Consider the following 72,089-nt stretch of genomic DNA (forward strand, 5'->3'; position numbering starts at 1 on the left):
ATTTGTAATAGGTAAATTTTGATGTTGATATCGAATTTAATAAAACTTTCAAAGTAACAATCATTTGAAGGATTCAAAACGCCTGTACATATTGTATATTCAAAACTTTTGGGTACTTGAATTAATACACATATAAAAGTGTGGTTTTGAAAAAACGAAGAGTCGACAATGTTAAGATTCATTGTACAATTACTAATAAAAGAACCATACTTGCGATTGCGATGATGCGAGTAAAAGATACGTAAAATAAAAAAATAAATAAAAATTAACAATTGGAAAGGAAAGAAAACAAATTTTAAAAAATTGTTAAATTAAAAAAAATTTATTTTTTGTAATATGACATCATCTTTTTTAAAAATAAGATGTATAGACAATTTTAAGTTTGCCACATCAACTATTCTTCAAAAATACTTTTTAAAGACGATCCTCTTTTATTTATAATAGAGATATAGAGATAGAGATGTGTAATAAAAACATTTGTCAAACAAGTTTTGTACTAATGAATAATTATATCATACTCCGTAATAATTATGATAAGCAAACAGGAAACGGTAGAAACTCCTTTTCATGAAAGTTAATAGAACCTAGAGGGTTCGATATTTGGACTATCCTAATTTAGTCGATGAAACGAAAAATGATTACTTTCCATTCATTCGTTTTCTTCCCTTCTATAGTGGGAGTAGATTGGTTAAGTTGTACATAAAATAGGTCCCTAGGAGTCTAGGACTTGCCTAGCTAGCTTAGAATTATATATATATATATATATATATATATATATATATATATATATATATATATATATATATATTAAAACAGTAGGAATTCTAGCTTTTTAAAACTTTCTTTAATTTAAAACTATTTTCAAAATTTGTCACATAAATTTTTATCCTATATGTCATCTTCATATTTTTTTCACAATATTTATTTATTTAAGAAATGAAAATTATTAAATATATTGGTATGTAACAAAATAAAATTTTAAAATTAATAACATTGATTTTATTTCCTAAAAACCAATATTAGTTTTAGTAAGTAGATTATAATTGTGTCGACACCAACACCATCATATTTTCTTGTAAGTTGGTTTTTATTTCATCTTCGAAATTCTTTTAATTTTTATGTTTTTTATGCATTTATCTTTAAAACTTTATTAGTTGATTAGTTATGGACAACTAAACTTTTTTTTTTTTTTATTAATTTAATTAGACGATTAACTGATTATTTTGAGTTAATTTTGACATTATAATTTATGGTTCTTATCATCATTTTTCTCATCCAACTATTTTTTTATTTCTTCAATTTTATATCTAGGTGAATGAAAATTAGATGCTTAAGTTTATACTTTTTTCATTAATCTGCTATATTTTTTTGGTTTTGGTTTTGGTCTTGATTTTGACATGGTTACCCATTAAAACTTAAAGGAAAAATTGATGATAAATTTTGATTTTAAATATTTGATTTTGACTTTTAAAGACTTGACGATAAGATTAAATGTCTATTCTACAATTTCACATTTTGTTAAGTTTACGAACATTAGACTTTGGAATAAGATTTATATATGTACTTCTACAGATTTTATGCTCTAATGCATTGTTATATATTAGTTCATGTTCATTTTTATTCTTTTTTACGTAGGTTATTTAAATAATCACATATCGTGCATGTAAAAGACCTAGTATATATATATACATATATAAAGTTAATGATATTCGTATCACATATTTTGACAAATCAATTATACAATATAACTTTCTGAACACATTGTACAAGTTACTAAAACACATATGTGATAGATTTATCACAACCTGTTGTACGATTATCACTTTCCACATATGTATATGTGTGTGTGTATATATATATACATATATATTGGATCAATCATTTTAATTTTTAAGCGTCTTTGACTATTAGCTCAGTGGTTGAGAGGACATCTTTTCAATTACGAAGTCTTTTGTTTAAATCTTGGGTGAACATGGGAAATCCCTCTATGAGAGCTTGGCTTGGATATACCCAAGTTCAAGTCTGAGAGGACAAGGTTTACGCCTATTATACCTTGTGCCTCTAGGCTGATTAGTAGAGAGTTTTCTCTCATCGGGTATTTGAAATAGACATTTCTAACTCGATGAAGCCCTCTAGCAAGGACCCGGTTAAGACGTTAGACCTCACGTTTTCGAATCGCGACACAATGTTTCAAGCAAAATTCACCGTTCATAAAAGTTTTAAAATTTTAAGCATAAATTATGGCCTATTTTTGTAACAAAAATCGAATATGTCATATTGATTTACACCTTGTTGGAGTATCTAAAGTTGAAACCTATTCATAAGTCAAGTGTTATATATCCTCGTGAGTAACAACTTCACGTTTTCTATTTTATTTTCTTAAATTTTAACAAGTAGTATATATCTGTGATATAGGGAAAAAAAACAACCTATAAATTCAAATCAGACTTAAAAACGCAATTGATATCATAAAAACAACTTAACGATTGAGTGGATTAACTTACTTGTCCACTCTTGATCTCTTAGTTGCGATCGTTCCTTGGAACTTATATACGGTTACACCAAAAACACCACGGAGTGAAAGCCACCATAGATTACACCAAAAATTAACACTAGGGGGTAAAACCGATGGTTGAACCTACGTGCGAGAGTTTTCTCGTATCTTGGATCTCTTGTAATTGGTGCAAATTATTTTTTACCACTTTTGTAACCCTCCAGTTTCTAGTCTCAAGATGTATCTAAGATTGAATGGATTTTTCTTACATTCTAGATAGTATAAGTGTATTTGTATTGTACATGTTTTTTTGGGCTTCTAGCAGTTCTAATCCACAAATACTACGAGTATAACGATTTGAATTCGCCTATGACATTAGTTCCAACCAAATTTTCGTTGTTCAAAATGATTCAGTTTTTTACGTTACATCATTGCGGTCATAATAATTCCACCAAATGATTTTTCTTCCCCACCTGCTTATTCAAGCTCAAATCAGATTAGCCCAAATCATATATTAAGAACTTAAATATACTTCTTTATTTGGAAATCCATAACCTCTCTACGTAAACCGCAACTCAGATTATCAAGGTATAATTTTCTATTAAGTACAAATCTAACTAGATCTATACCCGGTCGTTGACCAGGTTAGAAACAATATATATATATATATATATATATATATATAACTTTCCTTATTTTGAAAACCAATTTTTTTTTAAGAACCATGAGATATCTCAAATTATGTATTGGATTATATGTTTTTTTTTTGTTCATTTACATGTGAAATGATATAAAAAAGTATGTTGTAGAAGAAACTTTTTTAAATATTAAAAATCATGGGGGGAGAACATTTATTCAAAATATTAAAATATTGGTATGTGAGGGGTTTTTCACCCAAGTTAGGTGCATAACAGCCCATATTCCTTCCCCCGTATATATATATATATATATATATATATATATATATATATATATATATATATATATATGAAAGTTATTTGTAGTACATGTACTTTTATAGTACATGTGTAAGTTAACTTACACACTTCTTCTTCCTCCTACCTTTTTTTTGTCCATTCACATGTGAAATGATATAAAAAAGTATGTTGTAGAAGAAACTTTTTTAAATTTTAAAAATCATGGGAGACAAACATTTATTCAAAATATTAAAATATTGGTATGTGAGGGGTTTTTCACCCAAGTTGGGTGCATAACAGCTCATATTCCTTTCCCTATATATATATATATGAAAGTTATTTGTAGTAATGTACTTTTTATAGTACATGTGTAAGTTAACTTACACACTTCTTCTTCATTCTTCCTTCCATCTCCGATCACCACTATATATATATATATATATGGTAAAGTTATTTTGAGAACCTTTTTTTTGCGATAACTTTTCAAATCAAGCCCAACCGAAATTGTTTTTTGATTGTCAACTAAATAACTTATGTATAATTTTGAAGTTTATAATTGTGTGGAGGCATGGATTATCATCCGTTATACAATTATGTGGAGATTTGGATTCTTGATCACATGTGCACAAATATTGCTATGATCACATGAATTCCAAATGTTCACCGTACATATTTTTATAACTTTTTTTCTTTTTGAAATATGGACAATCTGTATTATATAATTATTTTTTTTCCTTTATAAAACAAACTGCCCTCCTCTTTTTTTTTCTTTTTTTTTTTTAACTTTCAATCTTCAAAATATTTAAACTAACCTTAATTTTCAACACATTTTTAACTCACACACTACATCTAACCTAAAAAATCTCTAAAATATTTTTCAACCCTATCGATCCAAACTACCTTTTTTTCCCCACTAATTTAAATATATTTTCAGTTAATATACCTATAGTATTCTTAACGAAATTTATTTACAATATACATACTTTTACTTTAATCTTTAAAATAAATACACTACCTCCTTTTACATTAATTACTTTTACATTAATAACTACACGTTACCGTCACCACCATCCATCACTACCACCACCGCTGCATTGTAATGGTACACCACTCGTATAATACATATAATCTCTTGGTTAGCATGAAACTCAAATGTTCACCGTACATATCACACATTAAGGTTGTTTGCAATATTTTAAAGTGCTCGACTCACTCTAAACGGTTGAACTTCAAAATGTTTTCAATCCACTGGTAATTTGTACGTGTCGTTCTATATAAAAATATAAAACATAAAAATTTGCTAATTGTACGTAGTTAAGTATTTGTATATAGTATCCATGATTCAAGAAGTGTAGATTAAATAGTATTTAAATGGTTACCAACTTATTATATATAAAATAACTAAGTTGATTTTTAATTTTAAAAGTTAAGATTAGTTTGATTATGAATTTCAATGGTTTATATCAATAGTTAAAATTAATTTTTTTTTTTAATTGTGGTAGCCATTCATATATATAATATGCCCAAAATAGACTGTTGAACCTTAGAACCCACATCTTCTTCTCCTAAGTAAACTTTTTGCAATTTATTTAAGTTTTATAAAAATGCGTTACTTATTAAGCATTTTTCTCATTCATGTGACTAGATATTATATAATTAATTTATTATTTTTATAAACTTTAACCCTGTTCCCAAAACACACCCACTACCCTTCACCTCGGGTTAACAAAATATATGTTTACAGTGCCAAACAATAATTACACTGTAAAAAAAGGACATATTTTTGAAATACCAATATTACCCTTATTTTGGAAGTTTCTTGTTAAAATTTACCTCTATATTTGCAAACCTGCCACATCCAAATATTTTATTTCATGGTAAAAGTTAAACAAATACAGAAATACTCCACCATATTTCGCTTTTAAAAGCAATAAGGATTTAATTCTTCTTCTGTGAGTCTGTTTTTTAAAATTAAAAGATAATGCATTCAAATCATATTAAACAAATAATGATACTTTGAAGAAATAGTATCTTAATAATGAAAAAACCTGAATTAACCTTAAGATTATGTAATACTGTCAAATTAAACTCATGTTTAAATCAAACAAAAAAATACGATACAGTGTAATCAAATAACATTTGTTTTCCAGAACATTTTTATATGTTGTATGTACGTAACTTTTGTTTGACTAATGTTTTTATATGTACGTACTTCCAATATTAGTTAGAGTGGTAAAGACTTGTTTCTAAAAGAGAATTGGTACATCTATAAAATTTATTTTATTGAGATACTTTAGAAATAAGGCTAATACTGAGGCTAGAATTAGTAGTGTTAAAATACTCAATGTTTTTGTATGTGCAAAAAGGTATCTTATGTGTTTTGATTCATTAAACTACTAAACTGGGATTATGAAATTGATATACTTATAAACATGCATTATATTATTGTTCCATAACTTCTTTTATGAAAATGTGTGTATTTATAAAAATATATGTAAATTGAGTAGTTTTTTTTTTTTTTTTAATATTCAAAATACCAGAACCCAAGTAAAGTTTTCTTTTAAAATTAACTAAAATGCCTTAAAATTTTAACTTCGAAATACTAAAATATGTAAGAATTAATTAGCATGGATAATCCAAAGCTTCATCTTTAGCTTTTCACAATCTCCTAGATTTTATTGTACCCTCTCCTCTCATGGACTCTGAAAACTTTATATCCCCATTTTTAGATTCTTACCCTGTTTGAATTCGACCCGAACTAATACTCATAATAAATTTACATAACTGAATAGAACTTGCAAATACAAATATAATTTGCTATATCCGTTCATTCTACATAGATTACTCTAACAAGTTAATAAATGAACATGAATATATAAACAAACACTAAAATGGTACCCGCATAATGCTATAGTGATGATGACTATGACGGTTAGGTTGTGGCTGCGACTACTGATGTTAGTGGCGGTGTCAAATTGTATAGGTTGATGTAAATGTAATTGATATAAGGTGATATTGGGAAAGTTTAGAAAAAACATCTGGATCATTTCCAATGTCGTATATTTTTTAAACATTTTCAAAAAGAAAAAGGCGGGAGAATTTTCATAAGATCGTATAGACATATACATGTTCGCTTAATTTATTTATTTTTTCATTCTAGTTCATCTATATCTATATATATTTTATTATAAAACAAACTATCCATCTTTTTTTCAATTTTCTACTTTTAAAATACCCAAAATATCATTAATTTTTAAGATATTCTTAACTCACACACTAAATCTACCAAATATATCCCTAAAATATTTTCTAATCATATTTATCCAAATTATCTATTTTTTTTATTCATTAATTTAAATATTTCAACTTAATATCTCTATAATACTCTTAATAAAATTATTTACAAAAGATATATCTCTTAACCAAAAAATAACTATTCTACCGTTTACATTAATTACTTTTGATTAATAACTACATCATTACCACCACCGCCATCATCACTACCCGTTACCACCACCACCACCGTATTACGCGGGAACCCATCTCATTTAGAAAGGTAAAAGGCATGACAATCATATATAGAATCCTACTAGTTTCCGGATTAATTGGTATCATTTTCCCATTGCAAATGCTTTAGGTGATCATTATGGAGGGATTTGTAAGAAATAAATTACGGTTCCAATTCCGATCTCTTCTCAACTCTATATAATTGTACCTAAAGACAAGTATTTATTCTTAGAAAATGATAATGACAGCCCTAAGGTTGTCATTAATACCTTATTACATGCATAAAAGTAGTACTTTATACATAAAAAAACCACCTTTTGAATTTTCGCATGACAAAGTATAAATTTTAATACACCCAAATAACTAATACTGACAGCCTTAATGGCTGTCATTAACAAAACTCTTTAATTCTTTATAGTTTTTTTTGGTTAATTTTTACCGTTAAACAGTATCAAAGTTGTCATTTGGATCTTCAAGAGAAAACACAACCTTGCATGTTTTGAAAATGAATTCTCTGATGCTGAAAAGATGTTTGGTGATCAGGACTCTTTCTATCAACAGGGTTAGTGCTAGGTCTTGTATCAATAATCGGGTTGAGTGGCTTTGTGCTCCCAACTCGTATTCTTGTAAAAGTGTTATGTTTTGAGCAACTTGCGGGAATTATATGTATATGGGGGAAGTGAAGGTGGTGCTGCTATGCATCTAAATTGGGTGAAATTCCTCTCACATGTTGATATTTTTAATCCATAAAAAACATGGAGGCAATTATTAATTCATTATATAATATATATATATATATATATATATATATATATATATATATGGAGAGAGAGAAAACATAGTATGTGGTTGTAAGACATCTAAGCTTGAGTGTAGAACCCCTCACATACTAATTTTTGTAATATATATAATGGGGGATGAGAATTTAAGGCTGTTAGGTATCTAAGCTTAAATGCCGGACACTCATATTAATTTTTTAAACCATAAAAATCATGGAGCCCAAACATTTATTCATTAAACAATAAATAATAAAATATTAGTATGTGAGGGGTTCCACACCTAAGCTTAGGTGTCGGACAACCTTATATTCCCTTTTCTGTATATATATATATATATATATATATATATATATATATATATATAAATGCTTGGGCCCCCATGTTTTTTATGGATTAAAAAAACAAGATGTGAGGGGTTCTACACCCAAGCTTATATGTCTAACAACCACATAAACCATAACCTCATATGTGTATATATACCGTTGTTTTAATTAAAAATAGATTTTGAAATCTTCAAATCCTGAAAACTAATATCAGAATGAATTTAAAAATTATCTAGATTACAAACTGGATATGAAAAGTTTTGAACACCCCTACACGTAAATATAAAGTCTATCTACATTAACACATTTTTTACTAAATTTAAATAGTAGTTCCATCTGGGTTCGATTGGTTTTAATTCGATGAATGTAAACATGAATTACTTTTTAAATTATCTTTGAATCTTAACTTTTAATTTTAATTCGATGGTTAAGATCTTCAACTTAAAATTTACTTAACTTTAGAGAATCCTTTGTTTGGTCGATCTCATTTGATCAAAATTGATTTAGTTGAATTGTGAAACCTTAACTTTTAGTGTTTTGTGATACATTTTTCTTTAAATACTTAACTATTATGATACGAAGAAAAAGATAACATGCAATGCAACTTAATCACTACTTTAAAATGCACCTTTAAATAATACAATTTAGTATAAAAGGTTTGCACTAAAGATAGGAAAATATTATGTTGGTATATAAAATTGGGGAAATCTCGTCATATAATGGTGAATCATTACACGTACTTTAGACAATGAGATGTTGATCATGAGCCATTACAAATATTCAGAGTAAAAAATTCAAAGATCAAAATCAAGACCTTGAATAATTTAAGAGTGTCTCTGACCAGCTGAGTTAACATTCATTAACAGTATTAGTATATTACTACTAGTTCATTGCAATTTGCAAGGATAGTTTAGTATTTTGGATAATTATCTTGGTGTGCCCTAATCATTTATATATATATTAAAAATCAACTTACTTTTTACAACATTTTATGCTTAAGTTACAACCATACATGCATATAACTTTTACCTCTTTCCCTTCTAACCCCCTAAACTTTTAATCTTTTACTTTTTTTCCATTTTCACTTATTTACCTTTTAACTCCTAAACTTTTAATCTTTTACATTTTTTGCCATAAACTTTCACCTCTACACCTTTTAACCCCCTAAAATTTTATATCTTTTACATTTTTGTCTGTCAATAACTATATTTAACTTTTGCTTCTTTGCGTTTCTATAATAGGTTCTTATGTTTCTATCAAACAACTTCCATTTATACCTAACCTATGTTTGGTGTGAAGTTATTTCTGATCATTCTTTGCCTATATTGTTAGAGTGCCAAATTAATGTATGTTAGGGATTTTATCAAATGACATTGTCATCTAAAAAAACAATCTACTTGAATCCGCAAGATGTGTGATATAATCTACAACAACGTGTGGGATACACAACTACTACGTCTAAGCTTAATGAACACTTATCCGCGATGTTATTATAAAAACCCCGCGACAACGCGCGGGTGTTTATTTCTAGTTTTAACTAAAAGATACATAAATTTGTTGGGTATATAAAAGCAAACATTTTGAGCATCTCCATGCTCCAAATTCCAATCCACTCCCTCTCTCATCTACACTATCCTTCAAACTCAAACTCTCATTTCATCCTCCTCTTCCACCAGCACCATAGCAACTACCATCATCGCCACCATTAACCGCCGTACTCTTCCTTTATTCCAATCAAAACTTACATTTAACACTCCTAGAGTCCTAGTCAATCAAAAAGACTTCACAAGGCCAAAAGTAACCATTATATGTTCATATATAGTCCTCACCTTCTATCTCCGGTCACCAACTAGTATTTCCACTACCACCTCAAGCGCCGCCGTGTAAGGCGGAGAACATAGTTTCCCGGTAAGTTTTCATTTGAAGCATAAATAGTCTCTTTTTTTTTTTCTTACTTCACATGCATGAGTTTGTTACATTACTGAACAAAAAACACACTCGTGTGTTTTAAGCATACCCCACCACCTTAAAACCCTCCCTTCACATGCATTTTGTCCCCTTTGTTTCACTGCCACCATTCACCACCATAAACCACCACCATTTTCCATCATTACCCTTTTCAAGAAACTTAATCTTTACATGCATATAGTGACAACATTCACCAAAGCTTGAATCTTTTTCCAAACCCCACTTCCATTTTCACCATTTCACAACATCCAAACTCACAAAAATGTCACAAAGTTTCAAACCTTACATACATGTTGTAACCACCATCACCAAAGTTTGAATCTTTTTCCAAAGCCCACAAAAACCCAGTTCCATTTTCACCTGAAAACACCATTTCACAACATCCAAACTCTCAAAAATGCCCAAAGTTTCAATCTTTACATACATTTAGAGACAACAATCACCAAAAGTTTGAATCTTTTTCCAAACCCACTTCCATTTTCACCTCTAAACACTGTTTCACACCCCTTCACTCACAAAAAATGTCAAAACTTTCAATTTTGTACACTTTTTTGACATTATATCTCATGACACCACCATTAGTCTCAGCCCTATCACCAGATGGCAAAGCCCTACTCAGCCTCATCACCACAACCACCACTTTGACCTCATGGAACTCATCTTCACAAACACCATGTTCATGGCAAGGCATAACATGCTCACCACAAAACAGAGTTATATCTCTATCTATACCAAACACATTCTTAAACCTTACATATATACCTCAACAGCTTTCATCTCTATCATTTCTACAGCTTCTCAACCTTTCATCCACCAATATTTCAGGCCAAATCCCACCATCTTTTGGCTATTCTTTCCCACATCTAAGGCTTCTTGACCTCTCTTCAAACTCAATTTTTGGCCATATTCCACCTGAGTTAGGCCAACTTGCTTCACTGCAGTTTCTTTATCTTGACTCAAATCAACTCACTGGCATAATCCCACCTCAAATCTCTAATCTTTCTTCATTACAGTACTTTTGTATTCAAGATAATTTGATAAATAGTACTATCCCATCTGAGTTAGGATCTTTAGTATCTTTACAAGAGTTTAGAATTGGTGGTAATCCTTACTTGACTGGAGATATTCCACCTGAGTTGGGGTTTTTGTCAAATTTGACCACTTTTGGAGTGGCAGCCACAGGGCTTTCTGGGACTATTCCTGTGACATTCAAGAACTTGGTTAATCTTCAAACTTTAGCTATTTATGATACTGAGATATCGGGTTTGATACCTGCAGAACTCGGGTTTTGTTCTGAGTTAAGAAACGTGTATCTTCATATGAACAAACTTAAAGGGTCAATTCCTAGTGAATTGGGAAAGCTTCAAAAGCTTACTAGTTTGCTTTTATGGGGGAATTCCCTTACTGGGCCGATTCCCCCTGAGCTTTCGAATTGTTCGTCGCTTGTTGTATTTGATATTTCGGCTAATCAGTTAAGTGGCGAAATACCGAGTGAGTTAGGGAAGTTGAAAGTTCTTGAACAGCTTCATTTGTCTGAGAATATGTTAACGGGCCCAATACCGGCTGAGCTTAGTAACTGCACGAGCTTAACTGCGATTCAGCTTGATAAGAACCAGATTTCGGGCCAGATTCCGTGGCAGATTGGGAACTTGAAAATGCTGCAGAGCTTCTTTTTATGGGGAAATATGGTTTCTGGGACGATTCCATCTTCTTTTGGTAATTGTACCGAGCTTTACTCCCTTGATCTTTCGAAAAACAAGCTAACGGGCGAAATCCCGGAAGAAATCTTTGGGTTAAAGAAGCTGAGTAAGTTGTTATTGCTTGGGAATTCGCTTTCGGGTAAGATGCCTAAAAGTGTTGGAAAATGTCAATCCTTGGTTAGATTAAGGCTAGGAGAGAATCAGCTATCGGGCCCGATTCCTAAGGAAATCGGGCTGTTGCCTAACCTGGTGTTTCTTGATTTATACACGAATCGTTTCTCGGGTCTTTTGCCTCGTGAGATAGGGAACATTACGGTTCTTGAGCTCTTGGACGTTCATAACAATCATTTAACGGGTGAAATCCCATTTGAGTTAGGTGATTTGGTTAATCTTGAACAGCTCGATTTGAGTCAGAACAGGTTCACTGGTGAAATCCCTTTGAGTTTTGGTAACTTCAGTTACTTGAATAAACTCATCCTCAATAACAATTTGCTTAGTGGTTCGATCCCTGGGTCGATCAAAAACCTTCAGAAGTTGTCACTTCTTGATTTGAGTTCAAACAACCTTTCGGGCCAAATTCCTTCTGAGACCGGGTCAATCACGAGCTTGACCATTAGTCTTGACTTAAGCTCAAACAGATTCCAAGGTGAGATACCAGAGTCAATCAATGGGCTGACTCAGTTGCAGTCACTTGATCTTTCACACAACTCGTTTCATGGGAAAATCTTGATCCTGAGTTCACTCACCAGCCTCACTTCCTTAAACGTGTCCTACAACAATTTCTCGGGTCCTATCCCAATGACACCTTTTTTCCGAACTCTGACACCCGAATCATTCATCCAAAATGCGGGTCTTTGTGAATCCAGTGATGGATATTCGTGTTCTTCACGAACATCCACAAGAAACGTGTTAAAATCAGCGAAAACGATAGTTCTAGTGATCGTAATCCTGATATCAGTGACCATGGCAGCTGCAGCCACTTGGATCTTTATGTCAAAAAACCATAGGTACATGATCAAAAACTCTTTAGCTGACTCAGATCCTGATTCTCGAGGGGACGATTTTTCATACCCATGGACATTCATTCCCTTCACAAAGCTCGGTTTTACAATTGACAACATTTTGGATTGTCTAAAAGACGAGAATGTGATTGGAAAAGGATGCTCAGGAGTGGTATACAAAGCAGAAATGCCAAATGGAGAGGTCATTGCTGTCAAGAAGTTATGGAAAACAAAAAAAGATGAAGAACCTGCAATCGATTCTTTTGCAGCTGAAATTCAAATTCTTGGCCATATCCGGCATAGGAATATTGTGAAACTGCTAGGGTATTGTTCTAACAGAAGTGTGAAGCTTTTGCTTTACAATCACATTGCTAATGGGAATTTACAGCAGCTGTTACAAAGCAACAGGAATTTGGATTGGGAAATTAGGTACAAGATTGCAGTTGGGTCTGCACAAGGCCTTGCTTATCTTCATCATGACTGTGTACCCGCGATTCTTCATAGAGATGTTAAGTGCAATAATATTCTTCTCGATTGCAAGTATGAGGCTTATTTAGCTGATTTTGGGCTTGCGAAGCTTATGAGTTCTACAAACTATCAACATGCCATGTCTAGAGTAGCCGGATCCTATGGATACATTGCCCCAGGTATGTTTTTGTTATCATCCTTGGAGTGAGATAGTAATGTTGCTAACCAGTGTACAAACTATCATAATACTCATTTTTAATAGAAATGGCAAAATGGATGGGTTGGATGACAGGCCAAAACAAGTGAGTATTTGCTATGAGGTCAGAAGGGGTCGGACTAGGCTAACCCGAAACACGTGTATTCTAAAAAACTTTTAACACTCGGGTTTTTATCAATTATTAGTTATCACATACTTATTTATATACATCTCCAAATTTGACCCAAAACATTAGAAGGTTCTATCAGTTTTTGTTAAGCGCTTAAAACTGACGATCGTGATTTGATTATATCAGTAATCATCTCTATTAGTTTTTTATAAAATGTAATCATCTTTTTTTTGTGGTATGTAGAAAGTTTCACGTATAATCTTTGTTTTTGTGTGTGCAGAATATGGCTACACGATGAACATTACTGAAAAAAGCGATGTCTATAGCTACGGGGTGGTGCTGCTAGAGATCTTGAGTGGACGTAGTGCAGTCGAGAATCGGTTAAGGGAGGGTTCACATATAGTTGAATGGGTGAAAAAGAAGATGGGAAGCTTTGAGCCAGCAGTGACCATTCTCGACACCAAGCTCCAAGGACTACCCGATCAAATGGTCCAAGAAATGCTACAAACGCTTGGGATAGCAATGTTCTGTGTAAACTCTTCACCTGCAGAGAGGCCAACAATGAAAGAGGTGGTTGCATTGTTAATGGAGGTTAAGAGTTCACCTGAAGAATGGGGAAAAACCTCACAACCTCTAATAAAACAACCATCTACTCACAGTTAAGCCTTTTGGTCGTCATACATTAGGGTTTTGTTTTAGATTTGAGGGTTTAGTCATTGAGTTGTTTTTAGTTCTCAAATGGGTAAGAATAGAATTATGTGATTTGAGCATGAGAAGAAAGATTTCGATAAATGGTGTCATTGGTTTAGTTTGTTCATGGTAGGCCTTTTTTTATGACAATTGCAAATTTGATGCTTTCTGACTTATAAATTTTAGCTTTACCTAGATCATCTGATAATCCAGATACTTAGTTTGTTGATAGAGCAACAAAGCTCGAATACAAGAAAAGAAACAGAGAGTTGATATGTACACGATAAGACTGATCCATACATGACGCGTACAAGCGGCATATTATGTAATGCAAGACAATGTTGTGTATGTATGAACAAATTTTGTTCCATACATATCACTTGCCAACATATGCCACACAAATTGTTCCATACATATCACTTGCCAACATATGCCACACAAATTTTGTTCCATACATATCACTTGCCAACATATGCCACACATTAACAAAGTTAAATAACAGAAAGGACGTTCAGATACTATCCCGAGAAAAAAATTTATGAAATTGGAGTTGAGTATACGAAGAAATAGTGCCATTAAAAAAACTACAATACTATCTTTATCCATGTCTTATGACACTAGATCACAATGTTCTAATTATTCAAAGTCAAGGATTTCAAAGTGCAGATACAAACTCTCCATATATTTATGACATAGATAGAACACAAAAGAAAAAGAGAGAGTGAGGCCCACAAGTCTCCACGTTAATTGTCTTACATTTGGTCCATATCTCCTTGTTTTGTTGTTAGTGGAAAGAAGCATGTATCTGGTCAAAAAGAAGAAAGGAAAAAAAAAGGACATAAAGATAGATGACACGCTAGCAAACAATGCTCATGAAGCATGTCTGCTATTAACTATACAAACCAAGGAACACAAAAATATAGCTACATTGGATCTTCAAGTGTATTCATACTAACATTAATAGCAAGAAAATGACAGATCATGGGATAAAGGTTTGATTATATCATCAATCAACATTTTGGCAAAGATCTAGTGACTTGGTACCAAAATCTTTATGACAAGTTATAACATGAAATGAATAAAAGGGCTTACAAAGAAAAGTTTAAAACCATTTACATCTTTTGAAAAGGCCAACATTATATATAAGAATAATTTTCATACCGAAATATTGGAAGATCATAGTAATTTTTTCCCTTCACAGATTTGTTGATTATACTACTTTTATCAGGGGAAAAAAACACTACATTTCCTCTCTTTTTTCTTTTTTGTCCAAATAAATCAACTTTTGATCCAAAGTTGATTTCAACTTTTGAGCTCCATTAAGCACTACTAAAAACAAAGTTTATGATCTTCATCAAATACAAATCATGTGAAATACAAGGATGTCAGATTCCAAGAAATTGGGAGGTCAACTATTTTTTCATTTGATTTTGACTCATTAGTTGTCAACTTTAATAGTCCTAGGTTGACCAACTAAGCAAGAGACTTTCCAAGCCATAGGGATCCCAACTCCTCACTTTTTGTATCAATTAAACACTCCTAAGTCATCCTTAACAAGTCTTGAATACCTCAATTTCTACCACAAGTTTAGGATCATAAAAGGTCAAAGGTACCACTGACTGTCTGACTAGGCATTTTATAATGTTAGAGACACCTTTGACTCCCAGGTTATGTATGCTTTAGACAATTTCATGGAAGAAAACAATCCTCTCATATTGACCAAAGTGAAAAAAAGAAGAAAATGGTAGATTGATTTTCGTTGAAGAGTTCTCTCTGTCTAAACCTCAGCCAGTTACAAACTTCCTCTCTTTCTAGATAGGAAACTATATATCTAATCCGATACCAGAGTAGCATTGCCGAAGTATAAATATAGGCAAAAGTCCTTAATGTCTACATTCGGAAAGAAAAGAGTCAACACAATATACCAAAGCTTTCGGCTTGTAAGGCTACAAAAGCGTTTCCTTTGCAGTTTCCAAAGATCATATATTCCATTGGGAGATATTGTTACATATTAATATATTATGAATTTTGGGTTTAGCATAATGCTGTTTCTTAAATGGATGTAATGGGTCAAATGACTTCTTTAGTCGTCAAACTTTTAGATTTAACGTATACAACCTTTTAACTCTGAAGTCTTTCAATTAGATGATATAGATTATCATTGTGATAATTTCGTGTATGCAATCCTACTCATATATATTCTGTAGATCAGCTCAACCCCCTAAAAGTTTCCCGGCTTTTGGCTTAGCTCATTTGACCTGTTACACAACCCAACCAATTTACCAACTCTTGCCGGCACAGGAAACAGTTAGGAATGGAGTATTGCTAAAGAACCGAAAGTTTCAGTTGACAGTTGACACAAGCTAAGATAAGCCCCGTCTGAGGTTCTTTTTTGTATAAGACTACGTCCGAAAAATAAGTTACTCTACAAAAGTTAAATTATACAAAAAAAAAAAAAAGAAAAACAAAAGGAGTAAGTTGTGTACATTAATAAATGGACACAAAATAAATGAAAAAACATCAAAACATAAGAGAAAAAGAACAAAAAACAGTAGCAAGTAGAAATGACAGGTTTTGGATGTCTTTTTATGCATTTCTGATTCTCTAACTCGAACTTGTAAATGTTACAAAAGTGTAACAACAGTTTAAAGGAGGGAAGGAGTTTACATAAGTGACAAGTAACCAGATTTTGCAGATTTAAAAAGAAGAATAAATAAGTAAAAAGATAATATCACAAGGACATTATTAAGGGAACATAAAGGCTGTAAATATGTGAAAACCTTAAATGGAACCTTAAAAAGCATCCACAAAATCGTGAATGAGAACCCTGTCTTGTTTTGGTACAAAAATAGAAGAAGTTGAAGTTTTAAGTTTTTCTTTTCCTTCAGTTTTACGCGTCAACGTTATTTATTGATCACGTATGATATATAGCAATCGTTGATGAACTGATTAACAACTGCTCCATCCATATTCAGTAACCATTTACTTATGTCAAATGCCATGATTTGTTTGCAGTGAATTAGTATGAGGATTCTACATATAGGTTCATTTGATGATGCCATATTAGGATTGATTATTATTGCATACACCTAGCATCAGCTGCAAGAACTGAGGAAAATAGGGATATGGTATTCCTCATGGTTCAACTAGTCATTCCCACAAGGGAATATGTGGTTGTTACGTAGCTTACCTTAAGTGCGGAACTCATAAAACGCTATTGTTGCGATAAAAGGGACAACAAAGGCACGTCTATTTCATATGAATCATATCTCTTCACTACAAAAAGCATTTCATTTTTTCTTTTGCAGAATTCCAACTCGCTTTGTATCATAATTTTCATCGCTACCACAATGGTACAACGTAAATTTTGATACAAGGTTATTTGGAATCCTCATAAGAAAAAAATGAATGTCATTTGGATAGCAAAGTTGTAGTTTGGATGAAGAAAATACTTAATTCACATCATCTTAATCTCGGCATTTAATCATAGTATAACATCTAACAGTTTCTTTTATTCACATCATTTTAATCTCATGTCCTGCCACAAGTGACGGAATTTTTACACTAACTAATGACATGAATCGAGTAAAAAAAGAGATTACACCAAACATGTTTTGATGGTACTAGTAAGCTTGTGAAATTTGGAGAGAAACATGATTTCTTTAACTAAATTAAATGTAATTTAGTAGTAATTCGTTTGATCAACTAAAATGCCAAATATTTTGTATTTGTATGCTCCGAAAATTGTAATGAACTACATAATATGATTCTTTTTAGTACAAATATATAACTTTACTTTCGATACATCAAATTAAGTGATGTTACTATTTATTTACATTCAGATATAATATTATTATATAAAAAACATATGCACAAAATCAAATTATAACAGATTCCAATTTCCAGTCAGCCACCAAATCCACAAAATACTACCAGTAGACTTTTGATAGTTTCCACCTGAACCCATATAACCTTAACAAACCCTCTAAAAGTCTAAACCCACCCACCCCACAAAACAACTCTATATAACATGAAGCTTGCCATGCACAACCTTTAATACCAAGAACTACAAAAGCATTATATATATATATAAAAAAGACGATCAATGGCTCGACCACTTCCAGTGCATCAACTGACGGGGGTATCACACTTCAGCTTAGCCATTGGCTCAGTTTTCTTTTGTGCTTTGACTTTGTTCATGTGTGCTGGTCATTCACGGAAATGGGTTCACCGTTTGAAAGCTTGCTATAGTTATGATTTTGAAGAGCCTGTTATAGAAATAAACAACGGAAGGATGACTCACGTGTTTCAGAGTGACGACGAAGAAGATGAAGAAGAATCCGTTTGGCAAAAGAATATACTCATGGGTGGCAAGTGTCAACTACCAGATTTCTCAGGGGTCATAATTTACGACTCTGAAGGAAATATTGCTCCTCAGAAACCGAGACTTCTTGCTCTTACCTGGAAATAAGATGAAGACGAAATTTTTTTTAATAAAGTTATTGTCAAAACTAAATACCTTTTAATTATGTGCTTTTTATGTTGAAGGTGGTTCACAGATCAGAGTTTTATGGTTGTAACGGATATCCAGAAATCTACAAATCCATTCACATTCACATCACCTATAAGCGTGCAAATTTATTAACTAAAAGACTAGGATTAAAAGGCCAAAGGATGTATAAGTGATTGACTGGATTTTAGAAGTGATTATCGCCATTTAAAGAATTAAAATCACATAATTAGTTCAATATAGTAGAAAACTACTAGGTAACCTTAGATTTATCTCAATAATCAGTATAATACTGCTGCTAATATTTGGACCTTAACTAATCAAAACGCCGCAATCATAACCAGTTTTCCGCAAACACTCAGAATTTAGTAATAATCATTTTACGAGCACATCTTAACACAGTAACGCCCCATCGAGCAATATTAATGTGTTTGACCCGGATATGTTCTTGCCTGCTGAACAAAAAATATATATATGTTCACCATATAGCGTGCTTTTCATCACCAGTATCCAATAAATACATATGGAAATAAATATGTTCAATGTTCTTGACTACATAAAACTTTATAGGGAGCTCAGAGGTTAAATGCGATTTCGGAATCTGAAAATTATATGGTTTTTAGTGGTAAAGCATAAACTACATGTGTTAAAACATATGTAATATACATATCATAAACAAAACTCGAAAGGCACTGACCATAATAATGTGAGGATCAACCAGCCCTCGTTGAAGCAGATGAGGCACTCCGCCCTCTAAATCCAACAACATTTAGCTTTAATGTAGATTTCGGGCCACTTGATTTTTGGCCAACTGTGCGAGTTTTAGCTCCAACTTTCGCTATAGGTTTTTTAGCGCTATTCGGTTTCGAAAACGGTTTGGTGGAAACACTACCCGTTGATTTCTTAGATTTGGAAAAGGAGGGTACTTTACTGGATTTGGTCCCTGATGAGCTTCTTTTGGTTGGAGGTTTGGAATAGGGTACTGCTTTACTAGACTTAGGTACCGATGGGCTTCTTTTGGAGGGTGATTTCGCGGCTGAATAAGTTTTATTGTTTTTCTGATCGGCCACCTTCATCGGCTTTTTACCCTTTCCTTTATGGTCTTGCAGTTTTGGCCTGCCACCATTTCTTTGATAGTCAACCAGACTGAGAGACTCTAGGCTCTCATTTTTCCTCATGGCCTCCTCAACAAGGTTTGCTAGAGTGAGATCTTTTTTAGTAATTAGACTCGTCACCTTTCCTGAATAAAAGAACACGAAATGTGAAGATAAATGAATTTCGTCCAGTTATAAATGCAGCTTGTTATTGTACATTTGGGTTGAGTTTTTGACACAAGTTAAATTACTTTTGATAATGACGAAGTAAAAGGATCTTGTGGAGCAAAAGACAAAGTAGGTAATTATAGCCGAAAGCTTACCAAGAGAAACTTATTAGAATTACGATTTGACACCACAAAATGTAAATCATCAGAATTGCACCAAGATAACAGTAATGGTCTTAGCGGGGCAAAAATAGCAAAGAGAAGCAGTGAAGAAATTACCTTTTGCACCCATGCGAGCAGTCCTTCCAGTCCGATGAAGATAGTCAATCTAAAGTGCAAATATAATAAACATTATTAAGAGCTGGCAATTTCAATCCATTTTCTTATTAGCATGTTGTTTTGGGTCATGTTTTATCTTTAAACGGATAAGTAAAAACCTTAACCCAACGGGAATGAGTTAAACGAGTTGAAAGTCATCCAAAGTGCTTTTTTGATGGAAACCTCATTCAAATACTATTACTAACACATTAATCATCTATTTAAGAGTCAAAGATTGGAGAAGGAAGTGATTGGGAGTCAATCGAACATGCCGAATTACAACATGGAGCCATTTTTGACACATTACCCAACCTGTCGCATCTTAACACCTTTAAGATTAATATTTGCAAACGTCCAAAAATAACTATGATCAGACTATGAAAAATTAGAGAGCATCACACAAAAATGCTTACAGAGTTCAAGGGAAAATCAAACATAATAACATGATCAACATCCAAGTCCAATCCCCGCGCCGCCAAGTCTGTACATACGAGTGTGGGGCAATCTCCATCATCACTTTTGAACTTTTTGAGGTTTTCAACCCTGGTTCATAATTTAACACCATTAAAGTGTTGCAAACATTATATCAGTTTCCGTAATTTCGTAATGGTGAAAGGGTATTTTATACATTTACTAATAATCCATTCCCGTAATTAGTAATTACTTATTAGACATGTAACAAACAATATACAAACCACCATAGCCTTCTTACAAATACATGTGCATGGTTAAATTTGCAAATGTTTCTTTCTCAGACCCATGAAAATGCTAACATTTGACTCTACATTTGAGACAATACAAGCCACAGACCGCTGGTCAAATGTCTAAAAAACACGTCAGCAATGGCAGAATGGGGGGAATCCAGAATCATGTGGATAAAAGCATAAAACAAGTAACTTGCAATGGAAAGGATCATTTATAGAAACAATGGGCTTATAGATAAGTTAGGGTGATATTTTGCCAAACGGAAGACAAAATCATTGGAAGATGACCCACAAACAATAATAATGTTCCCCCTTCACAAGAAAATTTGAACAATTTTCATTACCTGTTCTACTTTCACTACTCTCTAGTCTCTAATGACGAAAGGGTATTTTAAAATTTTCAACGATAAACACTTAATAGCATTTCACCTTTCAACCGCAGGCACCTCGCCATGATAGTTAACAGTAGCTAGTTGGTTTTCACCAAGAAAATGATCGACAGCACGGCTGGAATTCAATGTATTACAAAACACCATTACCCGATTGCCCTTGGCTAAACTTGGCTCAAGAACCTACATAAGACATCATCGGTTAAACATTAGAGGGTATGAAGGACAAACAGTAAAAAAAAAAATCTTCAATAGAAAATTTTCCACATCTAAATCAACTATTAATAAAAATCAATCACAATTCTTCTCTTTTAATCAATCAATCATGTCAGCAGCCGAAAACCCATCTAAACCCTGAAACACCGAATGCCACCCGTCTTCTCCCTCTTCATTATTGCCACAAGGCCCGCAAGTGGGGGTACACAACTAGTTCATCAGATCTTCCTCAAGCAATGTTAAAGAATCCATCCACCCCAGTAATAAATGAGCTTAATCACTTATTTAGCAAAACCAAAGAAGAACTTTATCATGTAAGATATTAAACTATTACAAGTGACAGGTCACCATCACCATTTAACCAAACATATTATATAAATTGCATCAAAGAATTTACAAATACACCCTTCAATTTCAAAACATGTATTTTGACTTTCCATGACAAACTTCCAACTGGATAATTCTCTAAATATAAAATTCATCGCCAACAATTTTGCCTTTGTTGGAAAATGCAATAACATTAATGTAATTAGCCATGGCAAGTTAAACATGAAAGCAAACTTGTAACTATTAGGGTCAATATATATAATTTTTCTCTATATAAGTTCAGTTGACTTCAAATGATTGAACTTTTATTGCCTAGTTCACTATTAGTTACATTACGAGGGTGCACACAAGTCGGCCAAGACCAAAGAAACAGAAGAACAATGCCCAGAACTAGCTTGTTTGGTCCCAATTTTTTAACATCATGTTTTTCTTAGCTGTTAACAGTTTGAGCCCACTTATAAAGGAAAACTGGCCCCGTTTTTGTTCATATTTTCAAACTTAAAAACACCTAATTTATCTTTTTCAAATGAATAGTTCATTTTCGAGTTCAAAAGTTGGAACGAAGAAACATGAAGAATCAGAAAGTACCAAACCAAATGAAAAAAAACAATGAATGTCTTCGGAGAATCAGAGAAGTCATTGGGCCTGTTTAATTAGCTTTAACTTTTTCTATATTAGCGACGGGTAATTCAAATATTCCTAAATAAGCAAAGCAATGATAAAAAAATAAAAAAGACAACGAACCTGCAGCAATGCTTCCAACTTATTTTCTGCACCTGAAAGCTTGATAAAATCATGGCGAGCAGAAGCAACCTTTTTATGCAGAGTTGAAGTGCGAAGATGTTCAATTCCTTGAAACTCCTCATTAACTAGGTTCTGCACAGCCTACAAGAAATTGAATAAAAATTACCATCTAGTTTACTTTAATGTAGAACCTAAAAAACTTAATTTTTATTATTTTGTATAATTTTACAGTACCAAAAAAAGTAACTAGCATACATTTGTCATTGTCGCAGACACCAAAACAGTTTGAAACCCAAGACCATCTGCCTTTAGTGCACGATTTTTCAATGGGCCAAGAAACTTGCGGATATCCGGACCAAATCCTCGATCAAACATCGTGTCAGCCTCATCCAACACCTAACAACATATGTTATACCAGTATATTAAAAACGACGGGAAAAGTGCAAACAATACTAGGATTTCAGTTTTTCGGAATTTATCAAATACACCAAGAAAAAAAGGAAGAAATAGACAGTCACCAGATATTTGATATCACCATACACCAAGTTCCCCTCTTCAATATGTTGCAGAACCCTGCCAGGTGTTCCTACCACCATGTCGATTGGTGAATTTAATGCATCTTCTTGGGGTCTTATACGCCCACCACCACTAACCATTGTTGACCTGAATCGAGCATGATGACTAATTGACTTTGCAACACCAAATACCTGCAATATAAAACCTTCATCTGAATTAACATCACCTATCTAGATTTTATGACCAGGGTATGCGCTTTCTTTTTTTTTTGAAACTCGTACCCACTAGAGTAGCAATCTTTTTTATAATTTTTTTGCGGTATAGATACTAACATGTTTTTCCCCATGGCATATACAAAAAAAAAGGATTATAGTTGCTAAAACTATTTAGAAAGAAAATGAAAAAAGGTATCATTGATAACCTGTTCACATAACTCCCTTGTTGGGCAAAGGACAACAGCACGTGGACGCCTGGGCTTCATTACCATGCCATTTACTGCCTCGTCCTGTCTTAACAACTATATAGATAAAAGACGGAAGGAAACAGTTGTAAGTGTATAAGTCTTGCAAACCTTGAACCTTCTACTAACACAAGGTATAGCATTGAACAAGGCACACAAGATGTCAAGAACGAAGAGGTGATTATTAATTAAGTTTGATTCAAAGCAAAACCCAAGTGAGCAGTCAATTAAAAACAAACAAAAGCAACAATAAATGACATAGAACCACAGAACCAGAACCAGAATCCAAACAGAAAGTAACGAGCAACTGAAATTCGACGCTCAAACTCAGCAGTGGATTCTTCAAACTAAAACATCACGCTTATAAGCACATAGTAGGCTTAGGGTTTTTTTTTCAAAAAAACCTTTTTTTATAGCTAATGTCATCCAATTACATTGAAGCACAACTTCATAGAAAAGAAGACGACTTAAGCAGATTGGATTATTCACAAAGAATGTTTCTATAAGCACAAATAAAATCATGAAAATCTTGTTTATATTCTCATTTCCATGAAGAACTTATGTGCTATGATAATAAAAAAGTATTTTCATGTATCATCGAAAACTGCATATAAGAATATGGCTTTCAATAAGAAAAAAGTAAGAAGAAGTTACGTTTTGATAACGGCGGCCAGGGAAAGATGCATTATTGGGCTTAGGAGTTATTTGGATTATGCGTTCAAAGTTATTATCACTTCAAAAATCAAAATCAAAAAATCAGATTCTTAAACAGGGCACTTAGATTTGCATCATTAATAATCGAAATTACCATGATTATAGTGTTTGGATGTGCTTAATCTTAAAGAAGTGATGATCACTTTAAAGGTGTATATAAGTACTGTGTAGTTTAGTGAATCCTTTCATAGTTTGTGTCGGTGTGAGTAGCACCAAACCTAATACTGATAAGTGCTTATTTGATCGCCCAAAAAATCTAATTGTCATAGCAGAAGTAACCAAGTAAGTATCAACGGTTTCAATAAGTCCATCTAGACATCACCAAGTAGGTCATATACTCATTTTACAATGATCGATTAATCACTATCTTAATAAAAGACTAATCAAAGAAGCCAATATCACGTTTACTTTTTTAAGAGTGTTTGAGAGTGCTTATTTCAAGTGTCTATAGCTTATTGCATGTTTTGAAAGCCAAAACTCGGTTTGAAGTGTTTGACTATATTAGGTAAATTTTTACCTTGATCTAAGGGGTAAATTAGTCAGGTAAGTGCTGTTTGTTTTAAATTTAAACACAGATTTTTAATTCACAAACACATATAAATATGCATTCCCGCGAACCCTCGAATGCAAAACTCTGCTCCAAAATTGCAATCATCGGTCCCAACCCATATCAAAACAATCCCTCAACCGAAAAATTCTCGTTTTTAACATTATCTTAAACAGTTAAACGACCAACAAGGTAGACTAATGGTGTGTCCTGTTATCCTCACAAGGGGTCTCAGGTATCTTCCTTGGTAAACCTATCGAATTTGGCCAGTAAAAAGGTTTTGAAACGGTCACTTGGATATCTCGGTTAGGCTGCCTACATCTAAGTCAATTTGGCCTTGTTTCTTTTTTACTTAATAAACTTAATAGTTAAGAACTTAATCATTCAGTAAAATTTCATGTATCTTTTTCAACTTAATAAACAAAAATAACAGTCAATTACTAATATTTTACTTAACACATACAGACATTCTTAATGCATTCAGTCACTTATAACACTCAGCACTTAATGACTAAAAAAAGAAACGAGACCAAAGACTCGCTCGCATGAGACTATAAGCAAAACCTACATAGCAAATAATCAAAAGAATAAAGTAAAGTTAAATCAATTAAATATACTACCTGAACAAGAGGCAACAAATAAGCAAGTGTTTTACCAGAACCAGTATGAGACCCTAAAACAACACTTTTTCCTTCAAGCACATTAGGTATCCCCAAACACTGAATCTCAGTAGGAACACTAATACCCATTTCACTTAAAGCCCCTAAAACCTCTTCACTCAATCCCAATTCCAAAAAGCTCAAAACTTTATCATTTTTCTTGATTTTTTGACCACTACCCACTTCATCATTTTCAAAACCCACCAATAAAGACTGTTGCTTTTTAGCATTTGGCTTAATGGGTATTGAATCTTTAAGGTGTCTTATTCTTAGGCGTTCAAGAAGGATGGAATGCTTTGATGATTCTAATGATGGTGGTTCATCATCTGTTATGGGTGTGTTTGTTGTGGTTGTGAAGGCGGCTGTGGTGAGTGTTCTAAGGGGTTTAAAAAGCCTTAAAGAAGGATGGTGAGGTTTTGGTAAGGATAAGAGGGAGAATGAGAGTGTTAGGATTCTTGAAGTTCCCATTTTTGTTGAGGTTTTACAGAGTGGGATTTTGTGTGTGTTTTGGTGAGAGATATGAGAGAAGGGTTTTTGAGGTATGACCCGTATGAATGGATAAAGAGATGGATTGCAGAAATGGTTTCACAAAACTGTTCGTACTAGTTTTTTTTTTTTTTTTGTCTATTTCTTTTTACAAAAATGTTAACATCAATTTCTTTTTTAGTTTATACTAGATTTGTGCTCGCACAATGTAACGGCGGTAACGTTGATGGTAATGATGTGGTTATTAACGTAAAAATAATTTCATTGCGGTCGGAGATGTGATGAATTGTTGTGGAGGTGGGGGACAGATTTTAAGGTAAGGTTTTTGCTATGTGTTTCTGCGTGAGGAGAGATAGAGGTTAAATTTTTTTAAAGACATTTTAGTCACAGTTTATAAAATAGAAATAAAGATGTATTAGGATAGAGGGTAAATGTGTCATTTTAGGTTTTTAAAATTAAGGTGAAGGGGGGGTTTGTTTTATAGAGAAGTATAGATATAGATATTTGAAAGATGAATAATAAAACTATGAAGTGTTTAATTGTTTATAGTCATTTATCAAAGCTTGAGTTATGGTTATTATACGTGTTGGCTATCAATTTTTTTACATGAGATTTTCAAATCGAAGCATACCATCAAATGATTAAAATCTTAACTCAATAGCAGATAGTCAATTGTTTAAATAGATCTTTCTACCACAAGTCGGATTACACAACTAAAGGAAACACTTCGTAGCCTCCCTACAACAATTTGAAATTAACAATCGCAAAGCTTTTAACTGGCAAGACTCAAACTCCCGTTTTATGAACATGGTCGACCAACTGTAGTGATCGGCTAGGCGGTTGCTTTAGGCCCTTCACTATGTTAGGCCCCAAAAATTTAGATATATTGGACTGAAGATATATCAAGTTTTTCTTGTAAAGCTTAGATTTTGGAAACAATTAAAACAAGGGGTAAAACAACCGCTACTCACTTGTTGATGCACTACCACTATTTTTTGTACACAAATAATTTTTTAAACCATGTCGTCACAACTCACATACGATGATACTTTTTTTTGTTTTGCAAGCATTTCAAGCTTGAATGATATGAAAAGTATTTCGGAATTGAACTTTAAAACCTCCTACACTTAATTTGTATCATAATGAACTAAAGCCCCTAAAATTCATTTTGCTTTAAGTAAAAAAAAAAATAAACAAATTAAACTGACTTTTTTCATGAAAAACCTAAGTATCAAACTGTTGGACTGCTAAGGTCATTGGTGTGTTGGTTATCAAACAATTTGTATATTATTAGTTTGTGGTTTGTATAATCTTTTAAACCATATAAGCTACAAACTAACCAGTAACCATGGTTTGTATAAGCTGTGAAACCATATAAGCTACAAACTAACCACTGAGATCCAGATTTGTAAGATTATTTATGCACTTAAAAGAAAAGTGAAAAGGATGTGTGAAAATGGATAGTGAGGGGTTTAGCCTATGGGTATGAATGGGTCAAACTAATTACTTGTGATTTATTCGAGCTCGGCTTGTTAAAAGCTCGAATCGAGCTGAGACTACACGAGTTTGATCCTAGTCCAAACATAACTTAAAGATCGTTTAATAATCAAGCTAGAGCTTTAGGGGCCTTAAGTGAGATTAGTTCTAAAAGTGTTGTTTATTATAATATATACAATTAAAGTAAACAAAGACAACTAAAAAAAATGTTTCTACAGTGTAAATTGTATAATAATATTTTCTCAAAAAACAATTGATCCACCCAAATTATACATCTTTGGGTTGTCAACGGGTTCGGGTTCACGGGTTGGCGGGTTGAAAATCTCTGACCCTAACCCAACCCATTAAAAAATTCAGGTCAGAGACTGGTGTGTATTTTCCAGTCTTAAATATATAAACACGAAATACCTATGTACTGTCTACTACACACTGTACCCAGTCGTATGCAGTATAGTAAACTACTAAATCCGAGGTCGATCACAAGAACTTTGTAAGCAATTGTTATCTTAAAGTAATTCAGGGGGGGTTTTATGCCCGAATTGCCACTTTGCAAAAGTCAGTAAAATGGTTAGTAATTCCGAAGGATTAATCGCAAAAGAGAGAGTTTTTTGATTAAAACAATAATTTAAAAGGCATCCATCTTGATTTCGCTCGACAACATGTTAAAATTGCACATAAATGAAGTTCAAATCCAAATTGAGTTGATTAAATAACCGAGAATCAAACCAAGCACCAACGTCGTACCCGTTAAGTTGATTACATAATTTAATTCTCTTGTTTAAACCAGTTTCGTTACAAAGACCGGTACCCTAAGACATCTTTTAAACCTTCCCTAATCTCACAATTGTTTTGGTTATTGAAATAACAGTTGTACCCAACCGTTAACACATTCTCCTCTATTATCGTTGAATGATTATCTACCGTACCCATTATAGATCTAATTATTTGTACCCAAAAAATTAAAACAACATATATGCAATCAATAATTACCATTAAAGTTGCAAATATATCATCAACCAATCCAAGATAAATTAAAACAGAGAAATACGTAAAGATTTCAATATAACGTTAAATAAAATCAACTTTGAATTATAAAAATTATGCAATCCTTACATATTGTCTCACTCAATCAAGATGGATGTTAAAGTGATTAGACACTCATATTAAATATGAAAGAACAAATCAAAATAGACGAATTCATCGTTACCGAATACAAGGAATTGAAAACGAATAACGAAAATAATCCAATCGTGCTTGAATTCTTAAGAGATGGTTCAATATATGAAAAATACTCAAAAAGTGCTTCAAAAATGGCTAGAGAAGTAAAGGTAAGGTTTTAGAATGATTAAACAAGCTATATATAGTTTCTTAAAAATTGTGCAGAATTTGACCTCATTGCGGCGCAACTATGAGAGTTGCGGCGCAATGAGTCTTTGACTGGCTTTTGACTTTGACTTTTGTTGACTCGAGCTGGATTAGAACTTGTGGTGTTGCGGCGCAACTATTTTTTCTGTTTTTGTGTTGCGGCACAATAGGTTTGTTGCGGCGCAATGAGTTGTTTTCCAGCTTTGACTTTTGTTGACCAACTGCTATCTTCCTCCAAATGCTCCAGAATCATCCGTTAGCACTTATTTCACCTCTATAATGTCGTTTCTTCCAGAAATACACTCAAATACCTGTCAGTAACCTGGAACACTAACAAAACCATAAACACACCAAATGTATACTAAAACGACTCATAAAACATGCTAAATCAACTATAATCATTGTGGGAAATGGGTGTAAAATACGCCATATTAGAAACTTCAACCCTGACCTATGACCTGTCAACCCGAACCCAACCTACCAACCTGAAAAAAATCAGGTTGACGGGTTGACGGGTCAAATGGGTTAACGGGTTAATTTCAGGTCAAATAGGTCATATGGGTGGGTTAGTGGGTTGGCGGGTAAATTTCAGGTCAAATGGGTCATGGGTAGGCGGGTCAAATGGGTTAGTGGATCGACCTATTAAAAAAAATTATATAAATTTAAATTCTTATCAGGTTGACGGGTCAAGCTGTTAACCCAATGGGTCAACTTGAAACCAACCCGAAAAAAATCAGGTTAGTGAATTAGCGGGTTGACGGGTTGAGATTTCACAACCCTAACCTGATTTTTTTCGGGTTGGTTTCAGTTTGGGTCAAGATTGATAGCCCTTTACATCTCATCTATTTACCCGTTTAAATACCTCAACATATTATACTTATAACAAGAAGATTAATTTACAATATTTATCTCTTATACATTATTCTTTTTACATCAATAATTTACATAAACAATCTAATTAAACTATTTGCCGTGGTCGTCACAACAACCATTACTACACGTCATTGGCACTAGTTACTACACCACCTCTACCACCATTGTCACTGTATCGGGTTAACATCTAGCTAGTTTAAAAAAGATTCAAAATAAATGTAAACAATGAATTACCAAAAAGTGTAGGGGTCACGATGATCAAGACTCAAACTCAAAAACGAAATCAATATAAACCAGATAAACCAAAAATTAACAACGTTCACAAAAAAACACACGACCCAAAAACAAACACACAATGATACTATCACCACCACCACCAGTGCCACATGTACCACCACTTCACTCACCCACGCGCCACCTCACACGACGGCCAACACCCACTTTCCTCCGCCCAATATTATACCCACAAAGAACTGCCGGTCTGGCTGCATTAGGCCGTGACGTGGACACATTTACTGAATCATCTGGATATTTATTTGAACTCAGCACTTCAGAAGCAGAATCTTTAACAGATTATAGTATCTCCAAAATATCGTCAATTTATCGTAATAAACCGTTTATCGTGCTTCGAAGACTTTTGCAGATTGGAAATACTCTTGGCAAATGGGTCGCGCTTCGATATATCGATAGCATTTCCGACCGTTCTGATTTGATGTTTCAGGTATATATACTTACAATTTTGTGTGTATATATATACGTGTCTGTGTATATGTGTGTGTGTGTGTGTGTATATGTATATGTGGCAAAACCCGTTTATTTTTGTGTCATTTTTATGTTGTGTCGAAAATTGTCACCTATTCCCATACTATGATTATATATTTTGTATATAATATATATGTTTTGATTGAATTTAGGTAAGAGCATTGCAGTTGCGACAGATACTGGCGAAGCTTGGACCAGTACGTATGAATAAACAAATTTTCATTTTTTCCTGTTACAAAAGTTTGTTACTCCAAATGAAGTAGTCAACACACTTTTAGGAATGTATAATGAATGTAAAATTATATAATTATTATGCACTTTCAGTAGTCGGTAACAATTTTTAGCCTTTGCACATATGTTTTAATAATGAGGTTTTGTGAATGTGGGTACTTAAGAGTAGAATGGGAAAGTTGATAAACTATTTTAAAAGTGAAAAAGTAATTTGGCACAAACGAGAATATAAAAGTGGACGTTTATTTTGATTATTTTGTGACGGAGGAATTATGAATGTTGATTCTACTTTGAACTATTCTTTTGAATATATTATACTTGATTAAATTTAGTCATCTTGACTTATGTCAATAACTACAAAGAGGGAACTCTAGTACATAATATGGTCACATGAGTTGTTGTGGCCCATTGGTAAGGTCTTTGCCCTTGGGAGGATCCATCTGGGTTCGAGCCCCATTTCCCAAATTTGTGGGGGTGGATTAAATGGGGGTTTTCCGAGAGTCCTGGTTTCCAGGCATACGTGTAATTTAGTAGTAGGAGTAGAATAGAATGTCGTTCAAAAAAAAACATGAGTTATTGCCTTAATTGACTCATAGATATGTTGTAGTGTAGTTGCTTTAAGAGAGCGAATTGTACAAAATGGCAACCTACTTTTTGTTGAGTTGTGAGTTCTATGCAAATGACTTTTCTATACGATTAATGATTATCTTCCAAACAACAAGATCATGACACTTGCCAAAATTGCAAGAAGAGATGAGGAGAATGTAAAGGAGGATGCCAAATGTTATAATCTTGTTGGTAGGAGGATATATCATTTTTCTATATGTTCTAGTTTCTTTCATTTCAAAAATTCTGTTAGAGTTTTTTCTCGTTAATAAAACGTAGCTTGATTACTGCCAGTTTAGGTAATTGTCTGCCAAATTGAAAGCAGGTTGCTATTTCTGTAGATACAAAGAGAGAAGTTAATAACATAAAACATGACTGGACAAAAGTAGGTTACTATTTTGAGTCGTTCGCATCCTAATAGCACAAGAAACTTTTTAGTCCAAGATTATTCACAGATTTAGCATAGCTAGTAGAACAGCAAGTAATTTTAGCTTGAAGCAGCTTTTTTAAATTAAGAGACATACAATCAGAAGGAGCCATGTCTAACCTATAAAAACTTTGAGAAATATTTTGTTAGTGTAGCAGGATCAATTGATTACAACATATCACTTTAAATAAACTCATAGAATCATTGAAGATAAAATAATAAAAATCAACACTTTTCTCCTTTTTAAATGGACAAAGTGTTCTAATTGGTATGTACTATTAGAACATTGGTTGCATAAAGGGAGAATTCCATCTCCTTACATCACAGTTATATAAAGTGGACTCAAGTTATGGATCTCTTCACAATGATAGTTGCAGTTGATACAAAAGTTAGTAACTAGACAATCCATTTATGGAGAATTCAGATAGACAGCTGAGTGTCTAAGACAGAATTTTTAGTGCCAGATCGATTGTTCGTACTCTTATGTGCAAATCATATCTATTAGTAACTTGCTACTTGTACACAACTATACAATTACCAACTAATGTACTCTCATGTTCTCTCTCAGGCTTATATAAAAATTGCTCAGGCTATCTCATCTAGACCTGTAAGTTTATTTTTCTAAGGCTCCTTACCTCAATTTCTTGTTTCCGGTCTGGAGTTTCCATATTGCAATAGCAAATTCAACCCTCATGTTTTTAGTCATGTTCGTCTACAGGATTTGATACCTCCATCATATCTTGATGAACTGTCGTTATTGCAAGACCGTATTTCACCATTTTCTACTAAAGTGGCATTTAGCACGATTGAGAAAGAACTTGGGTTACCACTAGACCAACTTTTCTCTGAGATATCACCAGAACCTGTGGCTGCAGCATCTCTTGGCCAGGTCATTTGATAATATGTTTTTACCATTTATAAGTTATGTAATCAAAAAATTTGCTCTCATATATTCTCTCATCATTAAATGCAATTAGGTATAAACGATTTCTTTGTACTGGTCTTTCCATGCAGGTCTACCAGGCTAGACTCCTAGGTAGTGGAGAGTTGGTTGCTGTTAAAGTGCAGCGGCCTGGGGTCCAAGCAGCCATTTCGTTGGATATATTAATCTTGCGTACTCTTGCAGGACTGATTCGGAGAGCAGGGAAATTCAATACTGACCTTCAGGTAAGTTTTCACCAAAAGGAGGAAAAATAAACTAGTTAATTGTATATTTAGTTGTGTTGATTAGCAATGCCTGCATGCATCAAAGCTTGGACACGTTGATATCAAAACAGTGTACTAGTTTTCATAAGGGGAATTCATTTCAAAGATAAAAAATGTTACTGTTTTTCTTTCATTCCTTCTTAAATGACAAAGAAGGATCTTCCTTCACAAAATTTTTAAGTTGCTCTCAAACTAAACTGCTATGCGTCGGGGATGGAAACAAACTTGTTCATTTGGTTTCACTAAGTAGCTATATTAGTATACTATCTTTAACTGGATAACTCTTATATTATCTTCCACTTAACTTAAATTCTGACTGTGATCTTGATCTACAGGCTGTTGTTGATGAATGGGCATCAAGCCTCTTTCGGGTATGCAATTACAAAACTTTTAAAGTTCTTTCTGCTTCAAATAAAAAGGAAAATGTTGCATTGATCAACATATCATCCAAATGGTGCTACCAAGTGTTGCTTTATGATGGATCTTGTCACAATTCCATCATTTTACTTAAACGGCATTTATGAGATGCAGTTCTATCTTTGGCTCAATCCTAGCAATAATGAATGCTCAAGTTTTTGCGTTTCTTATCTCTATTAGAGTCAGAAAATAGAATAATCTACATGGTTTAAAAATCTATAATGATTTATGTGGTCCTCTTGTCTAGGATTGGGGGAAAATTGTACTTGAGGCACACAATCTCTGTCTATAAATTCTTAGTGCTCTAATATTGAATACAGGTATCACATTAAATGCAGGAGATGGATTACGTTAATGAAGCAAAAAATGGAATTAGGTTCAGGTGAGAGAATTTTCTGGAACATGCTGTCTTTTTTAAGAAGATTTTTGATTACTTTAAATATCACTTGTATAAAATTTAATCAATAATGAAAGGTGTTGAGTAACTATTGTGCTTGCTAATAAAGATAGGATCATATTTTTGAATATTAATTAAATAGTTACATGTATATTGATACCATGTTGTATTTTTAAGCTCGTGAAATGATATTATCTATGATTTGTCCTTGTGTGCATGCTATCAGAGAGTTATATGGGAGTCTTAAGGATGTTATGGTTCCAAATATGTATGTAGAGAGAACAACTCGTAAGGTCCTCACTATGCAGTGGATAGAGGTACTTCTTTCTTTTCTTTTTATAGTCTGTACACCTTCTGCCGCTTTCATCATTCCATGATATAGCTTCTGTCTCGACCATGTAATTATTTATTATTATCATTATCGCTATAGTTTTCTAGAATGTAACAAGGTATTGACATGTTTTGTACATTACTTCTTTATGAATATCTGTAAACGTATACTAAATATGTATATTCAAGTACATTTCATCACTCGATCTTTTTGTTTTATGACGTGTAGGGCCAGAAATTATCCGAGGTGAAGGATCTTTATCTGGTTGAGGTGAAGCTTAACTATATTCTGTTGATAATGGTTAAACTAATGAGTCACACATCTACCCTTCGGTGCAACAGGCTGTAAGATATTTTTTTTCTTCGTTGGTGCAGGTAGGAGTGTACTGCTCATTTAATCAGCTTCTAGAATATGGGTTTTATCATGCGGATCCTCATCCCGGAAACCTACTTCGTACATATGATGGAAAACTAGCCTATTTAGGTAATACAAAGTCAAGTCTGTTATACGTCACATTCTTGGCATAGTTAATCATCAAATGGAGAGATTACACATTAAAAAGGTTCTTTATAATTGATCAGAATACAAGGAAAAAGTTAAACATAAGTTTTATGTGTCCTTGAGAAAAAATTAATTTGAGAATTGGCTGCTATATTATATAGCATGTATTTTGTTTCTCTAATATTATATTGCTCTCCTTGTTAAGAACTTGGAAATTGTGTACAAATTTGTAAAAAATGGTATTACTAATGATATCAAGTGTACTTATATTCTCTTTATTTGATATCAGTGTCTATTTTCTGTTTTTTGATATCAGTGTCTATTTTCTGTTTTTCTCTCTCACAGATTTTGGAATGATGGGTGAATTCAAGCAAGAACTCCGTGATGGTTTCATTCAAGCCTGTCTTCATCTAGTGAACCGTGATTATGATGCGTTGGCTAAAGACTTTGTTACTCTTGGGTACCATGGATTTCAGTCTCAGCATTAAGTATAATTTTTTTTTTCAAGGCTGACATCTAATTGTGAACGTTTGTTGATGAACTATTCAGGCTGCTTCCTGCAACAGCCGACAAGGATGCCGTCACAAAGGCATTAACAGGTTTAGTTATTTACTCTGTTTACATGACTGTAAAGGTTTATCTTTGAATACTATGATGTATCTACATACTAATTGCTTTGTAGTTAAGGAAACTAAAAACATTTAAAATGAGCACTTGGTTTTCTTCCGTTGGGTGACTACTTCTTGAATGTCTATATTATCCGCAAACAATGACAAAGTTGGAGTATCTTGTGGAGCCAAATAACTTATGTGATGACAATGTCTAAAAGTAAATAACTTTAACAGGATTACTTGAAAGCCCAAAATGTAACTTTTTAAATATTTGCATGTTATTGTCTTGCTAAATTTGGCATTTTTCTGGGTAGGGGTTTTTCAGAACGCTGTTGCCAAAGGAGTGAGGAATATCAGCTTTGGGGATCTTTTAGGAAATCTTGGAACCACCATGTAAGATAATATCCATGACTCAACTTTTTACTGTCTCATTGTGTCACTGTTTCTTAAGTGTTGTTTTACATTGCAGGTACAAGTTCAAATTTCAGATTCCCTCATATTTTTCTCTCGTGATTCGGAGGTATTATTATGTGGTCGAGCTTTAGGGATAGTTAACATTTTCAGTGCTACTCGCATTGTTCTCACGTCTCCGTATGTTTTTCCTCTAAAGTTATTTTGTTGATGTGGCAGCCTTGCTGTTCTAGAAGGTATTGCAATCAACAATGACCCAAATTATAAAGTATTAGGTGGTACATACCCATGGATTGCCAAGAAAGTTTTGACTGACAGTTCGCCCCAACTAAGGTCTTCCCTGCAAACTCTTCTTTATGAGGTATTGTGAGTTCATCCTGAATGTACACTAAGATTTTCTTTCATTTCTAGTGTTCATGTTTTAGTTTTACCCATCCAAATACAAGATGCAGTTCCTTAGAGGTGGCAATTGGGTAACATGTCCAACATGTTCGGGTCAATAGTCAAATCAGTTAATTTTTCGTCTTTTTGTTTGGGCTGGATTGGTTTTACCCTAAATTCTATTACTTCAGTTATGGTTTTACTTTTTGAATCAAGTACTCTATGGATTTCTTATCAACGCGGTTCACTTGCTTTTCAAGATATTTTTTAATTTCAACTGTTAGAGATAAACCATAGTCGAAACCAACTCATACATAAGAAAATGGGTCAAACTTGGTACCCATACATTTCACGTTAATGTTTTATTTTGATGTGATGATTTTATTAGGACGGAGTGTTCCGGATTGACCGTTTGGAGTCTCTGCTATCAGAGGTATGATATGCTGTTTTCTCTGTAATCTTTTACTTCTATCGAGTTTAATGAAAAAGGTGGAAGAAAATACTAATAATGTTTCTTGGAATTATTAGCCTATGCATACATCAACAAAATACTAATAATGTATCTTTTTGGAGTTTCTCAACATGTCTGTCAACATTTACTCCAAAACTAACATACTTTGCTGGTAGTCCCTTCGTGCCAGAACAGAAAAGGCTTTGGTTAAAGTAGAAGACAACAACTCCAATGTGGTTATCAAGCAGATTATGTCATTCACATTGACAGAGAAGGTAAACACTGTATTAAGGTATTGCTAGGACCTAGAGGTGACCATTGGGCAGGTTGGGTGAGAGGTCAAAACATGTTGTGGTTGATACGGGTTATCAAAACTGGTCAAAAATGGTTGGACCAGCAAACATTTTGGGCCTCTTTATAAGCTTTTTTGTGAAGTACTTGACGCATTACTTATGATTACGAAGACATTATTTTTACCAAATCTATTCAAATCTTGAAATAAAAGGTTTGTATGCGTTAAAGATAAACGTATCAGTGATGTTTGAACCGCTCCCCTTTTGGCTTGACCCATTAAATATAAATACGACCCAAATGAATCCATTAGGTTAAAGTTTCCACCTCTAGGTCTAAAATTTCTCAAGAAGAGAATCGTGAATAACGTAGTAAGTTGCACTCTTTTGATTCGGGTAGGGTGCTTTTGTGAGGGAAATACTTCTTCAAGAATTTGCGAAGGTATGGAATTTAAGATATATTACTTTTAAAACTTATAGTTAATAGAGATAAAACATGTTAAATTTGTAATTGTCATAAAATAATGACAGGGTGTGGATGCACTCGGGCTTGCAACCCTGGAATCTTTGACATCTGCAGCAACTGCAAGCCTACCATTTGCCCCATCCCCTCCATCTTCACTAACGAATGAAGATTTCATCAACTTGAGAAACTTGCACCGCCTTCTTCAACTATTATCAGGGTCTCCAAAGATCGAAGATTCTGAGACGGTATGATGCTAAGAGCTTTTGTGTGTGTGTGTATCGAAGTTGATCGGGTATGTTTTGCATACTTGCAGGGAGATGTAGCATTCAGTATATACGCCAACAGAAGAACAAATTCAGAAGAGGTATCTTTAGTCCTCAATGAGTTCACATCTATTCAAGAGATACTGCCACTGCTTAATGTTATTCCCGAGGTTTGAACCGTGTTTATGTTTATGAACATCAAATCAGCAATACTTGTTTATGATTACTAGTTTCATGCCTTCTGCAATGGCAAATTTGGCGAACGGATGGGTTTGTAAATGGGTTAAAATAGGTCACGTTGGGTTTCAAAATAAGCTGGGTTTAACTACAAACTTTCGTTTTCTTTCATACATGGTATATATGATTACTAAATGTATTGTTATAATACTTATCTAATTTTTCAAACAAAATACTTTAGGATGTGTTATGCAATAAAAAATACTTTGGGAGATGTATTAAATCTTTGACCCGTTCGACCCATTCTAGATAAACCATAACCCAACTTCACATTCGTAAGCTTATTGGGTTGAAATCGCCACTTCTAATACGTTTTTGTTTTCTTATTTATAACTTGTGTGATTTACCAAGCTTTAAAGTGGAACTGATATAACCAAGTATGCTTTGACAGCTCCCTCCAGATTTGCAGCGACAGTTAATTAGGCTTCCTGTTGATCTGGTTGGAAAGGTGGTCTCCCGAGTTGTTGCAAGAACATTACGAAGGGTGTTGCTATAGAATCTGCCCTGTCTCTCACCATACAAAGGCAAGTAAATGGTCTCATACAGTGACATACTTTTTTGAGTATACAGTTAATTAGTGTTTGTCTTGGTTTTGTTGGCATTTGCTGGAAAGTAAAATAAAATTTTTACGAATAATCATGTTGATTATTTGGCATTTCGTAGTTAATTCCAATTACACGTAAGCTAATTGATTTTAAGATTGTATTTGGTTTTTTAAGTCTTGACTTTTGAGGAAGTTGCAAATGTTCAAAATTGTATGAAAATGGATGATTTGGTAATATATTTCTTCTGTGGTTAATTTTCTTAATTTTTGCAGCTATATATATGTAACATATATAACTAATATTATATCTGAGTCTATTTAATCCTCGATATACCCTTAATAAAATTAATTTATAATATATATCCTTTAATTCCTAAAATAATTCTACCCTCTGTTACATCAATAACATAGACTAATCGAGTCGTTACCATCACCACCATCCCATTGACACTACCACATTGTCACCGTATCTTGTGGGCGTTCGTCTTGTATACCTTAATCCAAACTCAACCTATTTGATAAACATAGACTAATCGAGTCGTTACCATCACTACCATTACATTGACACTACCATATTGTCACCGTATCTCGTGGACGTTCGTCTTATATACCTTAATCCAAAGTCAACCTATTTGATAATCATGTTGAATAGTTAGAACTGCAACTAGCCCGTTTAATAAACAAGTTAGTCGTGCTGACTTGTTTACAACTAATATAATATTAATTCGAAACGACCATTATAACCATTATAAGTTTGAATTTTCAATATTTTAAATGCACATGATAATTAAATACAAGTATAAGCAATTATAATATATTTTATATACATGCTCAAAGGATATTTTAGGTACAAAATTGTTTCGAGTTCGAATCCCGCAAATTTAGTAAGGGGCCTTAGTTATGATATATCCACTGAGATTGAGATAGCAAACCCTATAAGGCGTAGCCAGAACTCGAATGTGAGGTTGGCACACCAAAATCGAGAGTGAGCCAGCCAACTATTTTTACATTTAAAAAAAAAAAAATTATTTTATATAATTAACTTTCTTATCGCACATACAAACGAGTTAGACAAATTCTAAACGTATTTAGGAGATCAAGCCAAACCATTTAAATTTTGTTATCTCTTGGGTCGGATTTTCTATTTCCTTACTATTATGTCATGTTCGTGTTAAAGAAAAAGTGGTAGTGGGATATGTTTTAGATTGCCACACCAATCGAACTAAATGTAAATTAAACACTTATATATAATGAATGTCAAACTAATTTTTAATCTATCTTTCTTCAATATTCTATAACTAAAATATGATTAACATGTTTTTGAAACGACACGTGACGTAATCTTTAATCAATACGTGTTTTGTTAATTTATTAATTTTATTAAATTAGTTTTTTAGTCGTATAAAGATTTAATTTTCTTATTAGATTTAGAGTTAAACTCTAACTTTTGGCTTATCTATACTACATATTAAAAATTATAGCCCCATGTTGAAAGTTACAGGGGTGAAATGTCCATTATACTCTCGCTTATTAACATATCACGTAACAAATATATGCGCCAGCTCATTTACGGTAATTTTATTAATTCACGTCCAAATATAGCCCCCTCTTATTAATAATTTACGGTAACTTTATTAATTCACGTCCAAATATAGCCCCCTCTTATTAATAAATCACGTAACAAATATAGCCCTCCCCTTTCATCTATCACTTCTTATGGTATTTTATTAATTTATTCTTATTGATTATAAGTCTTCAGTTATGATGATAGCTCCTCTATATGTCCTGTGCACACAAACTAATTATGGTAATTATATTATTATATTGATAGATGATCATAATTGATTTAAAATCATCAGTTAAATGGCAAACTTTTTGAACAAGCTTTACAAACTTTTTGAACAAAAAATTCAGAATGCTTTACAAACTTTCACAAAAGTTCCACGGCAATTTACAAACTTTTTGAACAAACTTGATAATAATACTTATAATTAAAATGCCATGATTTATTTGAGTTGTATATAAATATTTTTCATTTTACACAAAATTTTTATACTACCATTTTGTTAACAAACCTTTCACTTTATATTGTGTCCCCAAATGGCAAAAACCGGTACGTCTACCAAGGCTTTTACATCGCGCAAAAGGAAAAATCGTTGAGGCTCGCATACACAGCCCCAAATGACAAGGCTTTACCATGGTATCCCGCAGCAACGTGCGAGTACCATGCTAGTTAATACAAAAGACATTATAACCTTATTTGATTGATCATTTTCTCATTAATAAATTGTCTATTTTTCTTTCTCAATTCTTCAACTTCTATTACTTATGTTACTTATAATAATTATTAACATGAACACTTCAAAAAATTTAAGTTTACTATCCGAAATCACAAAACAGTTTCGTCATCCACTATGCTTACAAGTTCCGATTTTGATGTGATTCTAAAAATTTAAGTTAAATCCAAAACTTTAATTAAACATATGTTATATTTATCATTACTGTTTATTATAATTTAACTTTGATTATCAATTTAGTTTAACCACAATTTATTTCATACTCACGAATCATGTATGAGGCATATTTGATTTTTTTATACAATTTATATAGCTGTCGTACATCGTACGAGTATCAGGACTAGTTAATAATACAATTATGAACAGAAAAGAACTTTTCTAGTTCAACTAACTTACCAATACAAAGATTATGTTTTTTTAACTGTAGAATAAAATTATATTATTGACGACCACTAACGAGAGCTAGGGATCAAAGGTAAAGTACAACTTAGAAATACATCAAAAAGAACACAATCTAGATGATCTTTGACTGCTAAGGTTGTAAAATGATTAGAAAAAACTCGTGCCAATTACAGTCCTCAAGACATAAGAAAAAAACTCCATAAAAAAAAAAATCGAGCCACCAAATTTCACTTCATGAAGTTTTTAAAATCCAGGGTGGGGCAACAAGCCAAAAGACACGAACCAAAATATAAGTTTATATTGGTCAGAGTCCTATAAAACAGTCGTTTTAAAAATCCAAAATTATATTTATAATTCGGTTATAGCAAACATGACATAGAAATTCTTATAAAACCTACATAAATCTACATTGAACTCTACTAAAATGTCATTAAAGAAAAAAGTGACAAAAAACACATTACAACACATATACTCAAAAACCCACTCTGGTGGCAACAAACACGATCGACTTCACCACGGTACCAGTACCACGAACTTAATAAAACACCATACACCAACGAAAACGAAACGGCCATTGGAAACAGCACTTATCCTTACGAAGACTGTGTACACTGCTACGAATACTAGATATAATCGGGCGTTTGATGACTATCAAGACGATGTTTGTCACACATGTGTTGTTATATAGGTTTCCATTGTCTTCTTTAGAAGGCCTTGTTCGTGTCGTAGTCGATTATCTTCTACCTATAGTCCTATAGATATTGCTAATTGTTGAAGTTTCGAGACCTGCAAAGAATAGTTTATTCTTACACCACCGTGAGTCCGTGACCGTGCCATAACACGTTTTGTTGATTATAGGAAATACAACATTTAACATTGCCAAAAGTAATAGTGAAAAACATTAAACAAAGTTGGACCGAATGCTATTTATGTAAGTGCTTTTATAACAAAATTACAAGATCCTATGTTTCTAGCTTACAAAAATAAGAACTATATGCGCATATAGATAATTACGAATCATAATATTAAGAGTTAATTACTGAAATGGTACCTAATATTTGCGTCATATTACTGGTTTCATACCTTTCCTTTCGAAATTACGCTGATTATATCCAACGTATGCAAATTTCCACTCGGACCATACTAGAGGCTAACGCCGTCACGTGGCCGTTAAAAACCCTCTCACGTGACTTGCACGTGAGGGGTAAATATGTAATATCGCGTTTATTAATTACTTAAATGGTACCTAACGTTTGCACGATATTGCTGATTTCATACCTAATGTTTTTCTTAATTACTTAAATGGTATCTAATGTTTAGTTATTATTTTTTTTTTCTTTTGAAGGGTGAATTTCGTTTTAATCCAATGTCTTAAAAACTGGTATTTTAGTCATACTGGTGAAATGTTTTTTGGTCTTATCGGTATTACTGAAAATACTGGCCGGTACGACTATTTTTAATTTTTTTTATTTTTCTTTTATGAAAATTTTCCAAAACTTGTTTATATTTAATGAAAATAGTCAAAATGCACTTATAATCCAGTAAAAAATAATACAAAATAGATTTTTCATAATAAAATATAAGTTTAAAGCTCACAAATAACCAAAAATAGCAATAAAGTATCATAAAAATAGTTTTTAAAAAAATTCAAATATTCTTTTTTGAAAATACTAAAAATACCGCAATGGTAATACCGGAATATTCCAGTAATACCAGAAATATCAGTCAATATTTACTGCGACACGAAGCTTAAAGTAATGTTTTAAATACCGGTAATACCGGCCGATATTTCTGGTATTCCTGGATATTTCTGGTATTACCGTTGTGGTATTCCCAATATTTTCGAAAAAGAAAATTTGAATTTTTTATAAAATTGTTTTTATGATACTTTAATGCTATTTTTGGTTATTTGTGAACTTTAAACTTATATTTTGTTATGAAAAACTTATTTGGTATTATTTTTTACTAGATTATAAGTGTATTTTGACTATTTTCGTTAAATTGTAACAAGTTTTGGAAAATTTTCATAAAAGAATAATAATAAAACAAATTAAAAATAGTCGTACCGGCCAGTATTTTCATTAATACCGATAATACCAAAAATTTTCCACACCAGTATGACTAAAATACCAGTTTTTAAGACATTGACTTAAAACGGAATTCACCTTTCAAAAGAAAAAAAAATAAAAAATAAAAAAACTTAATAACTAAACATTAGGTACCATTTAAGTAATTAAGAAAAACATTAGGTATGAAATCAGAAATATCGTGCAAACATTAGGTACTATTTAAGTAATTAAGAAACGTGAAATTACATCTTTACCCCTCACGTGCAAGTCACGTGGGGGAGTTTTTAACGGACACGTGACGACGTTAGCCTTCAGTATGATCTGAGTGGAAATTTGCATACGTTGGGTATGATCAGTGTAATTTCGAAAGGAAATGTATGAAACCAATAATATGACGCAAACATTAAGTACCATTTCAGTAATTAACTCTAATATTAAAGTACAATTTACAAAAGATGTTGCTAAATATGTGCATCTCGACTCTCCAGTAGACGATAATTTTACAACCCATAAAAGACGATATTATGTATTACTTTACTTTAAAAGTAGTTTGATTCACATAACTCCTTTGAGTTCTAGGATTGGAATCTAAATTTCATTTTTTGACTCCACAAAATATATAAACTATTTTCCTTTGAACTTTGTTGTATTTATGCTAATGTATGTATACTAATGTATACATACAAAAAAGATTAAACTAGTAATGTGAAAAAAGATAATAGATGTTTAAAATAATGTTATATTTTTAGATTAAAAATTTCCTTAAACATTTCTTGAATAATATGAAGATATGTTCATGATATTATTTAGACTCAAGGTACGGTGTACACTAATTAAGTAATTGAATGGATGAAGATCTTTTAAAGTTACTTCTAACTTTATAGGTAAAGTTAGAATCATCTTGACCCTTGAATTAAAATCAAGGGTCAAGATCCAAAGATGCTCTTTGAATATTGATCTTGATTTTAATTCAAGGGTTAGGATTACTAACTTTACCAATAAAGTTACTTGTAACTTTAGAGGATCTTTATCCTAATTGAATTCACTAACTAGGGGTGTTCATTTGGTCGGGTTTTGAAGGAATAGAGTTATTCGGTTTTTTATGAATTAGTAAACCGTCCATTACCCATTTTATATATGTGACCACCCAATCCAAACCATCCAAATAAAGTTCGGTTATTTGGTCGGGTTTTGGATTACCCAAATAAAAAACGTTTTCAAGTTTTTTTTTAAGTATATTTGAATAATTATGCAATCCGAATGTTAATGTACACCATTTTGTTTATTCATGGTGGGGTTATTCAGATAACTACGTGTTCTAAGATTTTTTTGGATTAAATTATTAAAATAATTAAAATTGTATTTATGTAATTTAAATTAGGTTATTATAGTTTTATTAAACATTAAATGTTTAATCAGGTTTCGGTTAAGCCCCAATTGATTTTTTTTTTAAATAGTTTCCATATTATATCACTAATAACATTAATTATTAATGTATACAAATTTAAATAAAAAAATAATAATAATTTAAATTTGTTAAAATAAATAAATAAAAAAGTTAAATAAGATATATGACATCATCAATTAATTTAATGACTCTAATTAAAAGAATATAAGATAGCCTTAAAAATCTTGAAAATATGGAAAGCAAACCCAAAAATAACCCACCAAAATATGCAATCCCTCCGTCACAATATAAACTATCCATTTATTTTATTATGTTATATCAAAAACACTAATTTTACTGGTATATCCATAATACTTTTTCCACATTAATGAGTTCTAAATAATGATTTCTTTCCTGAAAATGAACTCCTAAAACTGTATACATTCGTATTATCAAATACAATGAATATGCAATGTCAAATCTGTATGTATTTATCTGGGATAGAGTTTCCCAACCGTATCGCAAACTAAAGCACACTCATCGTGTCGCTGGGACAATTAGAACTCATCACGTGGATATATAGATACATAGATTAGCGGTTGAAAATAAGTTAACTTGTGTAACTTACTAACGAACAAGAATCATGTATTTATTTCGACATCAGACCAGATTTCTATTCACTATTCCCTCGTTAACTACAAACATTGCAAGGCTGCCATTGTTACCAACAAGATACTGATAACCATTACGGCAAACCATTCAAAATACTATACATAATTACCACCATATACCTAATATTTCGATAGATGAACCTACAAATATCCATAATATAGCAAACAATACTCCAAGAACAGAAAAATAAACGATGCCCTTACTACTTGATTTCAATGATTTTGGTTTCTCTAACCTTTTCAAAGCCGCATTGGTGGTGCCACTAGCAACATTAGCAGCGGCAGTAGCAGCAGCAGCAAAGTTTATGTGTTTACCTCGGCTAAAGCTAGACATTCGCTCAAATGCCTTGTTCACAAGTGCACTACTTTCTGATGCAGAAGCTGGATTAGTTGGTATGTTGTCAACAAGTGCCCACAAAGTAGACGAGAACCATGAGTTTGTATTATTGTTCATATTGGTCTCGGGATTTTGATTTATATAATACTCGGAATTCCCAGGATTTTCTTCCACTACCACACCTAGAAAGATCACGAAAAAGAAAAAAAAGAACTTGCGTAATCAGCTAATTATACATGTTATTATACCGCTCGTGAAACAGGATCAAAAAGCTTGGTCTTGAACTCCCCGAGTTGGGCTCGAGAGCTCTTGCCATTGTCCATCTGATCACGAGCTTTTATGATGTTAGAAGAATGTAAACATTACATAATAAAACCACAACCACAACTACCTTACTTACTTTAGTTTCGAGATGCTTTCAGCTATATTAACAAACACTAAAGATTATACGGTTTTCAATAGACCATATACATTAAAATAAGACTAATAAAAACCAATTATGGGTAGTTACTTGAGTTATTAGACCAGTTTTCAAAGTTGCCAATATTGACCAGAACCTGTATTGAACATCAATTCAGTACCTGATGATGGGTTGGAAACAAACTGATGAGTCATTTGACCAGTCACGACGCTGCTATCTCCTTGATCATGATTCCAGAGGTCATAGCTAACTGGAAGCTCATCACCCACCTCATGATCATGATTCACAACATCACTCACGAGTCCCGAGTTTTCAGGTCCATAGTCAAAGTTGTCCATATAGGCCGCCTGAAATTCAAGAGGCTGGCTTCCAAATGTACCTGAATTATGGTACATATCATACCCTGAGAAAGAACCGAAATCAGAGAACTGCTGGCCCGGACAAATTTCTGGATCTGGACCAATCAAATCATTCATTTCAAGGAAATCCTCATCAAACAAAGACTGCTTTTCTGGAGCCTTCTCAATCAAACAGTTATCGGGTTTATGTACAATTTGGGGAAGTGGTGGAAGCATTTCAGGCTCATCAATGATTTTGTTCAAGAACTCCATGATATCCTTTGGTAACATGTTATCCTCTTCTTCTCGGATATCATTTACAGGGACTGGAATACGCTTTTGCACCATGAGCGAATCAATATCCAAGCAGTCATCATCACTCCATTCTTCCTCTACAAACGGTGCACCATACTGCTCACCGTTTTTGGGTCCAGGTCCACTTTTCTTAAATATTTTGTATAAAACGTAGTGTTCTTGAGTGAAAGGGCATCTTTTAAGTTCTTCTTCATCCATGGTGTACTCGTGCATAACCCAATCAGTCCGTAAGCCTGAAGGTGCACGACCTTGGTAATAGACAAGGGTTTTCTTGATCCCGACTGAAGATAATTTACGCTTGATAATTCGGTCCTTCCCAGTTGCCTTCCAGTAGCCATTCATTGTTGCTCGGCTTGATCTTCCACCATTTGGATACTTTCTATCTCGCGGGCTAAAGAAGAACCATTGCCTATCTCCAGTTTTCAGTTTAGATTGGCCTGCATTTCAATCAAAAGATTCAGTTAGCATCCAAAACTACAACGAACCAAAGTAACCATCTTTTTTTGAGACACTAAAACTATACAGGTAGCAAGTACCATGTGTTTAAAAAAATAACAATAAGTCAGTCAAAGCAGGAATAAAATCATCACAAACATCTTTTTTGAGCATTATGTTCTAGAAGTCGTATTACTTTTAAACATTTTTGTGAAACCGAATGTTTAGCAAATTTTATCTGTTGAAGTCTTAACAAAAACATACCATAAGACTAAGTAAGGTTTACTATACAAGTAATAACGAGTTTTAATCACTCTACATGCAAAAAAAGAACCACGTGACACAAAAATCTAACAACATTCAACATAACATCAATTAACAATCATACAACTAATTGAATCAGCAAGATACAGATGACAAAATAATCAAACATTTTAAAGGAACATCAGTTGTTGAATAAAACCAAAAGACCATATGAACCAAACAAACACCAAAACCTTAAAAGGACCCATATGACCAAAACGACCAAAATAGTTCGAAAAACAATACATGCAGCTTCTAATAACCATATAATCATAGTATCAAAACCTATAAACATTACACATGTGACCAAACAATATACATTACAACATGAAACGATATCTTACACTAAACTCATACTAAACACACTAAATAGTAAACACCTCATGAAGCAACAAGCCCATCACCAAACAATCGACACATATCTAAATCATCAAACCCTACAGCTATCAAAATACTTTGGAAAAAAAGATAATATAGATAATAATCAACACAAAAATTAATAGACATCATAAAACACAAAAGGACTGAAACTGTAAGCAAATAAATTGTAGAAAACATATCATACCATGACTAAATAATCATCAAAAACCTAATGATCAAATAATCACAAATACAACAAAACCCTAAAACAGTCAAAATACTTTAAAAAAACAAGATCATATAATATATATCAACATAAAAACCTAAAACAGTCAAAACCCATATCAAAAAACACAAAAACATTCAAAGTAAATCAAATGTAAAAACATATCACCAATAGCAACAAAACCCTAAAACAGTCAAAATAATTCATATAAAAAAACAAGATCATATACATACAAATCAACCAAAAAAACAAAAACCCATATCAAAAAACACAAAAAAGATTCAAACTTTAAGTAAATAATATGTAAAGAAAACAAAATCATACCAGGTAATTCTTCTGGGTCCCATTTATAAACATCAACTTCACCAATAATATCAAGCTTCAAAGATCTCTTACAGATCTTTCTTTTCAGATAATAAAGAACCAATTCTTCATCAGTTGGATGAAATCTGAACCCAGGTGGAAAGCATTTTTCTGCAGATTTTAGCTTTGACTTTGACTTTGTTCTTGAAACTGTCACTGAATCTTGAATCAAATCAGAACCCATCAAAATTGACTGGCTTTTTAATGGATTTGATATGGGTTTTTGATTTATTGAAATGGGTTTTGATCGGATTTTTAAGAGATTAGAAGGAAACGTGAAGAAGGAGGATTGTGAGAAAGACCCCAAAAGGGGACGACTTTGGGGGGTGTGTTAATTGAGAGGTGTGTTGTTTATTTTGTGGTTTTTATTTGGTGAGTGATGTAAAAAAGAAGTAGCCTGGAAGCTATCTTTAGGTTTTTGTTGAATTTTCAATCGTACTACCTAAAGTTTCATAAGTAGTACATTTATTCATAGGAAATTCTAGTTTGGGTTAAGTGGTGGTTTAGTCAACCATCTTACTTGTATTTTATTCATTGATAAGATGTTTTTATAACAAAAGTCTTGTACTCTTGTCCTTTATATGTATGTAATATAGGATATAGGACTAGTCTTTATTTTGAATAGGGTAACACATAATTTTGAGCATGATTATGTAACGAAGGATGTAATTTTAGACTAGCACTAGCAGCCATGTGATGGTGGTCGTGACTAAGACGGTGTAGTGGTGGAAGTGATTATTGATGATGAACGCAACGTTGAGTGGTGTAAATAATAGATATTCACTATAAAAGTATGTAAAAGATAAAGAATTGATAATGTAATTTAATCATTAAATATCAAGAAAATAGTGTATGTGAAAATATTTTAAAAGATGTTAAGTGAACATATTACGTATTATAGATAAAGGAGAACATTGTATATATTTTCCCTCATATAACTTTCAACAATGAGATATGTTTTTTAAATGTAGAGGGATAATAACAGATGTAATATTAAACATCATTTTTTAAAAGTTTTATTTACAAGTTTTGTTTTGTTTTGTGTCTACAAAACTCAAAAGGGGATGAAATGATAAAAATTGATGTAACATAAGGCTGAATTTCCAAATTGCTATGTTCTTTGCAGCTACACCTAATGGTGTAATAATTGCTGACAATGTTTTTTAAATAGTTAAGTATTACAATATTAATACTTCTCATTTTTAAATTATCTCAAATATGTTTCATTAAGGATTGGGTCTTTTTCTCGTCAAAATGTACAAGTCTTTAGCAAATAAGCTAACTCCACATTGATCATTGTTTGTCATATTTAACATATAGTAGACTTATGCTCACGTAATGCGGCGGCAGTGGGGGTAGTGATGACGGAGGTGGTGGAGGTGACGGTGGTGGAGGCGGCAATAGGGACGGTGATGGGGGCGACGATGGTGGTGAATGTAAAAATAATTGATGTTAAAGGTGGTATTGTAGTTATTTTAAGTGTTGAGAGATCTATACTGTAAATTATTTTATTAAGGGTATTATAGGTATATTAGATAGAGATGTTTAAATTAGTGAATATAGGAGAAAGATATTTTTTTTTCGAACGGCAGAAGGTGAAAGGTATTTTTGGTTTTTCAAAGACATAAAGTTTAAGAAAAAAAGAGATGATTTGTTTTATTAGATAGTATAGACATAGATTTGTGTCCGAAAAACCTAATCCTAAACACTTTTTGTATGCACACATTTTCTACGTGAAAACCACTCATATAGGGTAGAGAAAGATGTCATGGACTATAAAATTTCAACGTACAGGCATACTTGTTTTCCGTTTCTGATTATGCTTGTGGTAAACCAACGCTTTGATTTGAAACAAACAATATAACGTGATGCTTCAAAATTTATATTTCAACATTTGATTTGTAGTGTTCTTATCTAACCAATGAAATTCCCTTTTTATAGCAATAAGAATGATTCAAGTGTCGGTGTCTTAAAAGCATAATAAATACTCCCTTCGTCCCATATTAAATGTTCTAGTTTGACTTTTTAAATCTTTTTCTTTCGACTTTGACCGTAAATATTTTTGTTTATGTTATATAACACTTGATATGACATATATGAATTAATTGAGTTTTAAATGTACTTTCAATGATATAATTTTCATCAACTAATATATAACACAAACAAAGATATTTACGATCAAATTCGGAGGAAAAAGACTTGACCAGTCAAAATTGGACAATTAAAATGAGACAGAGGGATAGTACTAATCGGTCATACCTTGAACAAGTTTGTTTCGACACGTATTGCCGCACCTCATCTATTGTGATTTCGACTTCTTATGTTTTCTGAAAAAGAATATATCTAAAATGATTATTATTGTAAAAGAAAGAAACTGCTCAATGCCGTCTTCTACGGGTTTTGAGACCCAATATCTTGACAATGTATGAGAGAGGTTAAGATGTAGGCAGATCTTACCTCTATCTAAGTAGAGAGGCTGCTTCCATATTCTATCTAAATGGTAGAAAAGGTCATCCAACCTTTGCATGGGATGAGGATCGAACTGATGACCTATGTCTTCAGAAACCAAGGTGTACCACGCTACCACTGATCCAACCATGTTACTTTTTTTGAATGTTGCTTTTAAAGAAAATGATTATTATTTGCTGTTGAAAAAAAAAGAAGAGAAAAGAAAATGATTATTATTGTGTTCACGCATAATATAGAAAGAATGTATTAGTATAGTAGTATAGTTTGTATATCACATGAGGGGCCTTGACTAACCTATATCCAAACATTCAAATGCCACATTTGTTTGACCTATATTACTTCAAATATCATACCTATTTTGAAGGATAAAGTTCATTTACATACACGAATTTGGTTTTATTTTATGAGAGTTCTTCTGTCACTTTCAAATGAAACATCTTAGAACTTATTTGTACCCTGGATTTATAATTTCGTTCACATTACCCTAACTTTGATAAGATTGAAATATGAAACCCCTAAAGTCCTTTAATGCTCAAAAAACATGTTTTGTCCAAGGACATTATCGATATCTTAACCGAACAATGCTTATAAAAAATTTAACAGTTCCGGATGGTTTTATAGTAACTTTTTTTTATCATATATATCAATTGTGTTTATTAGATTTTTTTTTTATCTTTCGGGAATAATAATTTTCGAATAAATACTCATCTACCCAAAGAAAAATTTTTTAGTTCTTGGATCCCTACAATCGGAATGAAACGGAACTTTCCTTGTTGAACAAAAGATTTCGTTTCACTTATTTATAGTTTTACAACTTTACCATGTCATTCTCTTATAGTAGTAAACTAGTGAGTTTGGCCCCTGATGTGTCATATTTTATACCATTTCCCACGTAATTTTAGAACCAATTATTCGTCATTTTGATAGTTTTATATCCAACTTTCGATGCTTTGAAGGTGTGTTAAGTGTTTTCAGGTTGGAAATTGATTAGACGAATGAATTGGTCGATTTTGATGAGTTATGGAAGAAATGGGAGAAGGATTCAGGTGAAATCAAGCGAAAGACGAAGAAAACGAAATCTGGAAGTTGTAACTGCCGTTACTATAGTAACGGCCGTTATAGAGGTGCTTTGTGGTTTCTCCTGTAACTGGCAGTTAGTAATGTAACGGCCGTTAGAATTTAACTGGCGAGTAACGGGCGTTATTGGTAACGTCCGTTAGTGATCTAGTACAATGGTGACGGCAGTTAGCCTACTAACGGCCGTTACACGCGTATTTTGTATAAAGGTTCAGTTAGGGTTCTGCACTTGGGACGAATCTTGTGCATAATTTTTAGAGCTTTCTCATAGTTTTAAAAACCTTGGAGCAAACAAGTGGTTAGGGTTTTACATATTTTCAGCATTGGATTGTAATCATCATTGCAATCGGATTTTCGTCAATCATTTGGTATAATATGATTTCTTCTCTATTTGTTTGTTCTTGTGTTTTTAATATGAGTAGCTAAACCCTTAGCACCCGCTTGGGTAGTAAGCATGTCATAGGGTCGAATTAATGTTGCTTGTGAATGTTGGACAAGGTTTATATGTTTAATCGAAGATCCACATTTATTTGGATTTAAATATTGTTTTCAACTTTTATATTAATTGATTGATAATTGTAATTAGAAGTTCGGGAGAAATCTATGTCATTGTCAATTGATTTATGAAATGGTTAATCGGTCTATAATTAACCTAAAATCGTTGGAGTTCGGGAGAAATCAACGATAAAGATTTTAAACAATTAAATTCATTTTGAGTGTGTAAACGCTTATGATAGAGGGATCTGATTAGGCGAATAAGCAGTTCGGGAGAAAGCTTTCAAAAGATTAAATCATAAAATTAACTCAGGTATTTAATGCTTAATTGTTTAGAGTAGAAATTAAGTGCGGGAGCAATAATTATGTTTTGAGCAGTTAAAGTTTCAAGTATAACGGGAGTTCATCTTGTCTACCTTTTGAGTCGTTCAACAAATGCAAGTAATATTTAGACCCGGTGATTGGCATGTGAGCTGATCCAAGTAGGTGTTCCTTTTAAATATTTGCTAAGATTCAACAACAAATATTCTCTTGCGATTAATCCTACGGGATTACTGACTTTTCTTACTAACTTTTGCAACGTGACAATTCGGTCACAAAACCCCCCTTTTTAAGCTGAATCATTTTATTCTAACAATTGCTTATCAAGTCTTTGTGTTCGACCTCGGTTTACCAAGTCAACTATATTGCATACGAACGGGTACACTGCCCGCAAGTGTGTAGTAGTCAGTAGCTAGGTATTTCGTGTTCATTAATTTAAGACTAGAAAATACACATCAGCCCCACCGCGGGGTTTCATTTGTTGTGTTAATACGGATTCGTTATATTAGTATATTTACATTGAAACTACAACAGTCTAATTAAAATCATTCGGTGAAAGATGTGAAAAATAGACAATTACTAAAGAGCAATATTGGAAACTCATTGATAACTTTAAATCATCGAATACATATAAGTAAGGAAAACCAAAAACAAATAAAATAAAATGAAAACCGTATACGATTTTGCAATAACAAATAGATACATTTAGCTTTTGGGCAAGAAAACCAAAGATCAAAAAAGAAGAAAAATCAAAATGTTGAATAAAAGTTGCCAATATATTAGTTGATAGCATAACAAAAATGTGTACCCCCCCCCCCCCCCCCAACAAAAAAAAAAAAAAAAAAAAAAAACTAAAAAAACTCGAACGGGATCCGTTATGACAAAATAAGAATAGTGAGTGAGGAGTAAAATGGGTCAATGGAACAGTGTCAACGCGAATAGATTAGGCGAGAACACAAAAAGAAAAAAATAATTGTTTAAAAACGAAGAAAAACCGGAAAAAAAAAAGCTCAAACGGGATCCGATATGACAAATATCTGAATAGTGATGCAGTGTGTAACATGAACCAATAGACTAGTCGAGAACACAAAAGCAAAAAAAACAGAGAAGAAAACCAAAAAAAAACGTAAGAAAAAAATACAAACGGGATCCGATATAGCAAAATCCAAATAATGATATAGGGTGTTAAACGAACGAATAGAACAGTGTCATGTGCATAACAATGGCTATTGTTCATAACAATGGCTATTATTATTATTATTATTATTATTATGGCTATTATTATTATTATTATTATTATTATTATTATTATTATCTCTTATATTAATAAAAGATAATTGTTGCTAGAACTTTTTTACTTATGTAGCATGCTAACATTTTTTGTTAAGCTATTTTCTAAAAATTTATGATGTCATAATTGTTTTTCTTTATTTTCAAAAACTCTTTAAGCTCTTTATTTTCTACAAATTCTTTTTCTTAAGTTTTTTAATTTTAATTTTATATCTACCATTGATTTATGTTAGTTACTTTTTACTTTTTCATCACCCTAATCAGTTTATATATTAATTTTTATCTTTATAAGTATATTGCTATCTCCATATCAAACAATATACTCGTAATATATTGACAACAAATTACATACAACAACAACAACGATACCAAATCCGGCAAAAGCCGAGTTTGGGGGAGGTAGAATGTAGACAACCTTACCCTACATGAAGGTACAGAGATTGCTTCCAAAATGATTTTTGGCCAAAAAGAGGCAAAAGATAGAGAGTGTAAAAATTTTAGTAACCATACATGTCGGTCGAATATCGTCTGACTACATTACAATTAGAGAAGAATAGCAGACACCACATTACACACTTTAGCGCAAAATGGACAATACATAGTAAAAATGGCATTTAAACCTATTAAACATGTCCATGTGCATACAACCAAGCAGGAATCCAACAATTATGAGCGGTATGTGTAAGAACTTCCCTAAACCCCCTCCCAGCAAATCAAAGAAACAAATAGGGTTGAACCAGACATACATAAAACTCTCCTAAGTTACATACATAAGTCTATATATTTGTTCGTTTTAACTTTTTAATTAAGCAGTCCAGGTTGAATTCGGATTTATTAGCTAGTTATTATTATATATTTAAGTTTTACAACATGACCATGTCACTCTCAAAATGATTAGAATTTTTAATTTTCTATATGAACCCTTCGAATGTTTATATTGTGCAGGGTTTAAAACTTCATACATATTTTATTAGTTTAGCCCAATAAGGAATGGTAAGGAAGGTACAAATATTCAACAATCAACTGACAGCTTGTTCGGCTTTTATAATAGTTTGCGGATTACTCGTGGATTAGTTATATTTATATATATATATATATATATATATATGCATGAGATTCTTTTATTGAAATGATTTTAATTGACAATCCTTTTGTTATATTAACAAGTTATCTTACTCGGCTATATAATCTGACACTTGTTTTGTGAAAAATGTGTTGTGCCCTCAGGTTAGACGCTAATGGAGCTAGTAGACTTGTGAGGGATGGGGTAGCTATTGATGATGAATAAAGATGACTTTTAGTTACTCATTTACTAGTAGCTTTAAGTAGATTTATTTATTATGCCGCCTGACAATTCATATTATTGATTGTGAATTTCCTTTAATTATTGTGATGATACGATGCCAGTAACACCATTTAAAGTTGTTAAATGATTCCGTTAGAAATCAATTGAGATTTTTAACGTCGCTTCCACATTTTGTTAACATTGTTATACTCAAAGTTGAACTTTTTTAGAAATTCACATTTTTATAAAACAGGGTGTTACATGTTGATGAAATTAGAAAGGGTTTATAAAACTGAGGAAGTTTATTAGGGGAAAAAAGGTAAATTTTTAAAGAAGGTGATGATGGTTCATGGTTGTTATGGAGTTGGCATATCAAGCGTGTTTAATAAGTTTTGGCAAAGTGTATATACACTACATTCTTGATTATTTTAATTTTTTTTAAGGAAAAGAAAAAAAAAGTTAAGAAAGTTAGCATTTTTGAGTTTTTTCTCTTACAAGAAAATATAGTGTAAGAAAGAAAAAGTGATGGTTTTTTCATTCAAAAACTTTCTAGCCATTATTGGCCTGATTTGTATGGAAAAGATTTTTTCTCTATCCTTTTTTTCCCCATCTAATCTTATCCTTTTTTTTCTTTTAAAAAAAAAGTCGAGAATGCAGAGTTGGTGGTGGTAATTGTAAGTGTATTCTAAAGGGAAAAATCCATAAAAAGGTAACTTACTTACACAAATTTCTTATTAAAGGTAACTTGTTTTGTTTTCGTCTATTTAACGGACCCTGTTTTCAAAAATTTCCTAATAAAGGGTATCTCGTTATCTTTTTACAGACGACGCCCGTTAGGTGTCACATCATCTAATTTGCTGATGTGGCAATTGAATTTGACTAACTTATATATAAGTTAGTCAAAGTCAACTATAAGCTAGTCCAATTCAACTGACACGTCAGCAAATCAGATGACGTGGCGTCGGTGACGTGACACTTAGCGGGCGTCGTCTGTCAAAAAACTAACGAGATACCGTTTATTAGGAAATATTTAGAAATAAGGTCCTTTAAATAGATGAAAACAAAATAGGTTACTTTTAATAGGAAATTTGTGTAAATAGGTTACCTTTTTATGAATTTTTCCCTATTTTAAAACTAGCGAGACCATTTGCAGAATTGATCCTAAATTAAACCCTTGATGAGAAACCCTTATCACTCAGGTATTAAGAGCTTCTCATCATATGTTGAAATAATATAGGTGCCCTCAAATATACTTAAAATCATACTCAAACTTGAGACAACTTTGTTTGATATATTACTGTAATTGAATGATCTTGTTTGACCGTTATCATCATAATAATAAATCATATAGGTTTGATGATACAGATTGCACACATATTTGAGTTTATGAAGGTAGGGATACGGAGCAAAGCATCTAGGAACGGGGTCCAAAGGGTAGAACCCATGGCTAATGTCGAGCTTGAGGGGTGATATGGTAAAACTGCCTCATAAAATTAATTTTCAAAGCTTAAGGGGTGTTTTTTGGCAAGTTGGAAACACTTGAAAATAAATGTCGAATTGGCAGTTTATGGGTCTAAGGGATATATCTACTCGTCATGTTCATTACATCATTTTTTTTCTGGTTCTTTCTCTCAAAGACAATTACTCTGAAAATTCTCAATCTCTAATTGTATCCTATTTCACAGTTTAGATGAAACGTCAAATTCGATTCATTTTGAAAGTGATTACATGTAACATCTCAAATTTTCTTTGATCATTGACCCAATAGTCAAATGATGCGTTTCCTTAGCATAGTTGCGTGTGTCGGTTGTAGTCGTTTAATCGTCGTCAAATAGACGTCATATGTTGATAAATGGGTTTTAAATGTGACAACTCGTAATTAATTAACATCAGGTTAGTCTTAATCTCGTTTAAGCTCAGCCATTATCATAATCTTGTCAAAATTAGACAGTCATTAGACGTGGAAATTATTAGATCTGGACTTTTGACTTAGTTCAGTTAGATGTATCCTGATGACGTAGACTATTAGCTATCTAGACGAATGTCCAGTCATAAAAATAACTTTAAATGAATATTTAAAGGTTATGTCTTGTACACAATAAATAGACTGTCTAGACTTAATAATTTAAAGTTCACTTTGACGGAATCAGAAAACACCTCTACTTTAAATTATAATCTCTTGGTCATACGGTATATAATCGTAAGCATTTTACCAAATTAAGGGTGCCAATTTAACTAAAAAGTGGCCACATGGACCGGCCCCTCTTGTTTGTGGTTGGAATGTGACCACCAAAACACCACTTTATTTTTGTTCTTCTTTGTTCGACGCCAAAAACACACACACGACAACACTCTCTTTTCTTCAATCTCAAATTAGATTTGGCTGGAGGAATCAAAAGGGGAAAACACTTTTATATGTTCTAATAATAATAATCAAGGGTTTTGTATCATCTTCATCTTCATCTTCATTTCATTCAAGAACACAAAAATTGTAAGTAAATTTTCTCAAACTTTTAATTTAATTAAATTATATATCTTTTGATTTAATTTCAGTTATGTCAATTAAATTAGTAAGCCAAGAAGATGAAATAAGTTTTGGGTTTTATCGGTTAAATGAGATTTTACTAGAATTAGGTCTTTGAAATAAAAAAGTGTTAGAATTGTAAATGGCTAGTGATGGGTTGTTTCCAGGTTATTGAACATGTTGGTACTTGTTGAAATGAAAAGGGTTGATTAGAAAATGATTTGGTTTGCGGAAAAAGGTCGAAAATGACTTTGTTTTTGTTTTGATCAGGTCATGCCTCACGCCGCGAGGTTCTGTACAGTTTGACATTTTCATATTTTTGATAACTTTAACACTTGGACTTTGTTTATAAGGATTAGTACTTGAGACTACATTGTTATGACAATGTCAGTAACATTGATAACTTGAGTCAAATAAAATGGACATTTAATCACATACTTGGTCGTGGCATTCTATGAACGATAGCTAAGTAGTTGTACGTAGGATACTTAAGTAGTTGTACGTAGGATACTTGTCGTCGAGAGATTTGATCCTCACCATTGGTACTTATATCATAGGTTTGGATAGACGTGGCGATTAAATTGCTCATTCACAAGTTTGCTCATCCTTTTAACTCGTGATTTTTGGCGCCTTTTTCCTTTTTACTTTGGGCCTGAAAAACATGTACTGTTGTATGCACGACTACTTTATAAATGATTTGTCTTTGTCTATGTCATGTGATTTGGCTACTTAAATCATTTGCCTTATGTTTGCCATGTTGACGGCTGTCTGAAAATGTGTATACATGTCTTATGAAAATTTGTTCTATGTGACTTAGACTTGCAATGTTGTCGGCTGACTAAATGTTTATGTGTTTGACAGACTAAAATGTTCCCCTTATGTAGTTATTACCATTATGAGATTCTAATGGTTGTCTTGTCAGATTTTGTTCCTGACTGTCATGGTTCTGGTCCGCACCCCACTTTAGACGGGAAATCCTGTGCGAGGCATATTAGTCATATTGTCGGACTTAGGTCTGGACTGTCATTATATATTGTCGGATTTTGCTCCCGGTTGTCTTGTCTTAAATAACTACATGTCATTGTGTATTCTCAATGACGACTAAACTTTGGTCAAACACACTGTAAACTCACTAACTATTTCGATAGTTGATCCTCTCAAATTTCATGCTTTTCAGGTAACCAACAGTAAGTCTTGGATCATCTTGGCATTATAGGGCCATTCTTTTGACTTTGGACGTATAATTAGCGTCAGACATTGGAGAACTATTATGTTCTTAGTTCTAATTGTACTAGACGGTCCAAATATTTATCTTGTATTAAGTGGGCCCAATTCCATATATGGATGACTTGTATCCGTATTCTGGGGTCCACATTTGAACGATTGTACTTGTATTAGACTTGTATTTGGTATTAAATAGATGTAATTTCTATTAGCCTATGGTTAGTACGCAATTAGTTTGTTAACCCTGTATTTCCGCTACAACGGGGTGTGACATTAAATAATGTAGATTACTACAATGTCGTTTACGTGATGATTAATGTGTGATTTATATTCAGCTTTAAAGGTGTTTATTTTGCTAACTATATGTTTTGGTCTGACACTTTATAATTTGTTAATCATGTGATAAGTGTGTGGTAAGTAGAGACACAACTTAAGAGGGTTGTCATGTCTTGACTATATGCTAAAACGACCAGGAGCTAGATATTTTGTGTATTTGCATTATTGATTTTATTTTAGGTGCTTAATGAGGTTAAGATTATCAAGCCAATATATACCTCATTGAGTTAACTAAGAAAGCAACAGGAATGATCCATGTTATTAACTATTAGTGATTAATAAATGCTAAGAGGACCCATTAGTGTACTTATTATGAAGCTACTTAAATATATGGTACGTTAGTCTGCTACTCCATATCCCGTGGCCCAATTTATAGACCAAACTTTCGTGGACGTATATCTTGGCCCAAATGTTAAATAAATACCCTTGTTAAACGATTGATAGTTACATATAAAGCTAATTGAAAACCCTAAACGTAAATTTAAGAAGATCTGTACGATTAAGGCCGGTGCCAACCCCGTCTTGGGGTGCTCGGTGTGGCTTCCTCATCTCATCCTGCGTTGGCACAAAGCTCAGCGTGCCCTCTTCTTTGTGTACATTTTGTTTTTGTTTTTTTTTTCTTTTTTAAACGGATATTTTAAAAAAAAAAACCACCTTATTTAAAATACCATTATCAAACTAAACAAACACATTCTATTATTAAACAAACTTATTTGTGCAGATTTTATTTGGCATAACATTTACGTTGATTGTGTTGCTTGTGCAGTTAAGTAGCTTGTGTTAATATGGAAGATTGTTAGGCACGTTATAGGATTTGATATTCCTATTATGCATATTGTGTTGATATTGTTGTAGTGCTTTTATGTATGCATGAGTTGTTTTATAAATTGATTTAATTGGCAATCATTTTCATTAAACTAACATGTTATCTTACTCAGCTTTAATAGCTGACACTTGGTTTTGTGGAAATGTGTTGTGCCATCAGGTTAGGCATTGATTGGCGACTTGGTAGCATGTTTGTGAGATAGGTAGCTTTTACTGGAGCTTATGGATGTTGGTTTTAGTTACCCATAGTGCATTTATTTAAGGGTTAAGTATCTGGAATTATATGTAACTTTTACATTTTTCCTATTGTGTGAATGTAACTTTCATTTGGTTTATTGTATGTAACTAACCCGCTAAATTTGAATGATTAATGTAAAATTTTTACGTTGACCAATCAAAAACTTCTACGTGGCAGCTCATATGGTGTGCCACGTATACACTTTTACATTAATCGTTCAATTTAGCGAGTTAGTTACATACAATGAACCAAATGAAAGTTACATTCACACAATATAAAAAGTGTAAAAGTTACTTACACCCCCAGATACTAAACCCTTTATTTAAGTAGACCTATTTTTAGCTATTTGGCCGTTACTTTGTTGGTTTTGACTGTGGGTTTCATTGGGATTATTGTGACGATACTTACTGGTAACACCTTTTAAGATATTTATTATGTTTTTTTGATTACTTTATGAATCAAATGAGATTTTTAAACGCCGCTTCCGCAATTTGTTAACGGTGTTATGTTTAAAGTTGAAATTTTTTTGAAATCCACATTTTTATAAAGCAGGGTATTACATTACACGTATTTAGAGTTTTTTTACATTCGGTTTTTGTTTGTTTTTACCCCAACACTTTTGTGATTATGATTTCTTTGCCACTAGACTAATGTCCACGCAATGCGGCGGCAACGACAGCTGGCGAAGGTGGTGGAGATAACCGAGGGGGCACTTGGGGTGGCGGTGGTGATGAATGTAAAACTAGTTAATGTTAAAAGTGGTGGTGTAGTTATTTTAAGGGTTGAGAGATCAAATTATTTCATTAAGGATATCTATAATATAACTAAAAGAGAAGATTGGGGGTACACTTGGCACCTCTAATTCCCCTCTTTGAGCCTAATCCTCCATCCTTATTAATCCTCTATTTTTTAAATATTTTAGTTAATTTAATAAATGACAGACCTTATCATTAATTAAAAACTTTTTTTATCTTTAAAAGTTTCCCAAAAATTATTTTTATCTATACATACAACCTAGAAAAAATCTTCATATATTCTCAACCCAAAAAAAATCCTACCCCCCCCCCCCCAAAAAAAAAAAAAAAAAAAAAAAAAACAAACAAACCTACAATCAATTACCAAAAGGGTTTTTTTTTATTTATATACTTTGTTCATATTTAATCATTATTATTATTTAAAATTTAATACTTTGCTCTGACGCGCATTTTCATAAACTTTCATGACCCGCATTTGGGCGTCATCCGTCTATGACGCGCACTTATGACGTACGTTTTTGCACGTCATAAACTTTTTTTTTTTTTAAATAATTTTTTTCAGTTCCTAATTTTCTATTAAATGATAATTAAAAACCTGATAATACAAAATTAAAAACACAAATATCAAAATAACGCATTTCATATATATACATCAAAACATAACATTACATAAATTTCCAGGAACACAAAGGACTATACTAAAGGAACAACAATTCGGACTCGTTTGAAATGTCAAAATCAGATTACAAACTGGAAAATGAGGCTGATCACGGCTGCTGCTTCTTTAGGGAGAAACTTACCAGTTTTGATATGGTTAAATAGTGCAAATTTTGATCACCAGCTTTTAGGATAGATTCCGACTACTCCGGGAATGAACCATCCTAACCATGTCAAAACAGCAGCCATAACCACCTGCAAATTAAAACTTGGTCATTTAGCACGTAAAGAGCATGTAAATCATCTAAAGTGTATGCAAGAGCAGGTGATATTTTGATGGAGATTCAGAACCAAAAACAAATAGTAAAAGGAAGAAATAGAGATGAAATAGGGAAGGTTTTTTATTAATGAAGATAATAGGAAAACCAAAAGGTCCCAGGGATGAATCCCTCTCTCAAAGCAAAGCTAAGAGCCAATACATAGAGAAAATATTTAACCTGTCTACAATGTCCCTACCCATTCCATTTTATACACCTCACTCTCTCTCACTTCATTAAAGTAAATTAATAGACAACTTCCTGAGTTCCCTTCTGGTTCCTTCTAGAATACACATGCATAATTCTGGGTCTTTGGTCATTAGATACTAATAGATCAGAATTTGTATCATTACTCCCGCCTTCTAACAAAGTCTTGTCCTCAAGACTTGCATTAGGAAATTGACTCTTAATAGTTGCAGCATCTTCCCCAGTAGCTTCTTCTTCTGATTGTCCCTTCCAATGAATTAACCACTGCTCCATTGGTTCTTGAAAAGTCTTGATAGAATGTCGTGCTAAAACTGCCAAAGGAGTCAGCAGATCAGAAGCACCCAACTCCAATTCTGGTGGTAGACTCTGTTCAACAGGTACGGAGATAGCCTTCTTAAGAAGTGATACATGGAAGACGGGATGAATTTTCGATGTGGGAGGAAGATCCAACTTGTAAGCCACGGGTCCAAGCTTGTCTATGATCTTGAAAGGGCCAAAAAACTTAGCAGATAGCTTCTGATGAATGCGACTTGCAACAGAAGTTTGGTGATAAGGTTTCAGCTTAACATAAACCCATTCCCCAACCAAAAAATTGACATCTCTCCTCTTCTTATCAGCCTGTGCTTTCATTGTAGATTGAGCATGCAAGAGATGTTGCTTTAATTGCTTTAAAGCTTCATCCCGGTCTTGCAACTCTTGAGCAACTGTCTGAACTCGTACCTCTCCCGGAATAAAATGTATAACAGATGGGGGTTTCCGTCCATACATGATTTCAAAAGGGGTTACTCCGGTAGAACCATGAAATGTTGAATTATACCAGAATTCTGCCCAAGGGATCCAAGCTGACCAATTACGAGGATGGTCAGTAGCAAAGCATCTTAAGTATGTCTCTAAACAACGATTAATCACCTCAGTTTGACCATCCGTTTCTGGATGATAAGCAGAACTCATGTGTAACTCTGTTCCCTGGGCACGAAAGATCTCTTGCCAAAATCTACTGATAAACAATGGGTCACGATCACTAATTATCGACTTGGGAATTCCATGGTGACGCACAATTTCTTTCACGAAAATTTCAGCCACTGTCTTTGCTGTGTACGGATGTTTAAGCAACACAAAATGGCTATACTTTGAAAGTCTATCAACCACTACTAACAAAGCATCGTACCCCTTTGACTTAGGCAGCCCCAAAATAAAATCCATAGAAAGATGCTCCCAAATTGCTTCTGGGATGTCTAAGGGTTGTAAAAGCCCACCAGGAGCGGTGGAACTTGTTTTGCAACGTTGACATATGTCACATTCCCGCACAAATTTCTTGACATCCTTTAACATTCCTGGCCAATAGAGATTGGCTGCTAGCCTTCGATAAGTGCGGTAATAGCCAGAATGTCCTCCCGAAGCAGAAGTATGAAACTCTCGCAACAAAGCAGGAATAAATTTAGAAGTATGAGCAATTACCAATCTAGTCTTATAATATAAGACCCCCTGATGTAGCGAGAAACCAAGAGGTACCTTAGTTCCTTCCAAACAGGCCTGCATAAGTGTTTCAATCTCTGGGCTTCTTCCACCATTTGGGCACCTTGTAACTATAAAGGTTCTGACACAAGTGTTGAAAATTCCCCAGAATCTGCTTTTCGTGATAACGCATCCGCTACCCTATTTTCCCTTCCTGGCTTATAGAGAATGTCAAAGTTGTAGCCAAGCAACTTTGCTACCCAATTCTGTTGGTCTGGGGTAGTAATTCGCTGCTGTAACAAATACTTTAAGCTTTTCTGATCGGTATATACCACAAATGTGGTGCCCAACAAATATGAACGCCAGTGTTGCACCGCTAAGACCAATGCCATTATCTCCCGTTCATAAGCCGATTTAGTAAGGTTCTGGTCACTTAAAGCTTTACTATAATAAGCAATAGGTTTTCCGTGTTGCATTAAAACAGCTCCAATTCCACGGCCCGATGCATCACATTCAACAACAAAAGGAAGACTGAAATCTGGTAAAGCCAAAACAGGGGCTGAACTCAAGGCTTGTTTTAAAGCCTCAAAGGCTTGTTGAGCGTCATCATTCTAATGGAAAGCATCTTTTTTTGTTAAATCAGTTAATGGTCGGGCAATACTACCATAATTTTTCACAAATTTTCGATAGTATCCCGTAAGACCAAGAAAGCCACGAAGTTCTTTAATTTGTTTCGGAACAAGCCAATCCATAACTGCAGTAACTTTACTTGAATCCATTGACACCCCTTCCTCAGAAATCATGTGACCAAGGTATTCCACCGAAGTCTGACCGAAATAACACTTCTTTTGATTAACCACGAATTGATGTTGTAATAAAATTTCAAGAACCTGCTGCAAATCTTTCAGATGAGTTTCCCAACTCGGGCTGTAAATTAAGATATCATCGAAGAAGATGACTACCTTTTGACGTAACAATGGACAAAAGATATCATTCATAACAGCTTGGAATGTAGCAGGTGCGTTCATAAGTCCAAAAGGCATTACTAAGTATTCATAGTGGCCATCATGTGTACGAAACACATTTCTCTCAATGCTTTCAGGGTGCATACGAATCTGATTATAACCTGATTTCAGGTCTAACTTAGAGAAAAATCGTGCTCCGTGTAACTCGTCTAAAAGTTCCTCCACCACTGGAATTGGAAATTTATCAAGAACGGTAGCTTTGTTAAGAGCTCGATAATCAACGCACATCCTCCAAGTTTGATCTTTCTTTCGAACCAAAATTACAGGACTAGAAAAAGCACTTTTGCTGGGACGAATCATGCCCAAAGAAAGAAGCTCCTGAACTTGTTTCTCAATCTCGGCCTTTTGAGCATGAGGATACCGATATGGGCGCACACAAATGGGTTCATTAGGATTCAAAAGTACAATACTATGATCATGAGAACGAATTGGGGGCATTCCTGACAACGCCTTGAAAACAGCCCTGCAACCTATTCAAAACATTTTGTAATTCTTGCTCTTGTGATAACGACAACCCAACCGACACAACTGTCAACAAAGAGTGAGAGAAACTGCCTGATCAGGACAAGATAACCATTGATGGAAAGCAACTTGATGAAGGGAAGAACCAACTCCATTAAGAGTAACCCATTCACCATTATGTACAAAATGCATCCACAAATCCTGCCAATTGTGAGTCACTTCCCCTAATGACTTCAACCAATCCATACCCAACACCACATCCAGATCTCCAGTGTCAAATACTAACGCATTAATGAAAAAGGAACAAGTTCCCACCGAAACTAAAACATTGCAACACTGCTGCGTAATTAAAACTTTATAACCATCTCCAAGTTGAATGTAAATACCTTGGAATGAAGTAATACGAAGTCCTAATGAATGGACCAGTTTGCGTGAGATAAAGTTGTGGGTGGCACCACTGTCAACCAAAATCAACACCAGAATGTGAGCCACAAAGCCCTCAAGCTTTAATGTCTTTCCACCAGAAACTGAAACATGAGCCCCAAAATACTCCAACACCGAACAGGACCCTTGAGCAATTTGAGGTGATTCCAACAACTCTGCCCGAACTTGAACCTCTTCTACTTGATACTGAGTGCCACTATCATCATTGTACTCATCATCACCCAACAGTAGAACTCGTAATTTACCCTCTGGACATTTGTGTGCAGGACCAAATTGCTGTCCACAGCGGAAACACAAACCCTTTTTTCTACGTTCCTCCCATTCTGTTCGTGTAAGTGATCTAACTCCCCGATCACGACTAAGGACATTTGAGATCTCAACAGAGTTAGAACCTTGTGAACGAGGGTTGAGGGCACGATTGGGCTCCATCCGAACAGGCCCAGTTCCCATTTTAGGCGACAGCGGCCCACGAGACTCATTGTGACCCAGTAAACGATCAACAGAATGAAAATTAGGCGACCCCCCCTATTGTTGATAACGAAAACGAAACTGAGAAATACCGGCGGATGAAGGACGGAGCATCTCCTCCACATCCTTGGCCAAATACATGGCATCCAAACGAGAAGAAGGTCTATGTAATCGAACCCAACGCTTAACCTCATCACGTAGACCAGCAACAAAATAGCCTAACGCCTGAGATTCAGGTAAACGAGGAACTAGCGACAAAAGGTATTCAAAATCATCGATATAATCATGAATTGATGAAGTTTGTTTAATTGTAGCCAACTGTTCATAAGGATTTTGGATCTCCAGCCCACTAAATCTCTGTAACAACTCTAATTCAAATTGATCCCAAGTTAATGAATCATGGAATTGTTGTAAAACAGAGAACCAGTGTTGAGCAACACTAGTCATACTAAGTTGAGCCAAATGGATACGTAAATGAGAAGACGTACCATGGATGGCAAAATACAGTTTTGCTTTTTGAATCCAACCCTGAGGATCGAATCCATAAAACTCTAGTAATTTGATTTTTTTGACTGCCCAAGGCAATCCCGCTGAAGAGTTGGGAGGAGTAGGCCCACCATCAAGAAACCCCTCATCTTCACCAGATTTGGGAGGAGTATCCTCACTAGAATTGACAACATAACTAAATCCAGATCCACCACTTCCATCCTTAGATGGGGGCGGTTTGCCCTGTTTTTTCATCCATCCCAACATTACCTTACGAAATTCAGCGGATTCAGCCTTATCATTCTCCAAGGTTTTCAGTGATAACTTGATTGCTACAACATCAGATTGAAGACGTTGAATTTGTTCCTCCTGTTGTTCCAAACGGCTTTGAACAGATCGAGTTTCCATTGTAAACAAATAAACAAGAAGAAAAACGGCAGGTCGCTGGCAGGTCGGACCAATGATGGAGATTCAGAACCAAAAACAAATAGTAAAAGGAAGAAATAGAGATGAAATAGGGAAGATTTTTTATTAATGAAGATAATAGGAAAACCAAAAGGTCCCAGGGATGAATCCCTCTCTCAAAGCAAAGCTAAGAGCCAATACATAGAGAAAATATTTAACCTGTCTACAATGTCCCTACCCATTCCATTTTATACACCTCACTCTCTCTCACTTCATTAAAGTAAATTAATAGACAACTTCCTGAGTTCCCTTCTGGTTCCTTCTAGAATACACATGCATAATTCTGGGTCTTTGGTCATTAGATACTAATAGATCAGAATTTGTATCATATTTGTGAAATTTTAATACGAAGTATATATCAAAAGATTTTTGCATGTTGACCCGACCAGATGTTTGTTTAATAGTAGCAACAAAACTAATAATTAAAAGCTAAGCTGAAACCACCTCTTTATCTCTTATGTCACCATAACTTGATAATTCTTACTCCTAATAGACAATCTGCCTCTATTGTTTTATCGAGAATAGCCATTTATCTCATTACAACTGGCCCATAGCCCTGATAATGTGCCAAAGACACATATAACTGATTATTTGATAAATACAACTTCACACAACATAAGCACATTCACAAAGTGAGTACTCATAACTAACCTGTGCCAAAACCAGTAGCTTTCGGGTGATTCAAGACTCCAGCTTTCGGGTAATTTCATCAGTATCTTCTACGGCATCATCATGAAATATAGCACCTTGAAGTATATTCGCATCAGCCATCATATCCCTATTATTCATCATTCCAACACAATATAAAAAACCAGACTGTACACACTCTATAAACTTAAGTCATAAAATCTTATAGTAACCACATACTTGTATTGCTTAGTTCCAATAAACGAAGCAAATAACATATCTCCCGTCTCTGCTAACAGATATCTGTACAAACATCGACTCATAAGATATCGCGGTTTCTAAATTTTCCAATCTAACTTAAATCTATAGAAATGTAATAATAAAGCATTAAAACCTGTGAGGAACATGATCAGAAGACGACTGAATCCGTTCCAATGAAACAACTTGACAATCAAAATCAGCTTTAAATTTATTCACAGCTTGAACTAATTCAGTATCCGGTCTCTATATCACAATGCCACAAAAATAACAGATACAGATAATGTGGATAAAATATATACAAATAAATATACCTTATATACACATTCAGAAAGGACCATACAGCAAAGAACATCCTGCAAATCGAATATCGAATCGGCTTTCAAGGCGAGGCAGAGATTGTGAAGTTGCTTTTGGCGACGGTGAAACTCTTCGCTCATTCTTTTTCTTTGTTCTCTGCCTTTGATCCATGGCGGCCATTTCATTGGATTAGGCCATTGTTGTGGCCAACTGACTTTTAACAGCTTTGCTCTTTGGTCTTTGATCCATGTTTCCACTCTCTGTTGTATAGATTCCATTCCTGTATATAGGTAATTACCAAAAATGTTTGTAGGCGAATTAAGTGTGTGTACTACAATACCTAATCAGTAAGTAATCGTGTATGTGTATGTCTTGAACTGCATCCTTGTTGTTGTTTATTTTTTGAATCTGATGATTGATTCATTGTTGCTGCTACTTGTTCCTCTGTGTGTAGAATCATCTTCAGTAAATAAAAAAAAACATTCAAATTCAAATAACATAATTTTATCTTACAACTTAAATAATTCAGATTAAAACATATGATATATATATATATATCTATATACGAATTGTCATCGAGGGGAATGATTTCTAAACAACTATCAAACAAACTATCAAGAATAATGAAACCCTAGTTATTTTCAATTGAATTAGCACAGATCTATAACTTCTCATCATCAGATCTATGTAATCGAAAATTGAAAGATTTTGACTATAACATGAACGATTTTGGGGCTTCGATTTTGTGTAAGCGATGTCGTTCGATTTTGGGGTTTTGGGGTTCGTTCTCGATCTGATTGAAAAAAAGGATAGGGTTTTTTTTTGGGGTTTTTTAAGCTTTATATATGGGGAACAAAGATGACACCGTAGCCCCGTGTTACCCACTTTTTTTTTATTACACTAAAAAATGTGTGTCATAAACCCTTCAGATTTTACAAATTATGACTGTATTTTTATGACTTCTCACTTTGCATATCATCTATTAGCGTGGGTCATAAATAGCGGGTCAAGAATAGCCATGTTTCTAGTAGTGTATGTTATTGTTATTATTATCTCTTTTAATCTAGTTTGTTTTCCATTATAGATTCGTCATGGCTTCTTTTTCAACAACAAAAAATAAGACCACATTAGTTCATCTTGAAGATCTTAAGCCAACACATGTTAAGCATTATCTACGACTCCGTGTTGTGCATGTATGGACTGTTTCGGTGTGGAACAACCCGAAAATCAAAACGTTCAAGATGTTCTTTGTTGATGAATTGATATGTATTTTTCAAATTATATACTTTGTTGCAAATATTTCATTTAACTAAAATTGAAAAAGAAAAGGTAAATTGGAATCAATATTCATATGAAGTTAATTTTCATATGCGTTTTTTTTAATTTTCGTATTGACTAAGTTGTGATACTGGTCATATTGATGGTTGGTGAAATGATATTTGCTTTGATTAATATATTATGAAAAATCAAACAAACACAAGAGCTAATAACTTGTACATCCCGCGTGACAACTAGTACTTATATTTATAACCGACGTCAATATCAACATCTCGTACAGCGGCACAGTCACCATTTTTAAAATTTTAAATTTCTTAAAATGATACAGGAGTTAATTAATATCAATCAATAATGAATACACAATATATGTTGTAAAGAAGAACAACCACAGATCGAAATTGGCGCCTTGATCAAAACCTCACATATATAAATAAGAATAGAAGATTTGAAATCTGTTAAAATTGCAGATATATCGTCGGCCATGTCTTTGAGAAGAAGAACTTTACTTAAGGTCATCGTCCTTGGTGACAGCGGGTATAATTTATTAGGGTTTCATTTTATCTATATATATATATATATATATTACTGTATTATACATGATGCTTTTGATTTGTTGTTATTTTCAGGGTTGGTAAGACGTCATTGATGAATCAGTATCCTATAATTTTACTATATCTATATATATTCACTTTAATTTTAGTTATTTTATTTGATTGAATAAATTGTTTTTGTGTATAATATAATATAATATAATATAATAATTTATAGGTTTGGTATCTGAATCTATGTGTGTACTTTGTGGAACCTGTTTTAGGGCAAATTGATGCTTTGTTACCTTTTTGGATTGTTTTGTGTAATTATTTTTTTTTTAATATCTTATATTTTGCTTTACTTATTAGTCTAAGAGACTGCTTCTTGAGCATATTACTTTATTAATTATGCTATTATTATGGTACTAGAATAACATGGATCCAAGGTGGTGTTTCGGGTGTTTTGGCTATACGGACTGTGATTATAAGATGTTTACGGATTCTAATATATCTTAGAGTATAGATAAGTATAGTGGAGAGTTGTAATGATGTTTTTATGTACATTGCGTTGTCAGTTAGCAAAACAATTCGTCTGTAATAGTGCTTCGAGTTTGATGTAACCCACATGTATTGTGATCTATTGACTGCTTTTAAGATATGTACATAAGAAGTTTAGTCAGCAGTATAAAGCTACAATTGGAGCTGATTTTGTCACCAAAGAATTGCAAATAGATGATAGGCTTGTCACTTTACAAGTGAGTTCTTTGCTTTGGAACGTGTAACTAGTGCATATCAATCCAATCCGCTGTGTTTAATGTTGATCATTGCAGAGGTATATTTTTGCGGCTAATTATAAATTTTCGTTTGTAAGATATGGGATACTGCCGGGCAGGAGAGGTTTCAAAGTCTAGGTGTTGCGTTTTATCGTGGAGCAGATTGTTGTGTTCTAGTGTATGATGTAAATGTGATGCGATCTTTTGATACTCTTGACAATTGGCACGAGGAATTTCTCAAGCAGGTATGATTGTAATTATGTATAAAGTGACATAGTTCTCTTACGAACCTTTCTTAGGTGATAACCTTTTTGCTTGGAATAAACATTCATATATTGCATTTGACATTTTCATGTTTTCCGTTACTGCCTCTTTCGCGATATGCTCTTTTGGCTGGGGGTAATCAAGTATTTAACAATCTGAATCTTTTATATTTGATTTGCATGTGCTATATGTCCAGTGAACCACATTGCAGCTACCATGAATTCATTATTGACAACAAATTAACTTGGGAAAATACTATACAACACTATAAATTTGGATTTAATAGACAGCATGAATATATCCGAAGGTGTTACGTTTTTTAGATATTAATGTCATCGAACATACATCTTAACAATTTAACATTGACTCTGTTCGTAATGATCATTGGGGTGTATCTCGTTGTGTTGTTGGTAGTTAAACCACATATCAAAATGTTTTACTTTCTCATGCTTCCATGTTTTGTTGTGCCTCTTTCAAATTTGCCCACACTGTTGACAGCTTACATGTCTCACTGTGTCTTATTTATCACTACCAGGTGTTCATTTCAAGTAAGATCTTTAGATGGTAGTTTCGAGTTTTGTTAGAAAAAACTGAAACCTTTTATAGGTAGACACTGTGTGTGTTATTTAAACAATTAAACCATTTTGCTGGCTGTATTACTTTTTACTTATGCACCTCGAGAATGATCTTTGGATATCTACTTTGCGCTTTGAAGCTTGATCTGTCAAACTGTCAAAGCTAATAAAATTCGAGAGCTAACTATTATTATTTGTTAGCAATTCTCTTCCTTGTGTCTTTTGTTGTAGAAACATAATATTTTACTATTGAATTGAGTACGTTCTTCGAAGAAAAGTGAGTACCTACTACTTTTTTGAATTGTTAATGGGAAGTGGAAAATTAAACATGCTACCATCTCTACTCTTCAGAGAGTTTGAGAGAATTACAAAAAAATTAAAATAAAAATTAATGACCTTTCAACTTCCACTCCGTCACCCACTTGAGAAATAGCATAAAACTTT

The 72,089-nt window shown here is 33.2% G+C and overlaps 6 protein-coding genes and 1 long non-coding RNA gene across 9 annotated transcripts in view; 5 read left to right on the top strand and 2 right to left on the bottom strand.

The window, feature by feature from the left end:
* The first annotated feature begins 7,423 nt into the window (after positions 1–7,423).
* Positions 7,424–14,349, top strand: LOC122610543 (LRR receptor-like serine/threonine-protein kinase RGI5). Its single transcript, XM_043783523.1, has 3 exons — positions 7,424–7,480; positions 10,303–13,336; positions 13,764–14,349. The coding sequence occupies exons 1-3, from the start codon at positions 7,424–7,426 to the stop codon at positions 14,144–14,146; spliced, it is 3,474 nt and encodes a 1,157-aa protein (XP_043639458.1). The 3' UTR covers positions 14,147–14,349.
* A 3,640-nt stretch (positions 14,350–17,989) lies between these two features.
* LOC122579308 (DEAD-box ATP-dependent RNA helicase 39) lies at positions 17,990–26,096 on the bottom strand. 2 transcript variants are annotated; one of them, XR_006320617.1, is made up of 11 exons: positions 25,500–26,096; positions 23,580–23,675; positions 23,161–23,349; positions 22,898–23,038; positions 22,643–22,783; positions 21,396–21,538; positions 20,676–20,805; positions 20,224–20,272; positions 19,381–19,923; positions 18,559–18,634; positions 17,990–18,441 (listed from the first exon to the last, which is right to left on the bottom strand). XR_006320617.1 is itself a non-coding variant. In XM_043751459.1 (10 exons), the coding sequence occupies exons 1-9, from the start codon at positions 26,004–26,006 to the stop codon at positions 19,397–19,399; spliced, it is 1,923 nt and encodes a 640-aa protein (XP_043607394.1). In that variant the 5' UTR covers positions 26,007–26,096; the 3' UTR covers positions 17,990–18,634; positions 19,381–19,396. The 2 variants fall into 2 exon arrangements, 1 of the variants encoding a protein (XP_043607394.1); XM_043751459.1 differs by having other exon boundaries at positions 17,990–18,634.
* On the top strand, positions 18,279–18,644 carry LOC122610544. The gene has a single exon (XM_043783524.1). The coding sequence runs from the start codon at positions 18,279–18,281 to the stop codon at positions 18,642–18,644; it is 366 nt and encodes a 121-aa protein (XP_043639459.1).
* A 4,009-nt stretch (positions 26,097–30,105) lies between the features above and the next one.
* LOC122578876 (uncharacterized aarF domain-containing protein kinase At1g71810, chloroplastic) lies at positions 30,106–38,550 on the top strand. The gene is made up of 21 exons (XM_043750924.1): positions 30,106–30,480; positions 30,674–30,718; positions 32,354–32,392; positions 32,504–32,674; positions 32,800–32,952; positions 33,327–33,362; positions 33,747–33,790; positions 34,032–34,122; positions 34,365–34,406; positions 34,511–34,619; positions 34,983–35,097; positions 35,187–35,236; positions 35,563–35,641; positions 35,718–35,768; positions 35,879–36,020; positions 36,429–36,473; positions 36,668–36,766; positions 37,182–37,223; positions 37,313–37,492; positions 37,561–37,680; positions 38,139–38,550. Exons 1-21 carry the CDS (start codon positions 30,115–30,117, stop codon positions 38,241–38,243), a joined length of 2,124 nt encoding a protein of 707 aa, XP_043606859.1. The 5' UTR covers positions 30,106–30,114; the 3' UTR covers positions 38,244–38,550.
* Positions 38,551–45,070: 6,520 nt separating this feature from the next.
* LOC122611317 (NAC domain-containing protein 17-like) lies at positions 45,071–48,591 on the bottom strand. Its single transcript, XM_043784325.1, has 3 exons — positions 48,177–48,591; positions 46,036–46,965; positions 45,071–45,636 (listed from the first exon to the last, which is right to left on the bottom strand). The coding sequence occupies exons 1-3, from the start codon at positions 48,397–48,399 to the stop codon at positions 45,224–45,226; spliced, it is 1,566 nt and encodes a 521-aa protein (XP_043640260.1). The 5' UTR covers positions 48,400–48,591; the 3' UTR covers positions 45,071–45,223.
* An 8,846-nt stretch (positions 48,592–57,437) lies between these two features.
* LOC122580112 lies at positions 57,438–59,234 on the top strand. The gene is made up of 2 exons (XR_006320740.1): positions 57,438–57,643; positions 58,854–59,234. It is a non-coding gene; the product is annotated as an uncharacterized LOC122580112 (long non-coding RNA).
* Positions 59,235–69,826: 10,592 nt separating this feature from the next.
* Positions 69,827–72,089, top strand: part of LOC122578315 (ras-related protein Rab7) — a 7,616-nt gene continuing 5,353 nt past the window's right edge. For both annotated transcript variants that reach the window (XM_043750248.1, XM_043750249.1), the window contains exons 1-4: positions 69,827–70,037; positions 70,130–70,156; positions 70,689–70,788; positions 70,905–71,051. In XM_043750248.1, the coding sequence (XP_043606183.1) occupies positions 69,985–70,037; positions 70,130–70,156; positions 70,689–70,788; positions 70,905–71,051 (327 nt within the window). In that variant the 5' untranslated portion in view covers positions 69,827–69,984. The remainder of the gene's footprint in view (positions 70,038–70,129; positions 70,157–70,688; positions 70,789–70,904; positions 71,052–72,089) is intronic.

This window comes from Erigeron canadensis, chromosome 8, assembly GCF_010389155.1.
Source record: "Erigeron canadensis isolate Cc75 chromosome 8, C_canadensis_v1, whole genome shotgun sequence".
Lineage (NCBI taxonomy): Eukaryota > Viridiplantae > Streptophyta > Magnoliopsida > Asterales > Asteraceae > Erigeron > Erigeron canadensis.

Bases quoted from the DNA above. Each gene is read 5' to 3' on its own strand.
- LOC122611317 (XM_043784325.1), bottom strand. From the start codon at position 48,399: ATGGGTTCTGATTTGATTCAAGATTCAGTGACAGTTTCAAGAACAAAG. The intron at 46,966-48,176 runs GTATGATTTTGT...ATTGAAATGCAG, and splicing joins GGACCCAGAAGAATTACCTG to GCCAATCTAAACTGAAAACT. The intron at 45,637-46,035 runs GTACTGAATTGA...TGATCTTTCTAG, and splicing joins TGTTTCCAACCCATCATCAG to GTGTGGTAGTGGAAGAAAAT.
- LOC122579308 (XM_043751459.1), bottom strand. From the start codon at position 26,006: ATGGGAACTTCAAGAATCCTAACACTCTCATTCTCCCTCTTATCCTTA. The intron at 22,784-22,897 runs GTATGCTAGTTA...AATTTCTTGTAG, and splicing joins TGTCTGCGACAATGACAAAT to GCTGTGCAGAACCTAGTTAA. The intron at 20,273-20,675 runs GTAAGCATTTTT...TTTGCACTTTAG, and splicing joins TTGATTTTCCCTTGAACTCT to ATTGACTATCTTCATCGGAC.
- LOC122578876 (XM_043750924.1), top strand. From the start codon at position 30,115: ATGATACTATCACCACCACCACCAGTGCCACATGTACCACCACTTCAC. The intron at 30,719-32,353 runs GTACGTATGAAT...GTTCTCTCTCAG, and splicing joins TACTGGCGAAGCTTGGACCA to GCTTATATAAAAATTGCTCA. The intron at 34,407-34,510 runs GTGAAGCTTAAC...TCGTTGGTGCAG, and splicing joins AGGATCTTTATCTGGTTGAG to GTAGGAGTGTACTGCTCATT.
- LOC122610544 (XM_043783524.1), top strand. From the start codon at position 18,279: ATGGCTCGACCACTTCCAGTGCATCAACTGACGGGGGTATCACACTTC.
- LOC122610543 (XM_043783523.1), top strand. From the start codon at position 7,424: ATGAATTCTCTGATGCTGAAAAGATGTTTGGTGATCAGGACTCTTTCT. The intron at 7,481-10,302 runs GTTAGTGCTAGG...CCATCACCAAAG, and splicing joins GGACTCTTTCTATCAACAGG to TTTGAATCTTTTTCCAAAGC. The intron at 13,337-13,763 runs GTATGTTTTTGT...TTGTGTGTGCAG, and splicing joins CTATGGATACATTGCCCCAG to AATATGGCTACACGATGAAC.